A 72,089-nucleotide genomic window follows, 5' to 3' on the forward strand; every position below is an offset into this window, starting at 1 on the left:
GTCGAAAACTTGTCTCGGAAAAAAAAAACGAAAAAAACGAAACAGCCGAAAACTTGTCTCGAAAAAAAAAAACGAAAAAAAAAACCGAAATAGGAAAAATGTTAACAAAATTTTCATAAACTTTGAAGTATTTTGTCATATGGTGTTAATTGTGTATGATAATGAATTAGTGAATGTATTATTAAAACTAGAGAGAGAAGTGAATTCATTAGTGTTAAGTGTGTTTTTTGCTTTCAATCTCAACCTTCCACCATGCATGATCCAAGGGTTGTGGGAGGGACTTATGGACTCAAAAAAAAAAAGGGACTTAGAAGAACTTTGCTCTATATATATATATATATATATATATATATATATATATATATAGAGAGAGAGAGAGAGAGAGAGAGAGAGAGAGAGAGAGATTGGATTTGGTGATTTTGGTTCTTATGGTGAGTTGGGAGTTGGGAGAATCTCAACCACTAGATTATATTAGAGATGAGTGGCCAAGATCAAATCTTACATGTCATATAAAACCATAATTGTCATTTACTTATTTTCTCTTTTTTCTAATGTTACTTTTTTTCTTACTTTAATTTTTTTTTTCTCTTTTTTTACCTCGTGTTATTATGCTTTTTTTTTACCACTTTGATTTTTGTTTTCTCTTATGTTTTTCTTTAATTTACTCATTATGTTACCTTTTTTCTTTTTTCTTTTTGTACCGGATTTTTTTTTACTTGAATTTTTTTTACCTCGTGTTATTATGTTATTATTGTGCTTTTTTTTACCTGGATTTTTTTTACGACTTTGATTTTTTTCTCTCTTTTTTTTTACCACATGGTATTGTGCTGTTATTGTTATTCCGCTGTTATTGTGATGTTATTCTGCTGTTACTTTGAATTTTTTTAACGACTTTGATTTTTTTTCCCTTCTTTTTACCACATGTTATTGTTATTCCGCTGTTATTGTGATGTTATTCTACTGTTACTTTGATATTTTTTACGACTTTGATTTTTTTTTACCACGTGTTATTGTGTTGCTATTCTACTGTTATTGTGCTGTTATTCTACTGTTATTCTGCTGTTATTGTGATGTTATTCCGGTGTCACTTTGATTTTTTTACTACTTTGATTTTTTTACTCTTTTTTTACGCATGTTATTGTGCTGTTATTCTGGTGTTATTGTGATATTATTCCGGTGCCACTTTGATTTTTTTAACGACTTTGATTTTTTTTTTCTCTTTTTTTTTTACCTCATGCTATTGTTATCCCGCTGTTATTGTGATGTTATTCTGCTATCACTTTGATTTTTTTTACGATTTTGACTTTTTTTCTATTTTTTTACCACGTGTTATTGTGCTGTTATTCTACTGTTATTCTGCTGTTATTGTGATGTTATTCCGGTGTCACTTTGATTTTTTTTACTACTTTGATTTTACTTTGATTTTTTACTCTCTTTTTTACCGCATGTTATTGTGTTGTTATTCTGGTATTATTGTGATGTTATTCCGGCGTCACTTTAATTTTTTTTTCTACTTTTTTACCACATGTTATTGTGCTGTTATTCTGATATTACCATTGGTGTGGTATGGAGGGAGTAGTAAATGAAATGATGATAAGATTATGAGCGGAATGAGTTGTGGCATATGGCGTTGAAACAAACGTAAAAAAGTAGAATTGCCTAATGTTGTTTTCCAATCATGAAATTGTTTGTGTTAAAGATGTTAGTCGTATGGGATTTATGAAGCAAATCCCGGAAAATCGTGAAATTAATCTCTCTCTCCTTTGACTCGATCCCGTTACCCACCCATGAAACACACAACTCATTATAATCTCTTCCCTTTCTTCTTCTTCTTTCTCCTCCTTCTCCTTCTTGATCCAGCAACTACAACCAATAACAACAACAGCGAGAACAATTCATCCCACATATCCTTACTAATTTCAACAAAAGGTCTAAACTTCGTAAAAGAATTACTAATTTCGAAAGCAATAACCAGTCTAACACCATTATACATACCACATATTGACGTTAAACCTCAAAAGTTCATCTCAGCTATAAACTCCTGAAGAGTATCCGACTTCAAATTGGACACAAGCAGATTGACGTTCTGATTTCCCGAGTTACTTCTCGACTGTGCTCTTATATTCTGTACGAAGTCTCTCACTTTCGTGATTGTTTCCTTATAGCTGCCTCGGTAGTTCTTTGGTGATCTGTTTTTTCTCTTCAAAAAGATTAAAATCTGCAAAATCCTAAAAATGAACACCACCAAAACCCCAAAAATAGTTCGAATCCCATAAATAAATAAATACATTCTTCAATCAACAGCACCAATTACAACTGCACATACATCACCATCACCATTTCGTCAGCCACAACTACCAATTCACATACATCACCATCAACCCAATTCCAACATTGTCACACCCCAACTACCATTGTCCATTAATACAAGTCAGACATTGAATCCGAGCTCGGAACAGCAAACTCGAGCTCATCTGCTCTCCACCGTGACCAGACCCGAGCCACCAGACCACCGAATGGTTTCACGGTCAGCGACTAGACTCTGTCGTCCTTTTCCACCTACCTGCAACACTACAAAACCACAGTCGCCCGTTGATCGACGACAGCGAATAGAAATTGAGGAATCGATTATTAATTGTTGATATTGGGAAGAAATTATTGCGCTACTTATTTTCCCCCAAATTTTAGGGTTCGTCTGGTGGAATTTATTGTAATCGAACCTTGATTTCGCGAGCGAGGTAAACTCGGTTGAATTTGCCCTTGCCGAGAGGTTTACCGATCTCGAAATCAGCGAGGGACCAATTGCGCTTGATGCTAGGATTTGGAGGAATTTGGGGCTTTTGTGGTTGTTGATTTGGAGGTTTTGGGGATCTTTGAGGAAGTTTGGAGTGTGACGCCATTTTCAGTGTGATACGGAGATTTGAGAAAACAACGGAGGAAGTACGATTGTACGAGTTTATGGCTGAGTTTTTATTTGTTTTTTGAGTTAATCTAAGCCGTGTATTTTTCCTAATCTAATGGCCCAGATTTTCCAAACTCACAACTCACCGTAAGAACCAAACTCACGAGATCCCGCCTATATATATATATATATATATATATATATATATATATAGAGAGAGAGAGAGAGAGAGAGAGAGAGAGAGAGGCGGATCCGGTGAGGCACCTCATTATGGCGAGGCGGCCGGCCTCACCAAATTCCTTCATTAGACTTAGAATGGACTGTTGGCGCGGAGTCCTTCAAATTGGGCTGAAATTTTGGCCCAAATATTTTATAAATCTGAAAATTTGGCATCAATTTTCATCGATAAGCTATTCTTCATAGCAAGCTACATCGATTCATGAATTTGCAGCCATCATACCCAAATCTGCTCCATAAACTAATCAATTGCAGCCATTCTTCGTAGATTACAATTGCAGCGATTTGCCGATCAACAAGCTACATCAATAATATCGACATTTGATCAATTTCAGAAGACTTCATTCGATTAATTTGAAGGTAATTTCATGATTTTGATGAAAAATTGAATATATTCATATAATTTTATTAATTAACTAATAAGTGATGATATAAGGTTCGAATTTGATCAAATTGAGCGATTTTGAAAATAAAACGTTCAAATTTTGGTAGCCTCGATTGTTTTTGCTACTTATTGTGACTCGAAAATTGCCGCGTTTTGATTGATTGCATCACTGATTTGTTTTTGCTTATTTCAATTTTCTTTTCTTGGTATTCTGTATTGTAGCCTGTGAAATTTTTTGCATTTTGATCCATTATGTATTTCGTTTGGCGCAATTTTGTCGCCTAGATTTACTTTTGATTCATATAGTGTGACTCATGATTGTTTTTGCATTTGATTGATTATGTATCTCATTTGGTGAAAATTTGTAGCGTCTGTACCGGCTTACAAAAACGCGTATGGATGAAGCTATAAAAGCTATAGAAGTGGTATATGTTGTGTACGATCCTCTATTCCTGCAATTATTTCCGACTTTAGAAGTGTTCTAGAAATATCAATTAACTTGCGTTTAAATGAAAAAAATGATTAATTGATGTGTGAGCAACAAAATTGATTAAGCACGCAAGCTTAGCATCGAGCATCCTGTACACTGTAAGACTTTTACTTTCGACATTATATGAGTCTGGTGGAAATGTTGGCTGCATCATCATAGCATCATATACAGTCTAAAGCCATGTTCAGTGAATCTCAGACCTTGTTCAGTGAATCTCAGACCTTATTTTGTGAATCTCAGACCTTGTTCAGTGAATCTGAGAGCTTGTTTTGTGAAACTTGGTCATCATAAGTGGTTAAAATCACCTTTTTTGCTCTTTTCCTTATTTGGTGAATCTCAGACCTTATTTTGTGAATCTCATACCTTATTCAGTGAATCTTAAGGCTTGTTATGTGAAACTTGATCATCATAAGTGGTTAAAATCACCTATTTTGCTCTTTTATTTATTCGGTGAATCTCAAACTTTGTTTTGTGAATCTCAAACCTTGTTCAGTGAATCTTATAGCTTGTTTTGTGAAACTTGGTCATAATAAGTGGTTAAAATCACCTTTTTTGCCTTTTTCCTTATTTGGTGAATCTCAGACCTTATTTTGTGAATCTCATACCTTATTCAGTGAATCTTAGGGCTTGTTTATTAGGTGAATCTCAGACTTTGTTTTGTGAATCTCAGACCTTGTTCAGTGAATCTTAGAACTTGTTTTGTGAAACTTGGTCATCATAAGTGGTTAAAATCACGTTTTTTGCTCTTTTCCTTGTTTGGTGAATCTCAAACCTTATTTTGTGAATCTCATACCTTATTCAGTGAATCTTAAGGCTTGTTTTGTGAAACTTGATCATCATAAGTGGTTTAAATAACCTATTTTGCTCTTTTCTTTATTAGGTGAATCTCAGACTTTGTTTTGTGAATCTCAGCCCTTGTTCAGTGAATCTTAGAGCTTGTTTTGTGAAACTTGGTCATCATAAGTGGTTAAAATCACGTTTCTTGCTCTTTTCCTTATTTAGTGAATCTCAAACCTTATTTTGTGAATCTCATACCTTATTCAGTGAATCTTAAGGTTTGTTTGGTGAAACTTGATCATCATAAGTGGTTAAAATCACCTATTTTGCTCTTTTCTTTATTAGGTGAATCTCAAACTTTATTTTGTGAATCTCAGACCTTGTTCAGTGAATCTTAGAGCTTGTTTTGTGAAACTTGGTCATAAAATCACCTTTTTTGCTCTTTTCCTTATTTGGTGAATCTCAGACCTTATTTTGTGAATCTCGTACCTTATTCAGTGAATCTTAGGACTTGTTTTGTGAAACTTGATCATCATAAGTGGTTAAAATCACCTTTTTTGCTCTTTTCCTTATTTGGTGAATCTCAGACCTTATTTTGTGAATCTCATACCTTATTCAGTGAATCTTAGGGCTTGTTTTGTGAAACTTGATCATCATAAGTGGTTAAAATCACCTATTTTGCTTTTTTCCTTATTTGGTGAATCTCAGACCTTATTTTGTGAATCTCATACCTTATTCAGATTTTAAATGCATATAATGTGCCTTATACGGTCATCGACGGAACTAGTTTGTCTTCAGATCAATAGAACTGGTTTTTCGCGCTTTATAATCCGTAACTATAACTATGTTATCATAATAGGATATTGTGTTATAATACCTGGCTTTTGTGTCACAGAATATTATTTGGCTCTATGGAATACATAACAAGTTAATAGAATAACACGGTTACTCTATGTGATAACATGACAAGTTCTTTGGAATAACACTACATGCTCTTTGGAATAACATGAGAAACATATGACTCGAATACTCGGGTGAAGTGGTGACTTATAAACTTATATTGTGGCCATTACATCAAGCGTAGTGTGTTGGTGGAATATTCAGTTTCTACTAAACTAGTTCATTAGCTCAATTGGTAGAGCATTTGTGCAATTGCACAAAGGATGTAGGTTCAATTCCTACATGAGCTTCTATTATCAATATATGTAACATAAGTGTTACTTGATCAAATAAAACAAGTGTTATTATATATACGAAACAATGTTACATTATCAAATAACTATTATGTTATTCTTAGCTAGCATCACTTTGTTCGATAATTATTGTTACCACATAGAACAACTAATGTTACTACAAAGTGTAACTAGTGCTTTATATATGTTCGTCTATGTGGGGCTCGAACCCACACCATGTGCAATAACACATTGCTCTACCTTTTGAGCTAATAGACGACAATGGCCAAATCCGATATGAAAGTAGACAAATAACAACTTATACTCGTAGATAAGAATTTTTCAACCCAAACTAGCACTAACAAGGCTCAGTGAGTCAGTTCATGTGTAGCCCTTTTCAGGTATAGTAGAAAACCTCTACTGCATTCGGGTTAGTCCAATGTTAAATTACATATGTAAATGCCTTAAAATTCCATGTTAACATCCCAAGACACCCCTATCTCCATTTATTAAGATTCCACAGTTAAGCTGAAAAGTATTGACAATATGCTATGTATCCATGAACATGAGATCAGTCAATAACGAAAATTCACTCAAAAAACGAAAGTACACACGTAAAAACTAAATGTTGAAATAGATAAAAATGAATTTTCAAAAACAAAGGATGACATGAAGTAAAATTTATTAATCATCTTCAGCGAATGTTCAAGGTGTTCAACATAATCAATTTGATTAGCTTTACCAAGCAAAAAAATATGATTCCAGGAACTATCACAACCTAGCTACTTCCAAAAAATCTCGAATAATCTCAACAGTCACAAATTATATAAATAAATCGTAGAATATAGAAATTAGTATGAATAACAAAAGTAGATCATCAATGGTGAAGTTAATAATAGATCATCAATGGTGAAGTTAACAAAAGTATAGCGGCGCATCACGGCGTACTTCGCCGAGTTCATAGCCACTGTCGCCGCCTCTATTGAACCGTCGCACGACGATGAATCTCAGAAACTAACAATTATCTAATACACAAATTAAGGATCAACGCAAGCAATATGGAAATCAAATAATCGGACATTAATTAAGAGAATTATGACAATATTCACACCTTTAATTAAAGCTAAATAAAACTGATTATATAAGCAAATCAACCATTTCGAAAAACACAAATGTAAATCGACCGAATAACATTGCAGAAAAACTGAAATCATAGAATCGAAATTAAATAAGAGGAATTACGGTAGTATTCGGCAACATCATCGGAAAATAATAGATCGAAAATGCGTTGTAGGCGTCGAAGATGACTGAAATGCGATGAAAATGGTGATGAGAATCAAAAAATTGAAGAAATTGGAGGTTGAAGATGAAGTTGACAAAGAGAGAGAAAGAAGAAAGTGAAAAAAGAGTTGAGTAAATGACTGTAGAATTAGGGGGATGAGCAACGTGAGGTTTTAATTAGCGGGACGTGGCACAATCTGGTGCATTCATTTGTTTTTATCGGATGGTAGGGATGGGTCCAGCCGCCTCACCCTAAGAAGGGTGTCTCACATGATTCAATCTCTATATATATATATATATATATATATATATATATATATATATATATATATATATATATATATATATATATATAGAGGCAAGTTCTAATGAGTCCATCCAAAATGGTGAGTCCATTAAGTCCTAATCCTAGCCATTGATCTCTAAAATTGATGGTTGAGATTTTATAATTTTAAGATGAAAACTTTAATGTTTTATAATTGAAACTTTAATTTATTAGTTTAACTTTAATTCTTTACAATTATAAGTTTAACTTTTATGAATGAAATTTTAATACTAAAAATTAAAACTTTAATTTTTTTTGACAATTTTTAATATAAAAATTTGAATTTATTTAATTTTACTGATTTATAAATATAACTTTAATGTTTTACGAGTGAAACTTTAATGCTAAAAATTGAAACTTTAATTTTTTTAGCCAATTTTTAATATAAAAATTTGATTTTAATTAATTTTACTAATTTATAAATATAACTTTAATGTTTTAAAGGTGAAACTTTAATGCTAAAAATTGACACTTTAATTTTTTTTAGACATTTTCTAATATAAAATTTTGATTTTAATTATTTTTTTGATTTATTTATTTTATGGTTGTAACTTTAATGTTTTACGATTGTAACTTTAATCATAATTTATAAAACTTTATTTTTAGACATTTTCTAATATAAAATTTTGATTTTAATTATTTTTGTTGATTTATTAATTTTATGGTTGTAACTTTAATGTTTTACGATTGTAACTTTAATCATAATTTATGAAACTTTATTCTTTTAGGAATGTAATTTTAGTCATGTCTTGTTAAACTTTAATCCATATCTACAAAACTTTAGTCCATATCTTTGAAACTTTAGTCCATATCTTTGAAACTTTGGTCCATATCAATTGTATTTAAAATTTACGTAATTTCTCTAATTTACAATTGCAAGTGTTCTATGAGTGAAACTTTAATGCATTAAGAGTGAAACTTCAATGTACTACAAGTGAAACTTTAATGTATTAGGAGTCATTTCACCACCACCACCACCGTAAACAGTAAAGTGTGTAACTTTATTAGACAATAGGTGAAACTTTAATCAATCCTTTGCTATGGACACCGAAAAACCACCACCAACGCAATGGTATACGAGTAATTTTATAAACATATAAACTTTATGTAATTTAAACCGTTTAAGACGTAACTTTAATGCTTAACCGCCTTCAACACCCACCACCACCAACACCCACCACGACCCCCTACACCCACCACCACGCAACCCCACCAGATCTGAAAAAAAATAAAGAGGGAGGAGCACAAAACCGCCACCGCTGCCGAAGAGGAAAAATCAGAAAAAAAAAAAAAGAAAAATCTGAAAAAAAAAACCGACTTACCCATCCAACCCACACCCCACGGCCACGGCCACCACCACAACCACAACCACAACCACAACCACAACCACGCGTAAACACGACCACAAGACCATCAGATCTGGAAAACAAAAACGACAAGGCCGACGACACCAATACAAACACCAACACCACACACCCAGATTTGAAAAAAAAAAAGAATAAAAAAAATAAAATGAGAGAAATGAGAGACGGGAAGGAGCGGCAGAAGGAGGCGCGCGGTGGGGTGTCGGGAATGCGGCTGAAGAAGGCACGGTTGGCGAGAGGAAGAGGGGACGGTGTTGGCAATTCGCACGGTGGGCGAGAGGCAGCGAGGGCGGGTGTGCTTGGTGGTGGGATGCGGAGTGGTAGAGAGAAGGTGGGGGAGGAAGAGAGAGAGGTGAGAAATGTGGTTGTGACTTGTGAGGCAGGAAAATGAAATATTTTAGGGTTGGGTTGTGTTTTTATATAGGGTCTCTATTTTGAGATTTAATCTTGACCCTTGATTTTTTTTAAATCTAATGGTCAGAATTAGGACTTATGGACTCACCTAAGGGAGGTGGACTCATTTGATCCTAATTCTATATATATATATATATATATATATATATATATATATATATATATATATATATATATATATATATATATATATATATATATATATAATAGAAAAGGAAGAGCTTCTCTGTATAAGAGATAGACAGAAAAGAGACTAGTCGTGGCGTGATAAAATCACTGCCCTAAAGTTTAATTAGCCCCGCTCGATACACACGGCCTCTTAGCAACCAACTTCTCAGGGTTACACGACTTCCGAGTCTAAGGTGTACGACAAAGACTCAGATTGAGAATTACTAACAGAACGTTGCCAAAATCAGCTATGAATGAAACATATTAGAGAAGGAGTAGATTGAGAAAGAGTAGATGAGAGAATGTTGTTGTGTGTAGAAATGTCATAAACATAGAGTATTTATAGGAATAATAAGAATAATCTAGAATTGCATTTATGATTTGTCTTGTAAATCGTTCTTAGAAAATTGCACAATTTGTATGGAAAATACAATAATCAGTTTTAGAAGACTGAGTAATCCGTATGGAAAAACCGCGACAATCAGTATAGAAGACTGAACTATCAGACTTGAAAATTGTCCAAAAACCACATAGAATTTACTTCCAACAATCCCAATTCTACCAATGTGGGATAATAAGAGCTTCTTTTGAAGCAACACTTCCAACAGATGAATCAAAGAAATTTTGTCTCAACTTACAAGTAATCTAAATAAATGAGCTCCCCAGCTCCTTTCTCGAATTATGTTAATTAACATTTGAGTGATTGCCTTCGTCGATCAAAACTCCACTTTGCAGATATGCGCATATGCTAATTTCAGTTTCTTCTTCTAAATCAAGCCCTAGAACTTTTGCTTGACGGAAATGTTTATCGTGATAGGCTGTAAGGAAGAGGATCGTAGGATATATGGAAATGCTTTGTCATGGTATGCGCATATGTCCATTTTAGTTTTTTCTTTTGAAATCTCGTAATTAAAATCTGATATTCAAACCCACAACCTTACATAATGTAAACCTATGTGATTAAAAGCTTCTAACATAGTCACAACGCATGTTTTAGATCAAAACATAAAAGTGGTGTATATGGAGTATATATAAAACAAATTAAATATATCATTAAAAACTGAATTAGCTAAACAACATTTTAAATCAATAAATAGAGAAAATACAAACACAATGGGTGAAAATTAATAACCTAACTATAACGCAAGAGGATAGATCAAACAAATCAAATTGGTGGAGCAAATCCTTAACCTCATAAGTTAATGGTGTAATTTAACATTATTAATTTCATGAGCACACCTAATTTAGTAAATTTGCATGTAAATACACCAAGTCTCCAAATTTGAGAAACAAATGTTTAACCAACATCAAGCGCATCTGCGTATAAGTCGGATTTTGAAGCAACTTTTCTGAAAATTGTATGATAAATATTTAGAATAAAATCATATGTTCCATACATAAACAAATTAGGTTACCTTATTTAAAGCACTTTACCTTATTCTTTCAAAAAACCCTCAAATCAATGAATTTTGGAGTCAATCCAATAGAAGGGAGCATATGAATTATGATTATCCTAGCAATGGAAACGACGAAGAAGAACATGTGATGGCGGCACATGAGAAAGTTTGGGGCAAGAAGCAATATTAGAAGATTAACCCAGCTCTTTGATGAGAAAGCGGCTCAATGCTCAAGAGAAAATATTGTGTTATGCTATCAATCAATAATATTTTTTAGAAAATATTGTGTAATTTAACAACAATATTTTTTAGACATATGATCAATCAATAATATTTTTTTTTTTGTTTGAGATATGATCAATCAATAATATTATTATACTTAGTTTAAAAAGATTATGAGTAGTGATGGTGATTTTTAGAGTATAGTAGAATGACGACGGAAGAAAAATTAATTTAGGGGGCTGTAAAATGTGGTCGACGTTTTATAACGAATCGTCGGCGTTTTATAAAAAAAAGACACTCCCTACCCCTTCTCTCCTTCTCTCTACTATATTCTCTCCCAAACCCTCCCAAAAAAACAACAAACTTAAAAAAAAAAAAAAAAAAAAAATCAACACTTTGTTCATCCGATTCAATGTCGAACAATCTGCATCAAACGCTAACAACGAATCATCGGTAAATAATTAACTTTAAAACAAGCCCCTAACTATCTTTTTCATTGCATCCAAGAAAATTTCGTTGTCTCTTATAATTTAGAGTAAATTATCAAAAACTCCCTTTTAAAATACACTTTTTAAAATTTACTCCCTTTTAAAAAAAAAGTTTAAAAATTACACCCAAAATATTGCAAAAATTTAAAAATTGCGCCCTAACCTATATTTTTGCATTTTTATGACAAAAATGCCCCTCATTTTTTTATTTCTCATATGTTTATCGACCTCCATTACAACTCTACCCACCTTTCTACCACCCAAGGACTCCACGGTAAACCACCACAATCCTCCACCCAAAATCCACCATCATATTCGTTATATGAGAATAGAAACTTAGGGGCATTTTTGTCATAAAAATGTAAAAATAGGGGTTTGGTAGCAATTTTTAAATTTTTGCATTATTCTGGGTGTAATTTTTTAAAATTTTTTTAAAAGGGAGTAAATTTTAAAAAGTGTATTTTAAAAGGGAGTTATTGATAATTTACCCTATAATTTATGACGAATGGTATTAGCTTGAATCGAAATAGTACGAATAGAATTAGTATCGAATTACCTTAGCATGAATCGAACTTATCATAGCCCTCGTAAATTTGTTTGTCTTAGTTGGACGTTTAATTTTAGGGTGGTGCTCATTCATGTACGAGTTTTACTCATTCATGGACGTAAATGACAATAATACCCCTTTTATTTTAATGATTTTATGTTAATACCCTTTTCAATCTCTCTCATCTTCTTTACTCTTTACTGCTCTAATTACAACCATCCAACCACCACTCGGCAACCACCATCCACCACCTTTACCGCCGTCTTCCTTGCGCCACCCACCATCCGGCTCCCAACGATGATCTTAATCAGGTATATTTCTCGTCACTTGTTTATTCAATTCGGTTCGAATCAATTCAATTCGATTTAATTCCAGTTATTGTTGTTCTTAGGTATATGAATTATTTGTTGTTCTTTATTTGCTTATTCAATTCGGTTCGAATCAATTCGATTCGATTTAATGAAGGGGAAGAGCAACTACGTAATTTGCGGATTTGATAAATTTGATTAATTTCGTGAGGGAGAGAATTAGAGAGAGTTTTTTTTTCTTTTGTTTCTAGGCAAAGGGTATGCAATGGAAAACTAATGAAAAAAAGTACATGAATAAGTAAATCCCGTACATGAATGAGCAACTACGTAATTTTATCGTCCTGCATAGTCTTGGACTACTACAATCATAGTCTTTCATGGACTTGGACGACTACATTCATAGTCTGTCATGGACATAGACCATGAAATTCATAGTCTGGCTTGGGCAAGGACGATGAATTTGCACGTCCGAGATGGGCTTAGACGTGGAATTGGGACGTCCAAGATGGGCTTAGAATTTTAAGTCTGATCCATGGGAAACGTTGGATTCCAACGTTTCTCTCCTATATCAACGTTGAAATTCAACGTTCATTTCCGTCCCCGACGTTGAATGCCAACGTCCCTCTCCATCCCCAACATTGAATGCCAACGTCCCTCTCCATCCCCAACGTTGGATATCAACGTTCCTCAACAACAACAACAACAACAATATCAGTTGTATACTTTGTGGCCTTATTCATGTGATTATAGAAAACTCATATTCATTGGCTTTTAGCGAAACCCTTGGTATGGTTTCGGTTTATCAATCATATATCTAGTGTATAATACAAATTGAATTAGATATGGATGATATTAATTATGATGCAAATATTGACTCATTCTTGATTGGACCTACTCCAATTGCCTTTAAAATATTGTTCTGCAAGTCGGCACATTTTAGGGACCAATTGGTTCGTGCTTTTAATCGGGTATATGAGGTGGTTTAAAGGCTATGTTGGACTGGTTTTATCATGGTTCGATCTTCGGCATCCTCGGGGGATATTGGCAATGGTGGTTGACGGAAATGTGAATAGAGAGTAAGAGGGAAAGCAAGGATGAAAGCGGGTGGTGAACTTGTTGACACGGCTGCTACGGTGTGCGGGATTCTGGCAGTGATGGTGGCAGCGGTGGTGTCAGCCGTTGTTGGGGGGATTGTGGTTGTAAAATGTAAAAAGCTAAAAGAGAGCAAGAAAGAGTAAGAGAGAGGGGGGAAAGGGTATTTACCGTCTTTTTTATTAAAAGTGTCGAGGATTCGTTATAAAACGTCGATGACGTTTCGCAACCCGGTTAATTTATGGTTGGCATGGATTATTAGTTGGGCGGGAAAAAATTGAAGGAGAGAGTGATATATGTACAAATAAATGTATAGTGGTTTCTCTATTATACTTTTATATAGATAGATAGATAGATAGATAGATAGATAGATAGATAGATAGATAGATAGATAGATAGATAGATAGATAGATAGATAGATAGATAGATAGATAGATAGATAGATAGATAGATAGATAGATAGATAGATAGATAGATAGATAGATAGATAGATAGATAGATAGATAGATAGATAGATAGATAGATAGATAGATAGATAGATAGATAGATAGATAGATAGATAGATAGATAGATAGATAGATAGATAGATAGATAGATAGATAGATAGATAGATAGATAGATAGATAGATAGATAGATAGATAGATAGATAGATAGATAGATAGATAGATAGATAGATAGATAGATAGATAGATAGATAGATAGATAGATAGATAGATAGATAGATAGATAGATAGATAGATAGATAGATAGATAGATAGATAGATAGATAGATAGATAGATAGATAGATAGATAGATAGATAGATAGATAGATAGATAGATAGATAGATAGATAGATAGATAGATAGATAGATAGATAGATAGATAGATAGATAGATAGATAGATAGATAGATAGATAGATAGATAGATAGATAGATAGATAGATAGATAGATAGATAGATAGATAGATAGATAGATAGATAGATAGATAGATAGATAGATAGATAGATAGATAGATAGATAGATAGATAGATAGATAGATAGATAGATAGATATAGATATAGATATAGATATATAGATAGATAGATAGATAGATAGATAGATAGATAGATAGATAGATAGATAGATAGATAGATAGATAGATAGATAGATAGATAGATAGATAGATAGATAGATAGATAGATAGATAGATAGATAGATAGATAGATAGATAGATAGATAGATAGATAGATAGATAGATAGATAGATAGATAGATAGATAGATAGATAGATAGATAGATAGATAGATAGATAGATAGATAGATAGATAGATAGATAGATAGATAGATAGATAGATAGATAGATAGATAGATAGATAGATAGATAGATAGATAGATAGATAGATAGATAGATAGATAGATAGATAGATAGATAGATAGATAGATAGATAGATAGATAGATAGATAGATAGATAGATAGATAGATAGATAGATAGATAGATAGATAGATAGATAGATAGATAGATAGATAGATAGATAGATAGATAGATAGATAGATAGATAGATAGATAGATAGATAGATAGATAGATAGATAGATAGATAGATAGATAGATAGATAGATAGATAGATAGATAGATAGATAGATAGATAGATAGATAGATAGATAGATAGATAGATAGATAGATAGATAGATAGATAGATAGATAGATAGATAGATAGATAGATAGATAGATAGATAGATAGATAGATAGATAGATATTATTATCTAGTTCAACACAACCAAAATTACAAAATACTCTTTTTATCCTAATCATTTGTTTACATTTAACTAAAATACTCCCACAAAGAATAAAAGCAATACCAATGTTGGTGACTTAGTGGTAAAGGGAGATGAGTGAATGGAGGGATGAAAAAAATGTAAGGGTATAATTGTAAATGACGTATGTAAAAGAGTAAAATTTGTATGTGAAAAAGCAATACCCTCGTTTAAAAGTATCATAATATATAGGTTTAGTCAATAACTCACCCAAACAACATACAAATTAAACATTTTCACTCATCATTTTTTTGAATAATAAAGCTTAGTTTATTGAGTTTAACGGTCTAAGTTTGAAATGACCTATTTAAAGATAAATAGGTTAAATAGATCGGGTTGGGTACAGAAAAATTTAATGGATTGGGTTAGCGTTGAGATTTGAGACAAATGACCTATTTATATAATTGAGTCGGGTCGGGTTAGGACTTAGGGTTGTGGTAATGGTGATCCATTTAAAACTTACACAAACATAAACACGATAAGACCTGATTTTTTTCCTGGGTTTACTTATCTACATACGTTGTTCAAATAGGGCCTAAACAAATTTTGTAATTTATGGGTAGGGTTTTAGTTTTAGCAACGCAAAATTTGAACATTTCATTACAAAACATGTATGTATCATGATCTAATGAATCATATATGTACAAGATATACTCTTCATCTGTTCTGTGAATAAATTTACATTTACTTTATTTTGTGAGGGGAAAATAAAATAAATGTAAATCATTGAATAAGATAGAGGGAGTATACAAGAACAACAAATCACTAATATTATGGTTAATTTTGCGAGCAATCAACAAAGCGAATAAATAATGAAATAATATAACAAGCCATGACTTATACAAAAGAAAAGATTAGGGAATGGATGATCCGATTAAATGCTCATGGTATTGTTTGTTTGTGCTTGGCGTCCTGTATTTAACATACACCATCAATTGTATCGCTCCAAGTATAAACCCTACTGCATTTGGTACCTGCATGTATTCAGTTGCACCCTTTATTATTACTCCTTATTATGATTCATTACTCCCTCCGTCCCGCAGGGGCGAAGGTAGTGAGTAGCAGCGGGTAGCAGCTGCCACCCCATCCAAAAATATTTCTGTGAAAAACAGAGTATTTGCTACCCCCAATAGAAAAATTCGGTGATCCAGTTATACCATTATTTATTAACAAGGGAAGTAAAATCTCCATAAAAATAGTTCTTTCCTATCTTTTATTTTTTGCAACCATATAGAAAAATTCCTAAATAAACTCAACCATATAGAAAAATTCCAAATTTCTATTGAAAACGTGTTCTCACACAAATATATTCTTTATTGTACTTATTCTAAAAAAAAAAAAAAAGTTGCTGCTTGAGTAAGGATTCTTCTTCTTCTTTCCTAAATCCCGCCGTCAAATCACTAATAATGTGGCATTATAGATGATCAACAGAGTTTCCTTTGTTTTGAGGTAATTATGAACTCTTTTAGATTTTAATGTTGTGATTTGATTGAGAGTAGTACTTAGTAGTTATTGATAAATGATTGATAAATATGACAAATTTCATAGATTGTATGCTTGGATGAAGAATTTAATTTAATTTGTGATAGATAATTATTTGGTAATTTGGGAAGTAGATAAGTAGTTTGGTGAGTTGAATGGAAGATAAAGAAGGGTGAATTGAATAAATGAAGCGGTGAATTCCTTGGATAATAAGGGAAAATGGAAATAGGCTAGTAATAAGGGAAAATGGAGATATACAGGTAATAAAGTCATAAAGGTCAGCTATAGGAATCAGGCGTATTGAAAATAAATAATCAATTTTCTCTCTCTATGTCTAGAGAGTTTCTCTCCTGTGAGAGTTCCTTAGCCTTTAGATTTTCTTCTTCTATGGCTTCAACCCTATATCAAACTTCCACCCCACTATCTCTTCCACTAACAGCCTAGACCTGCCTAACTTTCCTAGCCTTTCAGCTGTCCAGCTTTCATCACCTCCCCAGCCTGCGTGTCAGCCCTTTTTTTTTCCCTTCTGCATGTTTTAGCCTAACCTCATCTTCTTCTTCCCTATTTATTCACAGTTCTCTTTAATCCTCACCTCACATCAAATTTATCACAAATAATCTTATTAACATATCTCATCTATAATAATCCTCGTCTTTTGTTTCTTCTATGGCCTCTTCTTCTACGCCAGCTCCATGTAGAGCTGGTGTTAGTATCAGTTTACCGCCCCACCTCTGTGTTGACTTCACGGGGGTGGATTTCAAGACCGTCCTTTTAGCTAGGTTTATTGATCAACGCTATCTGGAGGTTGAACGGATTCTCGACCTTATTGAAGTTCACTGGAAAATTAATGGGTCCGTTTCTATCCGTCCTATGGAGCCTTACTATTTGTTCTCTTTTTCCTCTCCCGAGGATCTCGCATATTTCCGTCAGCGTCAAACTGTCAATATTGATGGCAGTTTGCTTGTTTTCAGGCCAACATCAGCTACTTCGTTCCCCGATAACATGCTTTTTCATGTGGTTCCTATCTGGGTTAGGGTCTTGCACTTGCCTTTCCATCTCATGCATTCGTCAGTTGCCGCCTACCTTCTCTCTCATGTGGGAGATATCTGTGAGGAAGAGTCTATCCCTTCCTTGATGCCTTTGAGGAACTTTGTCCGGGTTAAGGTTTGGGTAGATTTATCTAAACCTCTAATCCCGGGATGTTACTTGGCCCTTAATGATCGTGAACATCAATGGATCGGATTCTCTTACGAGGGAGTCTTTCGTTTTTGTAAGAAATGTGGTGAAGTTGGCCACAGGGTGTCTTTTTGTCCTTCCGGGAAGGTGGTTGGAGCACGTCGGATCCGAGCTCGCATGGATGAGCTTTCCCGCCGTGGCCTGTTGGTGTTGCATGGACCACCTGGCTCTAGGTTCTACTCACCTGAGATTATGGGGCTTCCTTCCCGCCTCAAATACCTCAACTCTGAGATTAATATTGCAGCTCCTGACGACTCAGCTCGTCTTGACTCGGGTGGGGCGTCGCCTGTGTTTTCTTTCTCATCCTCGCCCTCTGACGATGATGATGATAACGGTGATGCTCCTTTATCCAGACCACCTCCTGGTTTCGAGGTGCATGAAGACCTCTCCCGTGAGGTGCTCCTCGAAATGCACCCTTTGGTTCGCCCTTCGGTTTCTTTTCAGGAACCACCACCGCAGCCACATCCCACCTTTCATGCTGAATCTAGCCACCGACGTCGGTCACCTGGTTTTAGGGTTTCTGTTCCAGAAGATGATTTTCCGGATGACGACCTGGATACTTCTATGGCTCTGGGCCTTGCTGAGCCCACAACTCCTTCTCAGCCCATTGATGTGGGCTTGCTTTTTCGTGATTCTCTGGCTCCTGTTGGGCCTGCTCACACTGGGCGTGGTTTGGACCCAGACCTCATTTCGTATGAGGCAAGCAATATCTCCCCCTCGCCAGATCAGCTGCTTCATTTTTTGGGCCTGTTTGGTTTCAATTACGCCTGGCCCAAGTCACCAACTATCCCCTCTCCTCCTCTGGGATTTGAAGGCCCTAAGAAGCGTGTTTTTCCTTTCCAAAATGCGCTTATGGAAGGAAACAGAGCTAAACGTTTTAAATTTTCTTCTTCTTTAACCTTTGAGTTTCACCAGCTAACTCCTTTGCCTTCTTCTGTATCTTATTCCAGCGCTGAAGACTCAACCTCTGTTACAGGTCTGGTGGCGGACCTTAATTCGCCACCCGGGTATCCATGAATATCTTTTGTTGGAATTGTAGGGGATTTGGAGAGACGGATGATCCTACAATTCCGTATATACGGCACTGCATCCAGAAATATCATCCGTTAATTTTGTTTTTGCAAGAAACTCATACTTCTGTTGCTGCTGCATCTTTACGCACTTCTCATCAAGACTTACCTAATTTTTATGGTGTTGACTCTAATGGTCGTAGTGGTGGTCTTCTTTTGTGTTGGGCTGACTCTGTAGATATTAGGGTTATTTGTAGTGATGCTCGGTTTATCTTTTGTAAACTTATTGTAGATGTCAGCCCTTCTAAGAAGCAAGATATGTATTGTATGTTTATATATGGGGAACCTATTTTCATGTATCGTGAAGTCTTTTGGGACAAGGTCTCTGAAGTTATTTTGGGTTACTCACCTTTTGTGGTTATCGGCGATTTTAATCAGGTTGATTTACATTCCGATAAGATTGGTGGATCGAGTTCTATCCGCGGCCAAGATGTTTTTTCTGCCTGGAAACTCCACAATCAACTCATCGGCATTCCTTTTTTTGGGCCACGATTCACCTGGTCGAATGGACAAAAAAACAATGACTGTATCATGGAACGCCTTGATCGTGCATACGCAACTGCGGATTGGTTTCAGCTTTTTCCTTTTGCTTCAATTACTCATCTACAAATTCTTGTTTCAGATCACGCGCCAATCATTTTGCATCTTACTCAACCGTCCTACAAATCTAAACGCCCGTACAGACTTGACAATTGGTGCCTTTCTCTGCCTGAGGTCGAGAACTTAATTGCCTCTGCTTGGGAAACACCGTCGAAAGGCTCGTCTATGTTCATTCTATCCCGGAAATTAGCTGCTGTTCGCTTTGCAATTCTTAAATGGGTCGTCAAGCATCGCATTTCGTGTGGCATAAACTGGTCATCTGTTGAATATGATTTAGAGCAATCAGCTTCTATGATTTGTGATAGCCAAACTGCTGATGCATTCTCCTCTTTACGGCATGAACGGCTTCAGCTCATTTCCAAACAGCATAGCTATTGGTGCCAGCGTGCAAAGCTCCGGAAAGAAATTTTAGATGGACTACCCTCACGTTTTTTATTTAATAAGGTTAAGCAACGAGCCTCCAAGCAACGATTGGTTGCACTTCGATCTTCAACTGGTGAGTGGTTATATGATCAACCAGCTATTGAAGCTGAAGTTTTACATTTCTTTCATGCTCTTTTTGGCGCCCCTTCACCTGACACTCAAGCTCCATCAACGGATATGTATAACTCCTTCCTTTCAACTCTTGAGCTTCCCTCCCTTTCACAAGCTGACTGCTCACTTTTAACTTCTCCTTACACGGAAGCTGATGTTTTTCGCGCCACTCGAAATATGAACGCATCAAAATCACCAGGACCGGATGGCATTACTCCTCGCTTTTTCCAGCTTTTTTGGCCCAAAATTGGCCATTTGGTTACTTCTGCCGTTTTGCGATTTCTTAGTACTGGAGTGATGCTAAAAGAATGGAATTCTACCCTCATTGTTCTTATTCCGAAAGTGGATCAGCCGGAGATGATATCACAATACCGACCTATTAGCCTATGCAATGTCATCGACAGAATTGCTTCAAAGTGTATTGCTAACAGATTGAAGCTAGTCATTCCTTCTCTTATCTCGGATACGCAACAAGCTTTTGTGCCTGGTCGGCTGATGTCGGATAGTTCGATTGTTGCCCATGAAATAATGCACTATATCAACAAAACGACAAAGGGTAATAATTGCTACGCTGCTCTCAAGCTTGATATGCACAAGGCTTTTGACAGGGTTTCTTGGCAATTTCTTATGGCTGTTATGCAACATATGGGCTTTCCTACTGCCTGGCGTAATATTATTTGGGAATGTATCTCCATTGTCTCATACCGTGTCCTCATTAATGGAGAACCTTCTGTCTCTTTCACATCCTTACGAGGCCTCCGTCAAGGTGACCCGTTGTCCCCTTACCTGTTTATCCTTTGCATGGAAGTTTTATCTCGCCAGCTTTCCCGTGCTGAGAAACTAGGGGATGTTGTTGGTATTAAAATTTCAAGATATGCACCACCTTTATCTCACCTCTTTTATGCTGATGACGCACTTCTTTGCTGTAAAGCTACTCCTGCTTCGTTTGAAGCTTTGAGAGAACTTTTCAAGACTTTTGAATCAGTATCTGGGCAAATGATAAATTTGAGTAAATCCTACATCAAATTCAGTCCAAACGCGCCTGTCGATTTCAAGGACCATTTGATCTCCATCCTCAAGATGAAGACAGTTACCTCCTTCCATACTTACCTAGGCGTTCCAATTGATATTCCCCGTAAACGGACTGAAGTTTTCCATCCGTACTTGGACAGGTTGTCCACCCGCATTGCTTCATGGTCATCTCTGCATCTTAGCCAACCCTGCAAGCTGATTGTAATCTCGGCCATCCTGTTTGCATCTTTAAACCACTTGATGGCGGCTATCCCTTTTCCGATTTCTGTCTGTCGCAAAATTGATTCTCTGATTGCTTCTTTCTGGTGGAGAGCTGACTGGCAACGCCCTGCAAATTCACTGGCTCAAAAGAGATGTCATCCAAGCTCCAAAGGAGTGTGGTGGACTTGGCATTAAGAACACACTCCTTTGGAATCAAGCTGCCCTTCTCAAGATATTCTGGCGCATACGTTCTACTTCTTCTGGGCTTCTTGCTAAGTTTTTGCATCCGAAATACGCCACTGATTTTCCTTTTCCGTCACGAAAATCACGCAACTCTCGCCCTTCCTTTCTTTGGAGCGGAGTCTGTCATGCTGTTGCTGCCTCTACAAAGGCTTTGGTGTGGAAACTTGGGAAAGGAAATTGTGTTAACTTAATCACGGATCCATGGGTTAACGGTAAGGTTCCTACCTTACGTTTTTCGCAGTCTACTGTCCCACAACTTACAGTTCCGGAATTAGTCTTACCATCTGGCGACTTGGAATCCTGCTGTTATTTTTCGTCACTTTGATCCTCAGTCGGCTAAAGAGATTATTGCTATGGAGCCGCCTCATTTGGACATTGATGACTTCCTTTATTGGAAATTTACTGAAGATGGATCTTACTCAGTTAAATCCGGCTACCATTTCCTTTGGTTCTCTTCTTTCGGCTCTTCTATTTTGACTACCAGTAACTCGTTCCCTTGGTCACGCATCTGGAAGTTGAGAGGCTCTACTAAATTCCCTCTCTTACTTTGGCGGCTAGGACACAACATTCTGCCAACTGCTGCAAATTTAAGTTCCCGTGGTATGGCTATATCTTCTACCTGTAGCCTATGCCAAACTGCCCCTGAAACAGCTGACCACCTTTTCAGGTCATGTATTATTGCTCAACATGTTTGGAAGTCCTCAGCTCTTGGTATTGACACGCAGGTAAACTCTTCAATACCGTTTTCCATTTGGCTTTCGAATATGATCTCATACTTCTCACGTCAGTCATCGCCGTCGCACAATTGCCTCCTGTACTTTTCCTGTGTCCTGCTATCAATTTGGCTGGTTCGTAATGCGGTTGTCTTCCAAGGAGAAGCACTTGAACCCATACGTATTTGTAAGCTGGCAGATTACCTTGTCACATCTCATCAACAATTTCCGGCATTATGGTCGTCTCTTTCTCCTTCACCCACTATGGTACGCGCCTATGCCACCGATTTAAGTTCGCCTTTTTGCGACACTATTTCCGCAGCTTCAATCTATGTTCTCGTGAGAAAACTACCAACCCAACTTGGCTACAGCTGCTTGCTCTCTTACTCAACAACTGGCTGCTCTTATCTATCGCAACTCCGGGCTTCTACCTCTTTTGAGGCGACTACGAAAGCATTACTCACCGGTATGCGTAATGCCCACTCAAAGGAATGTGCCTCGGCCACGTTCGTGATCTCTTGTCCAAAACTATCCTCCGTTCTGACAAACTTTATGTCAGTCCCAATAAGTGTTCGCAATTCAATTGCGAAAATTAGATATTTTCTTGTATTGTATCCTCACTGGTCTGTTAGCTTAGCTACAGGCTGAATCGTTTGTATGTTTTCTCTTTCTTTTATATATGGCAGTTCATTGTTGTCAAAAAAAAAAAAAAAAAAAAAAAAAAAAAGGTCAGCTATAAAAAATGTTTATGATTTCTTTAAGAAGAAAAAAAATGTTACAATGGTTAAGGTTAGCTATGAAAACAAGGTAACAAATTATAGATTGTATTACAAAGTAGGACCGGCTCAACTCTCACGGAGTAATTACTGAAACGAGATAAAGCATGTGAAAATTAGATATAAGGTTTTTTTTGTCACATTTCTAATTTTTTTTTTTCTTTCGCATTAGATTTGTAGTTTAGAATTTATGACTTGTCTTAATTTTCTGGCAGTATGAGTTTTTTTAGACTATAATATATATTTTTTCGCTACCCCATATTTAGAATCCTGGCTTCGCCCCTGTCCGTCCCAATCATCTATAATCGCATAACCATTCAAATAATTCTATTGCACAATGTTACAATGATCTTGTTTTTTTTTTGTTTTTTTTTTTACTATGCACTAGCTCCTGTTCTTTTGAAATGAAAAACAAATCTATAAAACATTATTAAAAGGCTAGCCTAAAAAAGCCACGTAGACAATGCCACATGGGATGAAAAAAGCCACGTACGCAATAACGATGCGACTTGACAAACTAATATGACATGGATTATCAATTTATTATTATATTGCATTAATTTAATTCACTTATTTCCTTTAAAAATCCGCCCATATTCCATTAGCTTTAAACTTAATTAACTAAAAAAAACTACAATAAAAAAATACGCATTAACTATAAGTTAATAATTTCGAGATATTTCATATGAAGTAGTATTATATGTATTCGAAGTAAAAAAAAAAAAAAAAAACTGAATACATGAAATTAAGAACGAAGAAGAATAAATGAAGTTGAAAAAAAAAATTGTATCTATCTATACAATATAGTTAAAAGGCTACTTAAAATATTTAATTTTTAATCCACATGTCAATTTTTTATTGGTAAATACTAATTCATCTATATTGATTACTTGATTATTTATTTATACAATATTATAAAAGTCTAGATTATGTATTAAAAAGTTATCTTTAAAACTGTCACATGCTTATAAGTACAAAAAATTTAAAAAAATACTAATTGCAAACACAAAAAATAAATTAATACAAACTCTTTATTTTCCTCTCATAAATTTGGTTATTAATCTATTTATTTATTTAACCTTTAATTTCTTTTATTTAATAGGATGTTTTTTTGGTTTTCTCTCACCATCATTATAATTTGCAGTTATCATAATTTTTTTTATCTCCCTTTTAATTCACAAAATCGTTCCTCTTCCCTTGAATAAATTATTGAAATTAATCAATATTTAATAACAAAAAGTTTCCTATATAACTATTATAACAATCCTAATTTTCATTTTTATTCAAAAAGTTGGTAGGTAAAGTATACATACATAGATAATTAAATGAATTCTTTCGCTTTTTATCCTTGTTTTAAATTTATTAATAGTAAGAATATTATTTAGTTATTGTTTTTGTGTTTGTATTGAAATTGCAGGAATATGACATACTCAATTATCAATAACATTGCATGAAATCTATACTATCTAATTAAAAGGGTAGCTTAGAACATTCAATTTCATTTCACATGACATTTTCACACCCCATTAATTCTTATTCATTTTTGACATGCATGGAATAATAATTGAATTTATAAAACTATAATCTATAATTAAAAAGTAAGCCAAACTATTTACCATTATCTGAATGTCATATTTTAAATTTCATAAGATAATTTCTAAACCACTCTTATGCAAAGTGGATTTTGTAAAAAAAAAATAAGAATAATAATAAAGCAAATCTTTTACATTCCATTTCTCCTTTGCTCCATATTTATGTCTATATTGAATTTCATAATAATGAGAAAAGTCTATAACTCAATAATACAACAACAACAAGAACAACAACAACAACATGAGAGCCTTAATCCCAAAATGATTTGGGGTGGGCTGACATGAATCATCCTTTAGAACTGTCCATGTGTGAACGCACACCTCAAAATGCGAATAGAAAAGGGAAAATGAAAAACAAAAGGAAGAGCGGAAATGTAATGCAAAGTCAAGGTAAACTTACGGGTTTTAAAATCGAATTCCGGATTTCTTTTATAAACTTAAAATTTGCATAAATCTAGATATAAAATACATAAATCTAATTAAAAGGCAAGTAAAACTAACTATCATCATTTACATGTCATATCTTAATTATATAATAAGACAACATCTTAAATCAATCTCCTGTAAGTGGATCTTGTAAAAAAAAATATTATAATAATAATAATAATAATAATAATAATAATAATAATAATAATAATAATAATAATAATAATAATAATAATAATAATAATAATAATAATAATAATAATAATAATAATAATAATAATAATAATAATAATAATAATAATAATAATAATAATAATAATAATAATAATAATAATAATAATAATAATAATAATAATAATAATAATAATAATAATAATAATAATAATAATAATAATAATAATAATAATAATAATAATAATAATCAAGCAAAACTTATACATTCCATTTCTCTTTATTTCTTATTAATGTTTATATTAAATTTCATAATAATGAAAAATGATGCTCAAATTAAAAGTCGTGAACATTCATATTTATACCTATATTAATTTTGATAATAATGAAAAAAGGATGCTCAAAAGTCATAAAACGCATCCTCAATTCTTTATATATTTTTTATGGAAGACAAAATTTATAAGGCAAAATCTTTCTTATCTCTATCGTCAGTAGAACTAAATGTATCACTAAACTTTCCTATCATTCTATTAACATCAAGTCAAGTGTATTAAGTTTTTAAAATTATTAACTAATTTATTTACTTTTTATGTAAGTTCCATTGGGTTATGAAATGTTCATCACATTTTCAATTTCATCGTTTGTGTTTGTTTTGTTCTCATTTAGGGGCTATCAAGATTTGTGGTGGTGATATATTCAAAGGTAATATACTTACATCTCTACGACTTCATTCTCATTCCCTTTTTCTTTAACTATTTAAGACGAAACTTAAGTTAACAACGATAATATTGCATAAAACAAATTTCACTATTTTGTTGCTTAATTCAGACTAATTACTGAGTTACTTTTTTTTTATTATAGGATCGATTCGTTGGAAAAAGAAGACTATATGGAGAAGTAAAATACTAGGATAGATTAAATAACTATATATTGGAGACTAACTACAAGATTGACGACATCAACGTGAATGACTAATAGTTTTTTTTTCTTTTTTTTAATGTATATTTTATTTTGGTATTTGTTTTTTTTTTCATCATTTACCTTCGAAAAAATAGCAATATTCACCTACTTTGGCTTATTTAATTTATCGACTTTAATCTTTATGTTAACATGTAAATGCCCATAATCTTAGTACGCAATTAATGATGACCTATTCATAAGGTGAGCTTACTATATGTTTTGATATTTTATAAAATTTCAATTATTACAAACACTAGAAACATCACACTCAAAACAAAACATCCCGTGAATTTCACGGGCCACAAAACTAGTTATTTGTCTAAAAAGGTAAACTTAATTGAATTTAAGTCGAAAATAACGACGACTTAATGACGAACATCAATGAAATTGACATGTTCCAAATTTCAATAGCTCATTGTTGTCAGAATCGCGATTCGATCCAACGATTCTACAGTTTTACGATCCAAAAATGCTTGATCGATCCTGGATCTTACGATTCTATCCTAGTTGTAGAATCTTACGATCCTATTAATTTGAAAATTTCTAGAGATGGGATCATAATACGATCCTACGATTTTACGATCCTACGATCCGATTCTATAATAAAAAAAATTAATATACTTCCTCCATTCTCATATAATGTACCCATTTTATTAAAATATTACACTCATATATTCAACAAATGGGTACATCATATAACAACGGAGGAAGTATATTTTTATATAATGACACCGTAAACCCAAATTTCGTGTAAGTTGTTCATACAATGATACTAAAATCATTAATTACCAATATTTTATGAATAAATATTAATAAATAAGTGTTTTGATTTTCAATTATATGTTTTTACCAAATAAAAAATTATATTTAGTGAGTTTGTAGAATCTTGCGATTCTACGATCCGATTCTACCGATTCGATCCTACCCTCCCCATCGATCCAAAGTAGAATCCCGATCCTGACAACATTGCAATAGCTACTAGGTTGAAGATTTGGGTAAATTCTCATTCACTGGACATTTTTTTCCTTATGTGAAGCATAATATATAAGGTGAAGATTTTTATTATCAATTTAACAATATCATGTTATAATGTGTTGCATAAATATTCGTAATATTTTCTACGAAAAAATACCTTGAAAATGCTATAATCTGTCAGTAGTGATTATATATTTATATAGTAATACGTGTGGATCCAAGATTTTTTTAATCATAGTTTTGTAGATCAAAGTTCTAGTTTTGTAGATCAAAGTTTCTGCCTTTCTGGGCAAGAATATAAGTTGTAATCTTTGCATATAATGAATAATAATGATTTATTGTATGACATAAACTTAGTTATGTCTATTAATCTAATCTTTGAGCTAATTGTGAAAGAGGTTAATTAAGACTTTCCTTTCTACCTAAATTGTGTAGAGAGGTCGTATTTTTTTTTTAAAACCGAAAATACGTTTTGCAACCATTTTCTGCAACTGAATGTATAATTAGTTGCTAGAGTGCAACCAATTGAAGTGGTTTCTGATTAGCGACTACTTTTAAATTGGTTGCTAATTAGCGACTACTTAAGTTGGTCGCAGATTAGCAACTATTTTAGCGACCAATATGCAAAAATTAGTTGCTAATTGGTCGCAAAATGACATTAGCGACCAATTTTTAATCTTTAGCGACAAATTTGGTTGGTTGCTAAATGCCCTTTTCCTTGTAGTGGGAGCTTTGAATTTCCACAGGTTTTAGATTAGAAATGTCACCCCCTTTATATCTAAACGTCTTTTTTTAGGTTTTGCTTCATTATTTTTGTTCTGAAAAGATCATAATCAATCAATTCCTCACCAAACAACGAGGTATATCATTAACAGATAATTTAAAGTTTTAATACTACCCTCTCACCATCCGATCTAATCTTGGTCATGTGTCACCTCGACACTAAACAACACAAAAAAAAGACAGGTACGTACGTACCCCAAGGAAAGGATCATTGGCAAGAAGAGCGTAGAAAGTCCAAATTCCTCCGTTGAGAAAAACGCACAATGATAGTGGCAAAGGCATGTACTCTACACTTCTATTTTTCATCACTGTTCCCTGCATAATCAATCACACCATCATTATTGATTGATTATTCATCATCGTCTTACGTACGTCTGCTTTATTACTTGGACATCCTAATTAATTGTAATTAAATTGAAGTATTGAACCAACTAATAATACTGGACGAGTATGTATAGCACATCATAATAGTTTGTTAAGTTTATCTAATCGCAGACATTATTTATTTGTATTGGTCTCTATCTAACTAAGAGGACATCATGTTCGGACAAGTGTCGAAACTTTTATTTACTTAATCTCACATGTACGTAGACTAGTTAAAATTCGACCTGACCTAGTAAACTCCACAAATAGGATTATACACCCAGTTATATATAGAGCATTATACAATTAAGGTATAAGAATCCGAGCTTATATGTATTTTTTCCTGATCTAATTTAAAGTTCATATTTTTAATGTGTAAATGAATGAGTTTATACTTTTTAATAAAGCTCATATTTTTTAACATAAAACTCGGATAATTTATTACAAAGTTCGAATTCTATACCGTACAACTGGTACAACTGGTTGTATAATCCATGAATTGAGTAAACTCCAACTAACTGTCTCGTTTTTTTTCAGAATGAAGACCAATGTCGTATGTGAAGTGACCTATATTTAGGTAAATCTTAAGACCAACTCCGTCATGGAAAATGAGAAAACGTCTCGTATGTACAAAAATATGTACTGAGAAAATTGGGTACATTTGGTATATACTATAGTATGCCGCAAGCCCGCAATCAATGAACACGTTGTGTAAGTAAACTAGAAAAGGCGCATTTGCATTGATTAGGGTGTAAACGGGTGATATGAACATATGATACATCTAGTATTAAAAATTTGATATGAAAGATAGTAGTAAAATTAGAGGAGTTACCACTTACCAGGGCAGCAAGGGGTGAACCATACATGACAATGTTAAGTCCAGCACCAATAAAGCCAATCGCTTTAATCCTTGTATCAGAATTCAACATGAACCATGAGCTCAAAATTATCGCTCCTAAACATCCCACATCCACGATTCCCACCAACATCGCAGTCGTAGCCTACAAGTTCAACCAGATCAAAACAATATGAGGAATAGGTCGGTCTTAGTCAAGTGGTTAAGACTCATGTCTTTAGACAATTAAACGTCTTTAATGTATGTTAGTGACGATATTTGAACATAGTAATAAGTAATTTAATTACCCTTTTAGATGGAGGAGCAAAAGTGAGGAATAAAATGACATAGAGAAGCTGAGCAACCGCACCAAAGCCATTAACGGTTGAAACAAGCATAGCTCCGGGCTTTATAATGCCATAGTATGTCCATATTGATGCACTTAGTAATGTTGCTATGTATGGAAAGCTTTCAAACTCTTCTGTTGATTTATTTCTCACTATTTGTATGAATGTCTCTCTGCATCCAATCAATTATCATTCAAATTTTGTAAATTTAAACAACTAATAATAAGCATATTATACGGAGTATGGAGTAAGCCCTAATTTTTGTAGTTGAGGGTTTAAAGAGATACTCTTTTTTTCTTCACCGTATAGCTAAAAAGTTATAGGACTAACCATCGCTCTAATATACAGACATTCTTCCTGTACCCATTTCTCGATCTTAGTCCTATAATTTCTCACTACTGTTTGGGACAACGACTAATCCCAATTCAAACTTTTTTTACAAAGAAAGAAAAATTCTGAAATGATGACTTAGACCCTTTCTTCTTTGGAAATAGTCTTAAACCCCATTAAAGCAAAACTTTCGAGGATTGTACGTCTGGTGAAATTATTTTAACAATTATATTGTATACTCCGTAATATATTAACATAAAAATTTACTTCCACCCTCCATTAAAATGAAATAATCCATAAGTTTGATTAATATACATCTCACTATATTAAACAAACCTATAAAATTCGTTTGAATTGAGAGAAAACATATGTGATATATGTATATAAGTATGTTGTATTAAACTGATGATGTGTTTTAAGATGAAGAACTTACGCAGGGGAAAGGAAGAGAAAAGCTGAGATTATGTTCCCTGTAAAAACAAAAAGATATATAGTCGTCACTATAATTAGTCTCATGTAAATTTGTTTTCACAAATACACTCGCCCAAAATCGTTTACTTACAGAATTAGATATATAAAATAAAATCATACGGAATATGAATCGAATGAGATATACAAAATGATACGGATTATGAATCGATTGTGTTGAATCTCCGTTAAAACAAGAGATATCGTGAGAAAAAGAAGACGAATAAATGACTCGTTTTTTTTTTTTCATGAATTTCCTAGCAGATAAAAAAAGTTAATGAAGAATATATAGTTACGTACCTATTGCCCCAACAATGAAAAGGATACCCTCCATATACGACTTGGTGATATATTAATACGAGTACTTGGTTTCCTGATAAGTTGGAAGCTAGTACAGAAAACTCCGAGCTTATTTATGTCTATGTATGATATATATACTGATATACTCCGTATATATAATTACGATCGTACTTTATAAAATGTCAAGGAAATAGATACGTTTCGCTGAAATCTTCATAGCCTTAGCTTATGAAAGGTGTTTGAGTGTTTAGATTATAAAATTACATTGCGTGTATAATGCCATGCATACTTGGTAATGTACTAAACGTCAGAGATAATAACAAATACGGAGTATAAGTATAAAATAATGTTGTAATTACAAAATATCATTGATTAATCAATGATTAACGTCAATTCATAAGTATATGTTAGGGACGGCACTAGAATAAGTCCAATTTCTCATTCATGTCATCATTTCTTAGCTGTTGATAGGTGTTGTACGTATCAAAGTTGATGATCCACATCAAGGCTAAGCAAAATCATAGAATAAGTAGGAGGAATTGTCCCTTCCGAGTTTAATTTTAAATTATAATTATTCGATTTTTCTCTTATTAACTCACGAGAAGTACTTGTGTCCTTCGGGAGGATATTATCCTTACACTTAAAGTAGGAGGACCATCTTCATCATTCCCATTTTGATCCCCCTTCTCTGAGTATAAGGAGGACGTCCTCCCGAAAAACACAAGTATTTTCCTTTACTCTAATAAAAGTACATTATTAGTTTTTCACTTACCACTGATCTTTTGATCCTAATAATAGGAGTATATAATTGCTCCTTTGTGAGGTTTAATTTGACTTTTTCTTGGTTTTTTTTCCTTGGAATTTTTGTGAGCTATTATATCTATATTGCTCGTGGATGATTGTCTAATTAATAAATAGTTTCATTTTTGTGAGCTATTATATCTATATTTTCCTTGCAATTGATTAATGTTGGCATCAAGTCTTTTGATCTTTCTCAAATGGCCAAATGATTATACTCCATAATCAGTTCTATCAATAACTGTAGCCCTGGTAAATAGACCTTGTGGTGTCGAGTTGGTGTTCAATTGTTCATGTTACATATAAACTAGTCACCAACTTTTCTACCAAAACCTAACCCCATATAATTCAATTAAATCTCAGGTCGATGTCGTGTTTGTGTCGAGCCATTTATATACATGAGTCATCAAGTCTCAACCCTAACCAGATAATTTTATGTCGTATTTGTAGCATATGTTCGTGTCATATCAATATTTGAAAAGGGCAAGTATATTTATGTGATGGAGGATCAAAAAAAATTAATATTGATTTAGCAAATAGGTCATTTGTGTATGGCTCGTGTTTAGAGAGCTCAACCCAAACCTAGCTCACTTAAACTTCGCGTCATTTTTGTATTTTTTTTTTTTTTGGTGACGAGGGGTTGAATCCCCCCGGGCACATGCAATACCCTGCAAACCACGTGTGCCATGTAAGACATCCTTTAGGATGACAGGTAACCGCAGCACTCCCGTGTAGGGAGTCGAACCTGGGACCTCTCAATTCGTTGTCATTGCAACGCTTTGAGGCACTCCCAAACTCCACTACACCCAAGCCACTTTGGTTCGTCATTTTTGTATTAAGTTATCAATTCTCCTACATAAATAGGTCATTAAGCCTCAACCCAACTCATTAATTTTGTGTCGGATTCGGGTCGTGTAATTGTTTGTCAAATATAAATAACTGAAATAAGCCCAAGAACTGTAATTACAAATTGGGTTTTTTGTCAAACACAGCCTTTAAAAAAAATTTCTTCCAAACACCACCTTTAAAAAAAAAGTTTATAAAACACAACCTTTAATAAATTTTTTGTTGTCAAACACGACTTTTTGGCCTACCTTACACTCCCCGCTACCTACATACCAAATTTCAGACGAAACAAAGCATCATAATCTCTTTAAAAGACCCACTAAAAATCTCCGACCACCCGCTAATCTCTCCGACCAGCCTTACTTTACACATCAATAGACCCCACATAAGACCACCTTTGACCATCGTATTTATAACCCCTGGAAAGCTTGTATTTCCACCTTTCCAACGAGTCCAAAAACGCCTCAAACCGACATCGTTTGCTATCTCAAACATCGACTGAAAGTTACCCCATTGTAAAATGTTAAGTCCTTCGGGCAAAAAGTCGTGTTTAACAACAAAAAATTTATTAAAGGTTGTGTTTTACAAACTTTTTTTTTAAAGGTGGTGTTTGACAAAAAAAACCCTTACAAATTTTAAAAATTTATCTAAGATGTAACGATTCTTGATACCGTCCTTGCAAATCCAAGGTTTTCAGATAGTAAACTATAACAATTAGTCTCACTTTAGACAGGTATATCCGTTAAAAATGTAGACGGGTCAAATATGTCACCACTTACATAATAAGACAAAGTGGTGACATCCCACTTGTTATTTGTCTTATTATGAAAGTGGTGACATTTGAACCGTCTACAACTTTTGACGGATAGTGTCCGTCTAAAGTAAGAATTTGTGAAACTATAAAGAGAAATGAAATGGTGCCACCGGATAGTAGCAAATCTTAATTCCACCTTCTTACATAGAGTAGGTAAAGTATATTAAAATTCTATATAATGGGCATGTGAAAGATGGTATCATCATATCGAGACTCGGTACCAGATGATGTAAAATAATCAAATTCTGTAGCTTTAAGTGGACGTGTCCTATGGCTTAATTGAACTTTTTCTGATGTATCAAAATAGATACTAAGTATACTTCTGTGTTCAATTGAATTGTTTACATTTTCCAAAATTCTCGCAAAATTTTAAAAACGTAAATAATTCAATTGAACAGATCAAGTGTAAATCTTAGCTAAATATAGCAATAGACAAATGTAAGTACTCCCTACCTCTCTGTCATTTGTTTGTCTATTCCATTTTGGGATGTCTCAGTTAATGTATTATTTGCCTTTCTATTTTAGGAATGTCTTTGAAGGGCAATTGGATCCTCCACACTCAATTTAATCTACTTATCATCTACATATTAGTCCTTTGCTCTTTTTTTGGTCTTTGGGCCAAAACCAAAAGCAAACAAATAACCGGGATAGAGGGAGAATCAAATTGCCCTTCACTCGTTCAACATACACTAGTATTGATTTAATATAATACGGAGTGATATAGTTGCTGCATTATGAAGTTGCCATTTAGTTCACTCGTTCAAAGAAAATGACTAACCGCGGTACTTAAAACTCCAGTATCGTGCAAGTGTTAATGCGTTGAAAATACCAGTCTTTGACGGTTGACAAAATCGTACATTCTTTCATACTTAACTCTAGTCATACTTATACCGGACTACTACAAATCTCCAACATACGCCCGCCCCTAGTGATTCAAATTGGGCAACCCGATCCCGGTCCTTGTAGGGTTAGAAGTTAGAACCGTGATTAGCTTCTAATGCATAAAAAAATTATAGAACTCTTGGCTGCTAAATTTGTAAGGAAAAAACAAATTACTAGGGTGCCAGGGTTAAAAAATCGTTTAGCACATCAAAATGCTATGATACAAAGTCGGTAAATTACAAACATCATATATGAGTATTAAAACTGTATTCTCTTAAAGCGTGACGGAAACAAGCGGAGTAAAACTCGAGCGTCCAAATCAACGCAAAACACGAAAATTTGTGAGTTGATCATTCTAAGCGTTCCATCTGCAAAAACAAAACAAGAGTGTAGTTTTATGAGTTTCTTTTCAATGTTATGCACTTCCCCTTTCCCCTTCTAGACTTGACAAAACTAACCTAACTCAATTTCTAACTACACACATGACACAACCAGAGCGCCTGTATATGGGCCGAAACTTGAATTGACCCAACTAAAACCGTAATCACACCAAACTTTTATGGACTCGATTTGACCCAATCAGAAACCTTTAATGAGCAGCTCCTTAACGATGCAAATCGATCCAAAATGACTAATTTAAAATTATACTCGTAGTCAAGGACTCCCTCGCTTTTAGGCTAGAGACTAGAGAGTAACATAATTATATCTAAAGTCAAGAAGAGAAGCCTTTCCTAATTTTGTGAATTAGAAGATCGAATCAGTAGTACATGTTAGTTCGATGAAGAATGGAGCAAGAAGCTAGTTTTCTCAATTAGAAGATCAAATCACACTTTGTATCAGACGTACAAGTTAGTGCAGTGAAAATTGAAGACACATGAATCCAAAAACGGAGATTAAAGCCATCAAAGCCCTTTTACAATAACATCAACATCATTCAAGAATTCGTCTGTTCGAGACATTTTTTCAAGTTCATACAAAGATCTAATTAGCATGAATAATCGGAGGTTGTAACTTGTAAGTTGTAACCAACAATATTCAATTGCAAAAATTGGAATCTACAAGGGGAGTGAAGTTAAATCAGGATAATATGTTAAAACTACACACTATAAGGTCGTAAGTTGTAACCAACAGTATTCAATTGCGGCATACTAGCAAAGGAGAGCTTGTGCATAAAGAGAAGCATAAAGAGAAAGGGAGAGATGTCACTAGGAGACATAACACAAAAAGAATGAGTGTACCTTCCAAAGACCATCATTTAGATAATGCAAAGTGTCCACGCCAATACCTTTGTTGATAGCTTTTCTGCATTTAAATACCAAAGCGCACGGTGGATTACACGCATACGATATAGTTACTTGGACATGTTGAGAATTAACTCATTATAACCCATTTGAATTCACAGGGGCGTGTGCAACATTGACAAATGAGGAGGATTCACTATGTAAACCAAGGATGGAAACTTCTTGGACTTATGGGTGGGTTAACTCCTTTATGGGTGTGGCCCAGACCTTTTTATGAATTTAAGATGGTATTCGAGAGCATACGGTTATGTAACCTAGGTATGATGATTTAGCCTTTATGTGCCAGATGGGTGAGGCTTTGTTCGTGCCTCTTTATTTGGCCAAACCATTTCTAAGGGACCTCACATAGTCACATGTGAGAAAAAGTGTAGAGAATTGGCTCCGTGTAGCCCATTTGAGTCCACATGTGAGTGCTTCACATTGACAAAATGAGGAGGGAGTTCACCACTTTACAAGTTTACATACCAATGAGTTTAGGAGGAACCTACTTAGACTAATGGAGTGGGCTATCTCTCCTCTTTATGGGTGTGGCCCAGACTCTTTTCGTGAATTTAAGAGATGTTACACAAATTGTTCAATAGGATGGTCTCAACACTAAGAGCAAACCTTTACAATAAGCCCTCCTAAAAACATCATTAAAAACAAGATAGTTTGAAAATGCGCAAGGCGCACCTAGGCGCTAAGAGGACGAGGCGACGAGGTGCAAAGCGCAAGGCGAAGGCGCGCGCCTTTTGGACGCGAGGCGCTCTATTTTTTATAACAATTTTGTAATTTCAAATATATTTTTGGGTAACAATAGCCTTTTTAGGAGTTTTCAAGTTGGCTAACATGAAGGAGTAAAGTTAGGAATAATGGAGAAAAGAAATGGTGAGCCTTGTCTAAAAGACATGGAAAGTGCGTACTAGTTAGCCTTGTTAGGCGAGCCTTGTCTAAAAGGCGCACCAAAAACGCACTGAAGCATTTTGGCTAGTGCCTCATCTAAGGCGCGCCTTAGGCGCACTTTTTTAAACTAAGTCAGATATGTCAGTGTCACATGCAGTTTTATTATTCTGATAGCTATTGTCTGAGAATTAATTAGCTCGCTGAGCCTAAAATCCATTTCAGAGATCATATGTACTATAAGCAGATAGTAGTAGTGGAACTTACATATTTTTGGCTGACATTTTCGTGAAGCCAATAGCAAGAGCATGTTCTTTACCTTCAGCCATGATGGCCTGAGCGCAGTCAGTTACACGAATTAGTTTTTATATGACAAAAAAGACCAAGAAAACAACTTCGCATAGATGTCAAGGAAAATAAAGAGCTTTAGTTCTCTAATACCATAATGTGCATGTAAGCACGACCAAGTAACAAAGTATAAACAAAAAAACAAAAGAGCTAATAGCACGAACGGTACTAGGCTGAGACTGAAGGATACATACCACAGGCCTTTCTGCGTCAACTTCTTCATCCAGGACGCCGCCAGGAGATGTAAGCCCAGGACACATGATATTGGCGCCAGAAAAGACAAACTTAATGGCACCTCTATCGACTTGAAATTTCTTCATTATATTAGGGTCTGTGAAAGAGCGAGATTGAGAATATTATGATCAATCAGGTATCATTCAGCTGTTCAGGTAGAAATGTAGAATCACACACTATAAAATCCATAAAGGGAGAAGGGACACAGCACCAGCCAAGATTAAAAATTTGATAGCACAGCAAACAACACGGAGCATTATTTTCTAAAATCTAACTTACACTGATGAAGAAGCCGCAGAGTCGGCATATAAGGTCCATCCCGAATATTGAAGAATAGTGGTACATTGTTTACGACGACAAGATTTAGATGATTTTGACTGCAGAGTAGATGAAGCATGAAAATCAACGTTAGAAAATGTAAAATTACAATAGGAATAATATTCCTAAGCTAGAATAGTCAGGAAAGAAAACGAATGAATGAGATCACAACCATTTGACGACTATAAGAGGGACCTTCTTCGGCAGCAGATCCTCCAACACAGGCTCAAGTCCCGGGTACTGTCACACGCTCAACAGGAATATCAATATGTGTGTTATTCAAATATATAAAAAGCTTTACTAAAAGTAATCTATACACAAAAGTAACCTCTTCAGCTATGCTTTGCCGGATTCTCCTTTGCACAGATGCTTTGACTTGATTATGGGAAGATACATCTTCATAAGTGAACCTGATGGACGTAAAGGTAAACCGTAAGTCGTTATCAATTTGAGAGATTATGGAAACTGCAAAGATCTAGATGCTGGAATGATAAACAGCAAAGGTAGATTGAGTCCTCTGCTCCTAGCATCATATTCTCCCGAAGTGAAGAGAATGACAGAATCAAGCAAAATACTTCCTATTCTTTGGCGTTGGAATGTGACTAAATAGAGCAAAATGGTTCATTAATCGTCTGCAATTCTTGTATTGTAAGGAAAAAGTCAGCCGATGCAACTTTGAATGCAATTTTCACCAAGGATGAACTGGTATAGTCTCTCTTTGTGTTTTTACCACAGAGATAAGCATACATCCTATTTCACTCTTTACCTCTATAGGTGGATTCTCCAAGGCCTGCTTTTGCAGTCTTAAGGATCATAATCCACCTCTATGAATCTATGTCTACTTATATGTCCATTAAGAAATAGAATAGCTCATCAGGATTGCACTTCACCGTGGAAGAAGGCAAGAAGCCAGTAAAAACCTCTCAATGCTTTAAATTAACCTTCACTAAATTGTTATCTTTTTTCAAAGTAATTGAAGGGAAGAGAGAACAATAGTGAAAACAGGATTTTCAGCCAGAGTATTCTCAAACCCAAATGATATACTCCCTCCAAATAACAATGTTTGCCCCATTTCTCTAATATAAGGGTGGAGTATTTTATTGAAATGGGGCAAACATAGGCATTGGGAGGGAGTACCAGATTAGCTGAATGAAAATACTTCCTCAAAATCCAAAATACTGAAACTGCTTCCAACACTGGCGCTTCTCTACACACAATATCTACGAGTAAGACAAGATACCTGGCAGTTGGCACAGTCTCAATTAACACACAAAACTACCCAAAGTCTCAAACAGCTCCTAACATCCATCCATCGAAAATCGCCTCATACGCTTTTTGGATCCAAGACTTGCATCAAGAACTAAGATACCCTTTTATTTACCTGATCCTAGATCCTACCTTTCCCTTCATCTCACTATAAGAGGACTCTTCGGGGCATGACAGTAGTCTAGCTCTATGGGGTCCATGTCTACTTGTATGCCCATGAAGAAATAGAATAGCCCATCAGGATTGCAGTTCAACATGGAAGATGGCAAGAAGCCAATAAATAGCTCAACGGGAAGAGAAAATGAAGATGAAAATCGGAGTGTTTGAGCAAGCCTATTCTCAAACCTAAATGCTACACCAGATTATCTAAATGAAGATACTTCCTCAAAACCCACAACACTGTAAATTACATCCAACAACAGTGCTTATTTACACGCTATAGCTACAACCAGTACGACAAGATAATTGGCACGGTCTCAATGAACTCACAAAACTACCCACAAGTCTCAAACTGCTCCAAACATTCATCCATCGTATATAACCCACCATGTACGCAGTACACTTATTTGATCCAATACTCACATTGAGAATTAAGATACCCTTTCATATACCTGATCCTAGATCAACTTTTCAAATTCAAAAACCCCAAGGATAATAAGCTTAAATTGTCCCAAAAAAAAAAACTATTAAAAGCTCGCAACTTTCTCAACAAAAACTCGCATCTCTCAAAACCCTTTTGAACTTGGAACATAACTCCTCAGACCAACAAAAAAAATGAAGAAAAAACATGATTAGAACTTGGGCATCATTGATACAGACTTCCAACATTTAAAAACAAAGGCACAATGGTAATCAAAATTTAAGCATAGTGTGAAAGTGTAACAAGCAAGATAAAAAAAAATTGAAAGAAGTCAAGGGATTAACAAAATACTGCCTCCGTCCGTGCCCATCATTGTCTAACTTTGATAATAGAAACTGCAAAGAACTAGATGCTGGAATGATAAACTGTAGGGGTAGATTGGATCCTCTGCTCCTCACATCAGTTTTTCCCAAAGTGAGGAGAATGGCAAATTGGAGCTAAATACTTCCTATTCTTTGGCATTCGAATGTGATTAAACAAAGCAAAATGGTTCACTAATCGTCTGCAATTTTTGTACTGTGAACAAGTCGACCGATGCAACTCTGTATGCAATTTCACTATGGATCGTCCAGTATAGTCTCTTTGTGCTTTTACCACAGAGATAAGTTATACAACTTATTTCACTCCTTTACCTCGCTATAGGTGGGTCTCCAAGGCCTGCTTTTGAATTCTAACGATCATAGTCGACCTTAATGTATCGATGTCTACTTTATATGGCCATATTAACAAACAAATAGTTCATCACGATTGCACTTCAAAATGGAAGAAGGCAATATAGACTTCACATTGCCTTAAATTAATCTTAGCCCAATCGCTAAACAGAATATTCAGCCAGAACATTCTCAAACCTAAATGCTACGGAGTATACCAGATTAGCTGAATAAAGATAATCAAAATCCAAAACACTGAAAACTGCTTTCAACACCAGCGCTTCTATGCACACACAATAGCTACAACTAGTAAGATAAGATACTTAGCACAGTCTCAATGAACTCACAAAACTACCTATATTTCTCAAACTGCTCCAAACATACATCCATCGCAAATCCCCTCGTATGCAAATTTCATCCAAGACACATATCAAGAACTAAGATAACCTTTTATATACCTGACCCTAGATCATCTTTCCAAAATCCAAAACCCTAAGGATAAGCTTGGATTGCCAAAAAAAAGCTCAAATTTTCAACATTAAAACAGTAAAGCTCGCAACTTTCACAAAATCTAAAACACTGGTAACAATTTCAGCCAGAGCATTCTCAAACCTAAAGGGTATACTTCCACAAAATCTAACACACTGAAAACTGCTTCCAACGGGCGCACACAATAGCTACAACCAGTAAGACAAGATACTTGGCACAGTTTCACTGAACTCACAAAATACCCAAAAGTCTCAAACTGCTCCAAACATCCATCCATCAATCACAAATCACCTCGCAGCTTATTTGATCCAATACTTAAATTAAGAACTAAGATACCCTTTTATATACCTGACACCCAAGATCATCTTTCCAAACTCCCAAGACCCTAAGCTTAAATTGCCATAGAAAAAAGCTCCAAGTTTTCTACATTAAAACATTAAAAGCTCACAACTTTCTCAATACAAATTCACATATCTCAAAACCCTTTTGAAGTTGGAACATAACTCCCCAGACCCACATAAAAAAAATAAAAAAAAAAAAAAATGAAGAAAAGAATTAGAATTTGAGCATCATTGATACATACTCCCAACGTTAAGAACAAGGGCACAATGGTAATCAAAATTTAAGCATAGTGTAATCAGCAAGACAAACAAATTGAAAGAAGTCAAGGACATAACAAAATACCGCCTCGGTCCCAATCATTTGTTTCCTTTTGATTAAAATACTCGTCACAAAGAATAAAAAAAAGTAAACAAATGATTGGGACCGTGGGAATGACAATGACAAATCAATCAATAGATTGATAAATTAATGACGCATAGAGAGAAAGAGAGAGAGAGAGAGAGGCATACTTTTTGAACATTGTAATAAGCAGGAAGGTATTTGGGGGAGTGATGGTGATTTCAGAGAAACACGATGTGTCTTCGACAGAGATGCTTCCTGCTGCGTGTCTCTCAAGCTGGTCCGGACTACTTTCACTCGCTGCCTTTTGATGGACACCGTTTCGAATTCACAAATTCTCGAGTTATATGGGCCGGATTAACTTCTTTTAAATTGGGTTATTTTGGGTTTTATTTTGAGGTTTTATGAAGTAGTTTGTTTAAAACTAGTGTAGATCCAGATTATCTCTCTAGTTTTCTCTCCCCCTTTTCTCTAAAAAACAAAACCCTAAATCCTCCCCTTTTGCTGCCGCCGTTCTCCTCCTTCCTCCCACCGCCACCCATCTACCCCCTACCATGTCGCCGGGATGGGGGCTCTCAAGACCTTTCTCCGGCGACCCGTCTCCTCTCTTCCGATTAACCCTCCTCCCTTTCTTACCCACACCCGGTTCTGGATTGTACGGGTCTGCCCGTTCCTCTCGGTCTGCGTGGTGTATGTGGGATGTTTGGGTCTTATCGAACGAGTTTGTTGAGGTGGTGTGGCAGGGTGGTGCTTGGATATGGCGGTGTTGTGGGTTGGTAGAGAGGCGGTGGCTTCCGTTTTTTTTCCTGTGTTTCGCTTTGTTTCCTTTATGTTTTTCTTTAATTTCCGCTTTCGTTTTTGTTTCGTCTCTCTTTCTGAGGGTTCTGTCCCCGTCTATCGGTGGTGTCCTCTCAGTTTGAGAGCTTTCGTTTCTACGGTTCGTTTGCGTTTTTAATAAGTCCAGAAGATCAGCGTTGTTATAGATCGTTATATGGTTTTACATATTTTGTCCTATTCATGGCTACAATCAATCACGTCAGAAGAAATGGATACTCGTCAAGGAAGATTCGGAGACCCTCTTATGGATGAAAGCCTTTTGCGGCGAATCGATGATAGAGACTCATTGCGATGTTTCATTCTTTGAACAAGAATTTATTTCCTATGGTTGTAATCGATTTGTATCCGATTGAGCTTGGCATATGTTGTAGATGTCGTATGACTTTTTATTAATGATAATGATCTTTTCTCAAAAAAAAAACTAGTGTAGATCCCGCACAAATGCGCGGTAAATATAGACATTTTATTTTTTAATGTATTAGTTATAGATTTTAGATTTATATCTCGCGAATTTTTATAAAAGATAACTAATATTAAAATTAATCAAAAGAATTGAATCATTCCATGAATTGTGTTTTTTATGAAAATATTTTAACTACATCAAATTTCAAATTTTTATAAAAAAACTTTTTCGTCACGAAATTAATAATAGGAGATACATTTTTTATGTATAGATTATTTTAAATGGAAAATTAGTTTAATAAATGAAAATCTAATTTATTTCCGTATATAAGTTTGAGCACTTTGGAGGAAAACTTTAGAAAAGTTGTATTCTCTTAGTATATAGGAGGATTTATACTTTTAAAATTTGCACCTCATTAATATTTATCAGTTCACTCCATTGTATTTTGATATGAAATAAAAAAATTGAAATGGAAAACTAATAAAAAAATTTATTTAAGTTGTGAATTTTTTTTAGTGAATGCTTTTTTTGTCACAAAGCTAATAGTAAGCATGTGTCAAGTTATTATCTACAGTAATAATTATTGCATTACTGAAAAAATTATTTATTTTAATGAAAAAATCATAATCATGAATTTATTTAAAAAAATTAGAGTTTATTTATAAGAATATATTCATTGAAAAGATAATAATGTAATGAAAGAAAAAATTATTTATTACCTTATTTAGCTAGATGTTTTTTTGAGGGAAAACTAATACTCCCTCCGATCCAGACAGATAGTAACACTTACCTAAAATGGATGAACCACACCAATGGTAACATACCATATTTGGCATGAAAAATGTCTAAATTACCCTTACATCCACTACCTATTTACAACTTTACTATCCATTCACCCACTCACCAACTACTTATTTAATCCACCTAAACCAATGTGGCCCCAATCAAACTTTCCTACTTTACCCCTCACTTTTCCACATTTTCTTAATTAACCACTTTTTCCCTATGTTACCATTTGTCTGGATCGGAGGAAGTAGAATTTTTATTGTCTTAGTAGTAGGGGGGATTATACTTCATATAGGTTTTTGTTTTGGGCCCTATTTGATAATCAGCAGATAATTTCAATATAAATAGATTGTTAAATTAGATTGTAGATGACAAATTTTATTAGAAGGTTTGACCAATTTGACCAACATATTATAATGGGTTTTTCTAAAATGTGTTCGAAAATGGTAGAGTTACACCAGATGTATGAGGGCTCTCATACACCATCAATTAAAATGCGTCATTTGTCAAAGTTGAAGAAACTAATTTTAATCCTTAATTCCCTTGATTCCTTCATTAATTAGCCTTAATATTTGTTCTCGGTATTGACACCCTACCCTATTAATTAAAATTACTTTTCTCCTAATTTTTTTTTATTTTAACTCTATTTTATAATTAACTAGGTAGTATCCCGCGGTTCGCGCGACCTGTTTTAAAATTTTATTATTATAATTGAAGAAAAATAATATAATTCATATATGACATTTAATATCTTTGCTTATAAATAAAAATAAATTAATTTTCTCAACTCTTATTTTATTAGATTTAACTTTAATGTTTTAAAATAAAATACATATAGTTTTAATTATAACTAATAAGTGATAGACTGATAATTAGCTATTCATGATAACATTATTATATAAATAATTTTGTGCCTTATCAAATATCATATTAATTAAAATAAATGTATTCCAAATCAATTAATATTTGTTCAAAACGATGTGAATATAATTTGATGCATTTTTCATTTTTTAATGTATAACGTGTGATGTTTATGTATCAAACATATAGGGTTAAAGCTCAACTTATTTGAATGTTTTGGTTGTGTATGTCTTGCATATGCTATATGTCAAACAACATATTTATAAGAAATTTGTACCTTTTGTTTTTTGAAACAATTATATACTTTTTCTGTTCCAATGAGTTGTATACATTTGCATTATATACGTACATCAATGCACGCAGTGGTGGAGCTGGGGGGGAGGGGGGGCTAGCATAGGCGGTCGCCCCCTCTGGCGGATGAAATTTTCGAAGTTTTTAATTAAATTTCCGAATTTTTTTCGAATGTACTTTATGAAATTAGTGGTTCGCCCCCCTAAAATTTTTCGCCCCCCCGAAGTTCAAATCCTGGCTCTGCCACTGAATGCACATTTTCTTTTACTCATATCTTTAGCTACACATTACTAAATATTATAAAAATTTGATATTCATAACGTATTCGATAAGACGATTTTATAAAGATCTTACATGACTATCTTTTATGTTATGTATTAGGAGTTATAATAAAAATTCTCTTTACCTATGAATAGTGCACAAAAAAGCAAACTTATATAACTCATTGGAACGGAGGAAGTATAAAATAAGGTTAATTGATAAACAGTACCAATATAATGACTCTTTTTCACAATCAATATCAACATAATAAATAATTAGAAATCGGTACCAAAATATTAACTTTTTTTCTACGATAGGTATCAAATCGCCTTAAAACCCCATCTTAACCTACTCGAAAAAATCCAAAAAGTCATCATTCAAGTACAATTATTTACTCGTTATCACATTATTTAAAACCTCTTAAATCTCAAATGTATTTTCATTAAGTTTTTCATAATTTTTCAAATATTTCACCCGTTATTACATTATCACTTGTCTAATATATTTTTTCACTATCACATCATAAAAACTTATCTCTTAGTAGTTATCTTTATATTTTGTTTTTAAAAAATACAATAACTCTTCCAAATATATTTTTCTTGATGGATTTAATCGTCTAAGTATTATAACTTTCTCAAAATATTTTCCTTTTAAGTAAATGTAACGCATTATGAGACACTCACTTTAATCATCTGTACATATCAAAATATTTTAATAAATATAATGGAAAGCATACTCAATTTAAAGCATTTTTCGCAATAAAGGTAATGATTTACATTTTAGAATTTTTTTCAAAAAAAAATTTTATATAAAATTTAAAATAAATCACCGTAATTGCTATTTGTAATTTTATAATACATTTATTATTCTCTAATTAATACTTTCCTGATATTTATGTACATTTATTATATTTATATTTAATGTCCAACTGTAATTAATACCTGTATTTAATGTTGGGTTGACACGTGGCGCATCCACAACGCTTCAACCCAGTTTTATATATATACAGAGAGGCGTGTACATTTCTTTTTTTTTTTTTGTATATTTGTACTTTAGCTTATACGATATTAATTAGCTCTTTATGTATTTTTCTTTATACTTTTTTGTGTTTTATTATTCATCAATATTAATTAGTTTTTTTATGTATTTTTCTTTGTAATTTGTTTTTGTTGTATTATTATTTACGGTGATTATTTTATCTTTGTAATTTATTTGACATAATTCTTTTTTTGTATCTTTACTTTTTATTGACTTAAAAAATAATTATATGAGGTTTTCATTGTTAAATTTTTATAGATATGATATAATTTCAAATAAATTAGGTGTAATTTCAAGCAAATAAAGTGTAATTTGAATCGGATATTGTGTAACTCCCAATTCACGGAGCAATACTAAAAATTTTAAAAACTCAATAGTCTACAAAAATATTACCATTGCATTGAGCCCGAAAAAATAATAAATTTAGACTTTTGTTTCACCTTAATCGGAGTCTGAATGACGATTTACGGAGTCTTTTACGAACCCGCTTTTATTCTAGGCGGGTAAGAAATTTCATTTTTTAAATCCTATATTTTGATATTTGAAATATAAATGGTAGCATTAATTTAATAAATTACTCCCTCCATTTTTTAATATATGACGTTTTGCTATTTCGAGGTGAGCCTTTGACTTTAATATTTACAAAAATATACTTGGTAAAAAACTATAAAAATTATACCATTAAATTTCTTATGAAAAACATTTCATATGAGTATACATATCACTATATTTAAACATATAATTTGAGAGATATTGAAGAGAGAAGTGTGTGTGTCTCGAAATGTGAGAAAGTCATATATAGAAAAATAGAGGGAGTATTTGATAAGAAGAAGAAAGTAATTAATTAGATAAATGGAGAATTGAAATTATGAGAGACAAAGCATTAATTACATGTTGGTGAGTATTTTTTTGGTTTTAATCTGAACCGTTCATCAAGTAAGATCTAATGGTAGAGATGAGAATTTAGGGACTCAACCAAATTTAATTTGGTTTATTTTTTTTTACATATTATTTGTATCGTCCTTTTTAATATTAATGAAAAATTATTTCTTTCTCATCTTACAATTTTTTAAAAATTATCTTTATAAATTAAAATAAATAAAAAGAATGACCCTTATCATTCTCAAATAAAATAGAATTAAAAAAACGGGTAACTCTTACCATTCTTCATAAAATTAAATTATATAAACGTTTGAGTTCCCTATGGAGCTTAATTTATTTTACATTATTTGAGAAGGTAAACTGATAAAAAGTATTGATGACCAATATAATTATTCAAAATAATATAAATGACATTTTCTTAATTTATTTACATGTTCTTAAATTATTGAAAGTAAATAATTTACGTAACTTTGTAGAATAAAGTAACATATTATTGTCAAAACATATTTTTATCCAAACGTAAACTATATTAGTTAAATTAGATGGTAAAATATAAGTTTTATTTTGTTAACAAATGGAAAATTATAGTTAACAAATGAATAACTACTTTGTTAAGAAATTATACAAAAAATTTACTTTTGTCACTTTTCGAAAATCTATTAGTAAATATGAAAAGTTATGGTTAAACTAGAAAGTAAAATATAAGTTTTAGTTTGTTAAGAAATTAATAATTACAATTAATTAATTTATTTTGTTTATTAAATAAAATTATTAAAACATAAATTATATGTTAGAAAACATAATACAAATGTACTACATAGCTCGTTGCGTTGATCGCATGTTCATCCAAGTTTTAGCCCATCTTGGATTAATTAAAATATAATTATAGGGTTTGTAGGGTTTTTTAGGGGCTTAGGTTTTGTAGGATTTTTTAGGGGCTTAGGTTTTTTAGGTGTTTAGGGTTTATAAGGTTTATTTGGGGGTTTAGGGTTTAGGGTTTGTAGGGTTTATTTGGGTTTTAGGGTTTAGTGTTTGTAGGGATTAAGGGTTAATTGTTCCGATGAACATTGTACAACTAATTATAGCAATGTTTGATCAATATGAGTTTATATATGATTGGAAAGTAAGACTTAAGATTAAGATGTCATGCCACTTATGGTTTAAGAATTAAGATGCTATCGATCATACGTTGTTATTGACTAATCATAGCAATGTTTGATCAATACGGGTTTATATAAGATCGGAACGTAAGACTCAAATTTAAGCCTTAAAGTTAAGATGTTATTCCACTTTATATTAAGATGTTATTGATTGTACGTTGCTATAAATAGTAATTGTCCCGATCAACAATGTAAGAGTAATCATAGCAATGTACGATCAATACGGGTTTATATATTATCGGAACGTAAGACGTAAATTTAAGACCTAAGGTTAAGATGTTATTCCACATATGGTTTAAGATGTTATCGATCGTATGTTGCTATAATTAGTTAATTGTCCCGATCAACAGTGTGTGACTAATCATAGAAACGTTTGATCAATAAGAGTTTATATATGATCGGAACGAAAGACTTAAGTTTAAAATGTCATGCATGTCACTTATGTTTTAAGATGCTATCGATCGTACATTGCTATTGACTAATCGTTGCAACGTACGATCAATAGGATTGTACGATTATTTTTATAATCAACGATTGAAAATGTTGCATTTGGCGGGAAAACAAAAGTTTAGGGTTAGAACAACATAAAAACTGGATGATACTTGAGAGTGAATCGTGGTCGTTCAGTTGTAAATAAATTATAAGATAATATTTAACATTAAATCGTGGCCGTTCATCCTATGACTGACCAATCCCAAAGAAAGGCATGGATTAGTGAATATTACAACCTTTATAAGCATTTTTCGGTGTGGATCATATCAACTAAAACATAATCACTCTCTCTCTGTCTCTAACTTCTCTCAATAATACTTTCTTCATCTCTATTTTATTCAACTTATCTCTCTCTATTACTTGTTTTCTAGTTTATTATTTAGTTTCTCTTATTAAGTATTATATCCTTTAATTTTATTTATTATTAATCAATTTCACTTAACTTGGAACTAGTTAATTCAATTCTTGCCTTTGTGTATGTCAAGATAGAGAACGGCGCCATTGAAGTTGTTAAGAAGTTAATCCGAGGAAAACAAGTTTATTATTTAATTTCTCTTGTTAAGTATTATATGCTTTAATCTTCTTCCTTTTCCTATTTTTCCTTATTTCCCATTTTTTTGTTTTAACACTTTGCTTACTTTTTCTTCAAACAGCCCTATCATAGTCGTGTCTTCTTCTTCAAATACTTCCAAAAACTACCCAATAATGGGGAAAGAGTTTCTCAATCAACCTTGCTATCGTTGTGGACGGAATGCAGTAATAAAAATTTCCGGATCCGCAAGCAACCCACGAAAAGCTTACTTTAAATGTCAAGAATGTAATATATTTGTTAGTTGGTTGACGGAGAATCATATTATTCATACTCGAAAGCTAGAATTGAAGAATTGTTATGAAGAGGGAGATGGGTCAAGTGGTGTTGAAGGGGAAAATGAAAACATTCTTAAGTTGAAGAAAAAAATTGTTGGATTAGCAAATGTTGTCAAGTTTTATGTTAAGTTGGTTGGTTTTATGTTAATGTTATTTGTAGGAGCTTTCACCTATAAGTTGTAATTTTCTGGGTATTATGAAATAAATTGAGATCTACAAAAAAAAAAAAAAAAAAAAAAAAAAAAAAAAAAAAACTGTTTTAACAAGTTGTGATTGTGACATGAAATGCGATTTGCATAAATTCCCATTACATATTCTTGAACCAAAATGCAAGTACATTTTTGTTTTTTAAGTTTATCTTAATATTATTTCATTTAAGTAACATTGTAGTGGTTTATCTACTATACTCCCTTTATTTTTAGTTCGAATTAATTGTTGAAATACAATAATTAAAAAATAACTTCCTAAATAAAAATATACTCCGTATTATATTAATTAATATTTATTAAAATACAACTCATTATATTGGAAAATTAAAGGACACATTGTCATTTACTAAACATATTAATTAAAAAACAACTTCCTAAACAAAATATATTAATTTAAATCTATACAATATAATTAAAAGGGTAAGTAAAACACCTAATTAATGTGACATGGCAAAAATAAATGTGACATGGCAAAAATAAATTGTAATGTGGCAATAATTTATTCCATGTGGCATTACTAGCATAGTAGCAAATATTATACATTAATTAATTAAAATTCCTTATAAAAATGTCAATATATTTATATTAAATTAATTGTATATATTAAATATTTCATGATTAAAAATTCCAAGAGTGATGTAAACTCTACAAATCACATCTATTTAATAATTTATAACTAAAACTGACATTTTAATTTAAATTTTCGTAATCGAACGCGTTAATGAATCAATTTAGGTTTTTCGACTAATTTTTTTAAACCGATATCATATGATAAAATGTTGGTTGAAAACGTTATATATATGTTTTCTTTGGTAATTGTTAAACTTAATTTTTTAAATATCGTACAGTCGTACTACTTAAAAATTACACATTCATTTATTTATTTAAAATTTATACAAATAAGTACAATTTTTTTAAAAAATATTAGTTACAAAAAAAACTATGTTAATACAAACTTTTTAATTTCCTCTCATAACTTCAGTTATCAATCTACCCTATTTATTTAACCTTTATTTATTTTATTTAATGGGACAACTTTTTGTTTTCCCTTAACATTATTATTATATTTGTATTTATGTTACCATATTTTTTTTTTATCTTCCCTTCATTAACAAAATATTTCTTCTTCCCTCGAATAATTAAATTGTTGAAATTAATGCGAAAATTAATTACAAAAATTTTCTTATATAAATATTATAATAATACTAATTTTTATTTTAATTCAAAAAGTTGGTAAGTAAAATATACACAGAGAACTAAATTAATTATTTCACTTTTTTCTTTTTGCAAGAAAAGATATTTCCCATATATTCAAACAAAATGGATACATGAGGTTTTTTACAAGTACATATCCTCTAAAAGATAAAGGAAACAAATCCTCTAAGCATTCAAAATCTTTATAATCTCTTCATGAATGATTTCAAGGCCTTTGTGGAGTTAGATTGCACTCTTTATTTCACTTTTTATCTTTATTATGTTTTGAATTAATAGTTACAATCTTTTTTATTTATTATTTTTGTGGTTGTGTTGAAATGAAATTTTCTTATCATCAACAACATTGCATGAAATTGGGAAATAATGGTTATGGATCTTCTTTACGATTTTGTTTTGGCTTGAATACTTTTTTGTTTTTATCGGGTTTTCCTTTTTTATTATTATTATTTTATTATTATTATGGTGTATGTGGAATATCAAATGGTAGTATAAATCTATAATAAATAGTGAGATATTATATTTTATATATACTAACCCTTGGAATATTAATTGGCAAACTTTATAAATTGTACTAGATTCTCTTTCACTCTTTCGTGCACTTTAATTTCCTTGTAACAAGTTTTTTCTATTTGTATTTTACCAAAAAGGTTATAAATCAAATCTCTTAGTCGAAGTGTTGAAGTAATATTTTGCATGGTTATTGGTTGGAACTCGATGTTCATTCTCCAATTCGTTGTTCCAACTTTAAATGCTTTCAAGCCTTTAAATCATTTTTGGTTTTTCATCAAATAATTTCTTCTAATACTCACAAATTTTTTTCTAGAAATGTTTATTTTTAATTAATTATGTATAATTATTTTCTCATGAATTAGGAAAGCTAATAATTCTTACAAAATATAATAATATTATTTTGATTGTAATGTTGGATGAATGAAGAGAAAATATCTATGCTTAAATTTTACGAAGTATGTTTGAATCATATATATATATATATATATATATATATATATATATATATATATATATATATATATATATATATATATATATATATATATATATATATATATATATATGCTTAAATCTCTAATGATTGTGTCATTCCGAATTTTGCTAATTTTCTAATACTAATAATTGTCAAGTCCACCTTTGGAGTTCTACTCCTTACGTACGTTTCTCTCTCACTCTTTCTCTCAAATCTGATCTTATATATACTATGGATTAGAAAATATATTTTTTTTTTAAATTGTGGGGTTTATTGTTGCAATAAGTTATAGGACAAATAAGAATCACATTACATCACTCTTATTTTTGTATTATTTTTAAATTTAATCTACTCTTTTCCAATATATCCTCCAATTTAAATGAGTTGTAATGTTGTATACATAAAAAGAGTTTAAAACATAATGTTATGAGGTCACGTTTATGCAAGAAAACTTATATAATAAATCTTAAATGCACCCGTGATTTTTACGGGCACAAAAACTAGTTTTTTTTGTTATTAATCACTCAGTGGATTTTTTTTTGTAGAGATAGTTCATTGGAGGAAGAAGACTATTTGAAGAAGAAAAATACTAGAATTGCTTAAACAATACTCCCTTTATTCCACTCAATACTATGTTATAAACTAACTACAAAATTGACAACATGAATGTGAATGATTAATTGTTTTTTAGGTTTATAAATTTTTTTAGTATTTCTAAAACTTTCAAATGTATGTTATATTTGTGTATGTGTTGCTTTTTCATTCATCATTTTTTCTTTGAAAAATAGCTCTCATAGAATGCAGCTGGAGTTGCGAGGATCTCAATCTTATTAACAAGTTGGACAACAAAATCCTATTGCCATGGATAATGACTACATGTAAATTATTATCTAATATTTATGCGTACATGTCATATTATCTAATGTATATGTCTTATAACACATACTGAGACTGCAATGAGATTTGTAGTAGGTTATTATTTAACTCATTTTATCATTTACGCAAAAATTTAAAATTTAGGATTTTTGACAAATTAATATAGATGATATACTAATACTAGCATTTATTAAACTTTATAACTATGCTAACTATATAAAAAAATATGATTTGTGAGAATTAAAATATTGAGAAGATAAAAAGTACTATAATTCTATAATTTTTAATCTCCTTACATTGTGAGATTTATCATTCTAAAAAGAAAAGAAAAAAAATTCAACATTGGGCATTAATTTGTCCTTTCATCTTCACTTACTAACTTTATTTGCCGGGAAGACAAATGGACGTTCAGACTTTCATATAAAAAATTCAGTATAAAATCTATACAATATATAATTAAAAAAACAACTTTAAGCATTTAATTTTTTTTACATGGGTGCCATGAATTTTTGGACTCATTGAAAGGTAATTTTTTTTTAGAACCACATGTTTTTAGTATATTAATCAAAATAACAATTAAAATACAATATATAGTTTTGAAAATAAAACAAAGTTGTTAAAGAAATAAGGCATTAACCAACTAACTTTTATGTATTTGAAAACTATATTTTTTAGATGGTTCAACTAATTGATCAGATAAATATAAAGAATACAATAAAAATAACAAATTAAAATAGATAAACCCAAGAATTTCACGGGTCACAAACCTAGTTACTCAATTTAAATACCAATACTGTCTTAGCTACTAAAACAACTACCACAAAAAGGATTATGATGTATATACAGAAATAAAAGGTACTCAGTTGAGACATAATGATAGAATTATTACAAAAAAAAAAAAGAACAATACCTTTGCTTCTCCTTCGTCGGTTTCGACAACAATGTCGACAACTCTATCTAGTATACAGCTAGCCCAACCAGGTAAGAAAAGAGATGCTACATCGAAACTCAAGTGCAACAATGTTTTTTTGGGATTCTTTTTAACATTTGAAGCTACACGAACAAGGAAATTTGGCTGTTTTTTCGGAGGTTTGAAAGTAAGAGTCGATTAGCTGGAATTCGTAATCCGGTTCGTCCTCGGGACAAGTTTTATAAAGGAAAACCGGGAAAGATGATGACGAGAGTAGAGGTGGAAGTGAGGAAAGGAAGAGTCGTGAAATGCTAGAGGTGGGAGTGAGAGTGAGGGTGGAGGTGGGGGTGAGGGTAGAAGTGAGGGTGTGAGTGAGGTGGGTGTCATGATCGGGAAAGATGCCAAAGTTGGTGGCCATACCGGATAAGAACGTGCACATTTTTGAGTTTTTGTAGGTGTGTGTCTGCTGAAACTTGAAGGAAAAAGGAGTATGGGATCATCTAGGGTTTTATTACTAATTAATTCTATTTTATTTAGATTATTAATAATAAATATGTTCAATTATAATAATTTCAACCCATGCACACTTTTACATATTTACTAACAGTGAAAATTGAAAAAACATAGTTTTTGATTGCATCATTATTCATGAGTCTTGATAACCTCATTGATAACATTTCCTAATTACTCCTTTTTGTTCAATTTTTCTTGTAGTCCTTTCTTTTAGTTCAATTTTGAGTGTTTATAATTTTGTGATTACCTTAGTTTTGACATTTTTATTTTTACAATTTTTTATATGTTACATTCTCGAAACAATATTTCCTCTGTCTTGACCTTTTGTTTACTTGTTTCATGTTGGCATATCCCAGTCAATTGTTTAATGATGACGAGATTTGAATAGATTGATAAGGACGAATGTAATGATGACGAGGTTTGGGCACAAATTATTAATAACATTACTTAGCTTATGTCTCTAACCGTTTAATTTAACTGACATCTGTTTCAAAACATGCATATCAATAACACATACAACTCCGTAACGGGGAGGACTTAGGACTTATGAGGGAAAGAGAGTTTTTCGCAATGAGGAATTGATATATCAAATAAAGAAAGTCAGTTACAGTATAAATTAAACCCCGGAGCAGCGGAGTCCTTTAGAACGCCAACTAAATAAAAATATAGGAAAATGAAACAAAAACGGTAAGACGACATTTCTTGTAGGGACGATGATATAAGTCATCAAATTAAAGTGGAGGGAAAGGAACTTGAAAATTAAGAAAACATTATTTTGATGAAACGAGAGAAAAATCTAATGAAAATGAGAGACATGCAGGAAAGTTACTTCTATGGGATATTAACATTTTATAGATTAGGCAAGTCTTTAATTTATGCAAGTATATCAATCAAACTTTATAAATCCCAATTTTTCCTTCTCTCTTTTTAAAATAAATAAATATAAAAGTATCAATAAATAAAAACTATTCTTTTTGGTACATAAATCCTCTCAAAAATTTTCAAAAATAGAAAGGTAATTAATTGACTAAGACACGCGAATATGAAATAGGTAAACAAATAGCCGGGATAGAGGGAATATTGTTTCGAGAAATGTAAAAATAATGTAACACAAAAAAACTTTAAAACGACAAATAAAAAGAAATTTTAATTTTGGCAAATAAACCAAAACAAAGGGAGTTTACATGATGATAATTGAATATCAATTATTGTATTTAATATGAAATTTTCATATTTATTAATGCATTTTAATATGGTATAATATTATTGGCTTTTGTCGGAAAATAACATTAAATGAATTCTTAAGTATTTATCATGACATAATATATCTATAAATCATATAAAAAGACAATTCAAAGCACCAAAACTCACCATTCTCCTTTTTAATAGAGATTTAACAAGCCACATCATAACCATCTTTTTTAAAAATAAAAATTAAAAATAATTTGGAACATTAAACATAAATGCGTGAGAGTAACAAACATTAATTTTTGCATTTTCATTTTAAGAGTAAATTAATTAACAACTATAAAATATAAATGTAAATGATGAAGTTTTAATGTTGGGTTTTATTTTTTTATAAATTGAGTTTTAAAATATTTTATTGGTTTTTAAGTTTAAGGTATGTAAATTAAAAACATAATACAAAAGTACAATTATGATTAGCTAATGTGATCCTTGTATTCTCAAGTTTATATAACAATAGTGTTAAAGTTGTGAGACTGGACTTGCCAATACAATCACGTACTTTCGTACTATACTTTGTAAAAGAAAAAGGACTACAAAATTTATAAATCATATAAAAAGACAATCCAAAGCATCAAAACTCACCATTCTCCTTTTTAATAGAGATTTAGCAAGCCACATCATAACCATCTTTTTAAAAAATAAAATAAAAATAATTTGGAACATTAATCATAAATGCATAAATGCGTGAGCATAACAAACATTAAATTTTGCCTTTTTATTTTAAAAATATATTAATTAACAACTATAAAACATAAATGTAAAAAAGACAATTCAAAGCACCAGAACTCACCATTCTCCTTTTTAATAGAGATTTAGCAAGCCACATCATAACCATCTTTTTAAAAAATAAAAAATAAAAATAATTTGGAACATTAAACATAAATGCGCGAGCGTAACAAATATTAAAATTTGCATTTTCATTTTAAGAGTAAATTAATTAACAACTATAAAATATAAATGATGAAGTTTTAATGTTGAGGTTTTATTTTTTTATAAATTGAGTTTTAAAATATTTTATTGGTTTTTAAGTTGAAGGTATGTAAATTAAAAACATAATACAAAAGTACAATTATGTATAGCTAATGTGATCCTTGTATTCTCAAGTTTATATAACAATAGTGTTAAAGTTGTGAGACTAGATTTGTCAATACAATCACGTATTTTCGTACTATACTTTGTAAAAAAAAGGACTACAAAATCTATCTTATTTATTAAACGAACAACCACAGAGCTGACGTGTCAGCCTATGGTTGAAAGTGCATTTTTTTTTATCTAAGAAATGGCCCCACCCACGTTCTCTAAGCATATTTCATTTTTTTTTCATTTACACTTAGAGCATCCGCAATCGTGAAATCTCACCAATTTTCATCTTACACTTTTTCATCTTCTCTCTCGTCTACCTCAACTTTCCACTCACCATCAAATTTATCAAAAAACTTCAAAAAACTTACTCACATCAACAAATACTCAATTTTCCTTCTCTCTCATACATAATATTAATATTATAATATAAAATAATTGTACAAAGGCCCTACCCACCAGAAAACTAATGCAAAGTAAGAAGCAAACCGGCCCCACATACCCTCTTTTTCTCTCTTCACCCATTTTCTGCCCCTCGAAAATTCTCACCCTTTCTCTCTCTCCTTTATAATAATTTAGTCCATTATGTGGTACTTTTTCTATTCACTCATTCTCACGAGAATTGGCAAAAGCCCGTTATGGGTGCTCTTACATATAACTCATGTAAATTGCTAATACTATTATATTCCCTATTTATTTATAACATGAGTATGTTATACAGAATAAAAATAACCAAATAAACTGTTGAAAAAAAATCCAATTATATCAGAGTACAATTAATGATAACAATAAATATACACAAATTATCCATAATTCGATAGCAGTATACTACGATCGAAAAAATAGACCTATAACAAAACAAAAAATGACAAAAATGAAAAAAATTGACAAAAAGCTTATGAGTGAACATTCACATAAATAATTTTTGAAAATAAGTTTCAAAATAATTAAAAATGTTAAATTTTTATGAAATGAAAAAAAAAACAGAAGTATAAAAATAGGAAAATATATGATTTATCATTTTTAATAGCCACAAATAGTCTACAACGAGATAAAATCGAATGAGGGAGATTTGAAAATAAAAATAAACTCACAAAACATATTAAATCTGGAGAATATTTATAATAAGAACACACCTAAAATATAACAAAAAATAGCTGATAATTCAGGTGAAAAGTTTTTATAATGAAGTAACTATAAAAACGAAGTAAAAAAAGATGTATAATATGGATACAAGATGATCATGATCATCATGATGAATCAGATGGGAGAATATTCATTCTTTGATAAATGTTGGCAAAGGTGACAATGAGAAATTGAGAAGGTTTGGTAGAGAAGGTGAGAGGCGGCCGAGTGAATTGATGATTAAATGTTATTTTTTTTGGTTAGTTATTAATTGGGTTAAATAAGGTATGTAATTGGTAAAGGGCTGGTAAATTTGGCCCAAATACCGATTGTTACTAGCCCATCGTTCAAGTGAAATGTTTAAGTGACGTATTTGCTTAATTAGCCTGTGATCATTTTCGTCCGAAAAAATAAGACGAGATATTGATACCACTCTACAGCGAAATCTGACCACTTATGAAAAAAAAAATCATACGATGTAAACACTAGCTAGACTATCATGGTCACATTTGACCTAAAATAGTCTGAAAACTCCACCTTATTGTTTCAGACTAAAATGACCCATCAGAAACAAGAATTGCGTTAGCTAATAGTTTACTCCATAATTTATTACTCCGTAGAGTTTATATGTTTTACGTATGAGCATACAATTATCGCCTTAAATTGGGTGATATGCGCCATATTAGAATATATAAATAAGGTTATATGAGTTACGGGTCGAGTTACGATCAATGTACAAGTCAAGGTGAGTTTCTGCTGCCATATTTAATACTAGTTTTTTAAAATAGATAATAATCTAAATTTAATATTAATAATTAATCATATTATGGTTTAAATATTATTTTTTATATTAAAACAATTATAAAAATTAATTTTTTTAAAATCATTATATTAATATTAAATGATACAAAAGTGCTACGGAATATAAACAGAATTTTTAATTGTATTGTAATTAAAGTGTAACACCCCGGCCCAAACTTGGTCGGGAGCGGTTACTTATGATAGCTCACCAGGCTGTGTACATGGCCCACATATCAACACGGGTCCTTTATAGCGCATTTTGTCCTCACTCATACGCATCCCGGGAACCTTCCCAGGAGGTCACCCATCCTAAGACTACTCCCAGCCAAGCACGCTTAACTTTGGAGTTCTTTCGCATGGATGACCATAAAAGAAAGTGCACTTTGTTGATATAAGTAGTACTTCCAATCCCTTTAAGCACTAGTCATTTAAGTCTATCACAGGACCTCTTCAATTAACCTGGGGTGTTACAATCACCCCCACTTGAAGAACGCAACGTCCTCGTTGCGCCTGGGAGCATAACTGCTAACCCATAACCCCCCCCCCCGCTAGGTGTGTGATCACAATGGAGCGTATAACCACTGCCTCCAGGAGCATATAACAACTGCCTCCGATCACCACACGGTCGCAGGGTTGCTCTGATACCACTTGTAACACCCCGGCCCAAACCTGGTCGGGAGCGGTTACTTATGATAGCTCACCAGGTTGTGTACATGGCCCACATATCAACACGGGTCCTTTATAGCGCATTTTGTCCTCACTCATACGCATCCCGGGAACCTTCCCAGGAGGTCACCCATCCTAAGACTATTCCCAGCCAAGCACGCTTAACTTTGGAATTCTTTCGCATGGATGACCATAAAAGAAAGTGCACTTTGTTGATATGAGTAGTACTTCCAATCCCTTTAAGCACTAGTTATTTAAGCCTATCACAGGACCTCTTCAATTAACCTCGGGTGTTACATAAAGTATTATATTACTAATTATTTAAATTAGATTATATAACTATTAAAGTACACATATAAACTAAACCAATACTCACATCTACATACTACGAACTATGGAGTATGGGCTTTCTGATAGAGGCGGCAATCATTGACACGACCCGAAAACACGACACGAACCCGACACGAAGTTAGCGGGTTAGGGTCAAGACGTTGTAACTCATTTAAGTAATTGGGTTGACAAGACACGACACGAAACTTAAATGGGTCATGTTAGGGTTGATGTCTTTTGACACGAAGCCGACACGAATAACCCATTTATTTAAAATTGTCATAATATATTTGGCTTGAGTAAATAATTCAACAAAACACCTTAAAAATAAGCATTTTTATTCATCATTTTTGGGATATTAGGGCTATAAAGCGTAGATTGTTGTATTAATTTATTGGGTTAATCGGGTTAAGTGGGTTAAAAATGAACTGCTTAAAGATAAATGGGTTAAATAAGCCGGGTTGGGTTATAGAAAAATTAAATGGGTCGGGTTAAGGTTAAGACAAATGACCCGTTTATGTAATTGAGTCGGGTTAGGGTTGGGGTAGTGGTGTTCCGTTTAATATTGACACGAACACGAACACGACCTGATTTGTTTGTCAGGTCTACTTTCTGATTACAGAGTATATGCTTTCTAATTGAATATGGATGAGGTAAGGTATATTCGGACAGAATATATATGAGCTATTATATTGGCTAAGACCGTAGAACGAGCCAACTAGCCGATCAGATAGGCTGGACAAATGCAATTCGGTTACACATGTCATGGTTCGGGTTAGAGTTAGAATACACATTAGAATTAGTTTATAGGGTCTTTAATTTTATCATTTTTTAAATCGAAATAATATAATTTTATACATATTTGATATTAGTTATTTTAATAATTTTAGTTACTTTTTGGTACTTATATAATAGTAGATCTACAAATTTTAATTTATTTTAATAATTTTTTTCTTACTAAATAGTATAAAAGCTATATATAATTCAATTTTTTAATGATGTTTGTCATTTAATGTAATAATATTAATCATGCTTTTTAAAAGTTATAAATGAAGTCTAAAACCTTAAATTTAATTTACAACTAAACTTAAATCATATTTATTTCAACCTTTTTATAATTACAATGTCTTTAATATCAAACTAGTAAATCATATAAAAAGATAATCCAAAGCACCAAAATTCACCATTTTCCTTTTTTATTAGAGATTTAGCAAGCCATGTCATAACCATTTTTTTAAAATAAAATAAAAAATAATTTGGAACATTAATCATAAATGCATAAATGGGTAAGCATAACAAACATTGAATTTTGCCTTTTCATTTTAAGAGTAAATTAATTAACAACTATAAAACATAAATGTAAATGATGAAGTTTTAATGTTGAGGTTTTATTTTTTTATTAAAAAATTGACTTTAAAATATTTTATTGGTTTTTAAGTTTAAGTTATGTAACTAAAAAATATATACAAAAGTACAATTATGTTTAGCTATTGTGATACTTGTATTCTCAAGTTTATATAACAATAGCGTTAAAGTTGCGAGACTAGACTTGTAAATACAATCACGTACTTTCGTACTGTACTTTTTTTTAAACAAAAAGGACTACAAAAGTATTGACATTGACTATACAACTGATAAAGTTAATTTTGTATCACTATTTTAATTTTCAAATAAATAGTTTCATGCCACCTCTATACAATATTATAAAAATGTAAGACTAAACATCTCACTAAGCCATATGCCGTAAAAAAAAGTCATTTTCGATTGTCATACGTCACATGCTTATAAGTAAAGAATTTTTTTTTTTTTTTGTAAAAAATATAGGTCGCAACACACACACGCACACACTAATTAAAAAAGGGTACGCATAAATCCGCGGGACATATCAACCAAACCACGGGATTTATTGTGCACATGACTATTATAGCATTTGTGTTTGATATGACATCCCCCACTTAACCCAAGTTACATAGATCACCTTTATTTAACCGGTTAACTATTTAACTTAATAATTTACCAAGTTATTTTAAATCAAACAAAAATATATAAATTCACGAACAGAAATTTGATAGATACGTTTCTAAGTTATTAAGAGGGCATGGCAAATTCTCATTTGTGACGGCGATATCCGTCACAAACTTGTGACGGATACCGTTTCCTCTCACAAATGACCCATTGAGAGGTGAGTGGGAAGCACATGGGGTGCCCTACCTTGTCCCCTCTCCCTTTTTTGTGGGAGGTCACAAGCTTGTGACAGGATTAGACCGTCACAAATGAGACTAACTGTATTAAGAGAAACTTCCTTAAACAATTATTTATTTTTTGATGACCCTTTTATGGAAGAGTGTGGTATAACGCGGCTTTATAATTAATCAATTAGTTTTTCTCCGTCTTAACATTAAAATGGGTCAAATATCACTCACTTGTGTATATAAGGCAAATATGTTGATTTTCCTTATGCATTTTGTTTTTGTCTTATTCATTAATATTACTTGACCCGTTTTAAGCTTAAAATGTACTCCATGTCCCAATGAATAGTTTACAATTACTTTATTTAGTAAGGACATAAAACAAGTGTAGTGTAAACTATTGACTGGGATGGAGGGAGTATATATCTGTTTTAAATGATAATTTGTGTTAATTTTGTATCTATTCTGGTAACAAACGTACACATTAATTCGAAATTATTTTATTTACATTTAGTACTATTTTTATTTTAAATTATAAGATAATTTCACAATATTTTTTTGTGAGATTGTATATCAGGAGACTTATTAAAACAAATAAGGTTCTCATAAGACTTACAGAGAACTAATAAAACAAAATTCTAAAATATGTAATAAAATTATCAAAATCGGGTAATATTGAAAGAAATTTTCGTAAAATGTCGCAATCCACGTAAACATATAATGATTCTGGCAAAAAAAAAAAACGAAATTTGTTTACTAGGATGATACGTCAAGTTAGTAGCGTGATTTGAGGGACGTAAATGCTAGAGTGTGATTATTATAAAAATAGTTTTTTTTTTTTTTTTTTTTTTTTTTTGTGGAACTATGAATCATGGAATCGTAACATTGACTAAAAATTAAACCTGTAATGATAGTACAAGACCGTAGCAATTAGACTTGTGTAAGGCAATTTAAAACTAAATAAGTGAAAATCGAATCAATCATGAACATATTAGTGGGTAAAAGTAATTATTAAAAGACCCCATTTTATAAAAAAACGTAAATATAACCGCGTTATATGAAAGTATTTATAAATGCTAATACGTTTATTTTTTTTTAAATATAACAAGGTACTATTTGAACAAGATTATTTGAGGAGACAATTGGTCTCACTATAGACGAATATATCCGTCTAAAGTGGGTGGACATTTTTCGAGCCCCACCATGTAACTTGTTGTTTATCTTATGCTTAAAGTGGGTGAATATTTAGCTCGTCGGATATCTCCTGTCTATAATAAAAAAATTTATTGAGAGAATCAAGATGATGACTGAAATAAATATAAACTAAAGTGCATATGAGACTATGGGTGGATCATTGATATCAAATCAAAAGCAGTAAATAACTAAATACGGAGTACTACCTAATGAGGGCTACTATTGTCATGCGCACAACAAATTCCGTGGCTTGGTTGATATGCCCCGCGGATTTATGCGTACCCTTAAAAAACACTAAAGCTTTGGAGAGACGGTCTCTCAATAAGTTATTGAGAGACCACTTTTATCGTAGCTCTTTACATAATTTCGTACCCCTTTTATTATTGATCGTAACTCGAAATGTCTCTTTCATTTGGTACATCTTTTCATAACAATCGTACCTATTTTTTTCATATTTTGTAACCATTTTTATTAGTACCTTATTTTATAGCATACGTACCTATTTTAATACTTTTTGTACCACTTTTACATGAAGTTGTAACAGGTCTCTCAATAAATATAGTGAAAGACCGTCTCTCAGCAGACTTACTCAAAAAAAAAAAAAAAAACAAATTGATGCAAACCTTTTATCTCCCTCTCATAACTTTGGTTATCAATTTACCTATTTATTTAACTTTATTACCTTTATATAATGATGATGACCTTTTTGCTTTTTCCTCACCATTATATAACAATCATAATTCCATTTTAAAAAAATTGGTATGCAAAATATACATAGAAAAGTAAATTATTTTTTAACTTTTTTTTCTTTATTATATATTGAACTAATTAGAATACTATTTATTAGTTTTGTGTTTTCAAATTGCAGGAGGATGATATATACTCACATATCAATAACACTGCATCAAATTGTATTATGGGTATGAATCTTCTTTACATATTTTTTGTTTGGTTTAAATGAGTTTTTCATTTTTGTCGGTTTTTCTTTTTCTATATTGGTGTATATGCAATATCAAATGATAGCATGAGTCTCAAATAAGTGATTGACTGTTGACATTATATATTATATATTCTAATCATTGAAATATCAATTGCCAAACGTTTGTAAATATTACTATATTGTCTTTCACTATTCATACACTTTAGTTTCGTATGTAATATTTCTCTTCTATTTTAATTTTTTCTAACAGGTTACAAATCATTACTTAGTCAAATGTTGAAGTATGATGCAAAGATGTTATAAGCGGAGTAAATATTTTGCATGATTATTAGTAAAAAAAAACCGACATTTATTCTTCAATTTGTGTTCCGATTTCCAATGCTTAAGCCTTCAAATAATTTTTTGTTTTACATCAAATATATTCTTATGTAATTCACAATAACTCTTGGCTAAATGTTTTTTTAATGATTTGTGTATATTTTCTTTTCTCATTATTTAGGAAATGTAATAGTTCTTACGGAGTATAATAGTATAGTTTTTATTAAAATCTTGGATTAATGAAGAAGAAATATCTATGTTTGGAATTGTATATGCATAAATCTCTATTTTATTGTGTGATTCAATAAAGCGGGTAGTTAGTTTGGCCCATCTTCTACTACTAATAATAACTACTGGAGTTCGCCTCTACAATTTTACTCCTTATAATATCACCTTACTTTTCTATCAAATCTAATCTTATATGTATTACGGAGTGTATTATTAAAATGTGACATTTTAAAAATATGTATCCAATTTTCTTAGAATTCATCGGAATAGTTGTTAAAATGACTCACATTAAAATTCATCAAGAACAGGAGATATATAATTATATTTCATCATTATATTTATCAAATCGTATTGATTTTAAAAATTTTATTTGCATAAATCACATGCCCTTAGCTCCTTACTAATAGTTAAAATATATTATTTAGGTCTTTCGCTATAAACCATGTTTTTTGTATAGAAATGTCGATACATAAAACTAATAGTTAAGTTGTGAAAATAAGTGAGTAAAAGATAAAAGAGCTTGAGAGAGTAACACAACCACTCTCTCCTTATTTTATTAACGTGAGACACTCACTTTGTGGTAAAACATAATAAGAAGCTAAGTCTGGACACTAAATTCAATAAGGTGTATGTACAAAATTTTAACTTTTAACGACCACTTTTTTTAATTCCATAAACAAAAAAATTGAGACAACAATGTATAACACTCCCTATTATTGTAAGGAGTCACATATTTAGCAAATGATACAAATAATTAGAAAAACAAACTTATGAGCAAAGTTGGTACAAAATTAAGATTATAATGAGTATATTACGTGAGTCATTTAAGTCGTTAAGTTATATGTAAAATAATGTAATAAAATATCGTTACTATCCATTGATTTAGTTATTACATATTTACATTATCTTACATTTGTCTTCTCACTAAAGTTGTTATGCAATAAGGAATAGAATTAAATATCCATTCTTTTATTTATTTGACAGATATAAATAAGGTCAAGTATTTTCAACGCACCAAAATAATAGAACATGTACTAAAGATTGAAAACTAGCCCGTGCATTGCATGGGTATAAAACTAGTTTATTAACTAAAAAAGAACTCTTGGCATATGAAACATCACATGTTTCATTTATATGCTACATATACACTAAATGCTAACCACATTTCTCAACCAACCCATTATCTTATTTTTCTTTCAATTTCTCCAAATCCTAAATCTTTGTTAGGTTAAATTTGGTTTATATAGTATTTTGCAAGGATTAAAAGGTTGGTTTGTATTATACTATGAACAATATCAACTAGCCAAAAATGAGCCGCTACTAAAGCGACTAACAAACGCACCACGACACCAAGATCTTATATTGTTACAATTCCATTCCAAAAAGTATATTACATCACTTTTACTATGGGCTCTACCATTTATGTTACCAAATATAAATGACTAAAAAAATATTGTCCAATAATAAGTAGGATTTTACAAGTCAAAAATATTAACTGAATATATAAAATATTAAGGGTTATTCTACGTAGTAACCCTGTGTTTTTCTGAATTCTAGCTGGTAACCCTTCGTTTTTCAACTACCCACATGGTAACCCTGAACTTATGAAAAAAAGGTTCTCCATGACCCTCAACTTTTATTCCGTTAAAAAACTCCGTTAGTTTGAATGTTTATCGAGACTTGGGCTTGTCTTTTACACTTCAAATGCTCAAATGACCAAGTAACTATGGTTTTCTCAACTCAATTAAAATAAATAAACCACGAATTTTGCTAACAAATAATTATATTATAGATTTATAGGTGTGTTAAGAGTATAATTCATAACATTTTTATTATCATTCTTATTATTATCATCATTTTTATTGCTTAACAAAGAATATTAAAGTAGTAAATATATTGAAACACATCTTACTTTTGTTTTTGTTATAAATTATATTAGATTATAATTGATATTATATTATTATTATTTTTATAAAAAAAAGCAAAGGTAAGATGTGGATCGGTATTTTTACTACTTTAATATTCTTTGTTAAACAATAAAAATGATGATAATAATAATAATGATAATAAAAACATTATGAATTATACTCTTAACTCTTACCACACCTAGAATATAATTATTTTTTAGGAAAATTTGGGGTATATTTATTTAATTGAGTTGAGAAGACCATAGTTAGTTGGTCATTTAAGCATTTGAACTCTAAAAAACAAGCCCAGGTCCCAATAAACATGCAAACTAACGGAGTTTTTTAACGGAATAAAAGTTGGGGGTCACGGAGAACTTTTTTTGATAAGTTCAGGGTTACCATGTGTGTGGTTGAAAAATGAAGGGTTACCAGCTAGAATTCAAAAAAACACAGGGTTACCGCGTAGAATAATCTTTAATGATACACTTAATGAAAAATAAATTAAATTTAAAATTTTAATCAGTGTGTATAAAAAAAACAGAATTTTTTAAAAATAATTATCGATGTCATCGCAAAAAAAAAAAATTACAAACAAAAATTAATCATAACACAACATAAGAATGAATTAAAAAAAATTAATTACAAAATAACCGCAAATTAACAAAATTACTGTAATCATAAAAAAAAGTACAAAGAAAAATATGGATAAGGGGTAATTAATATCGTATTAGCAAAGTACAAATATACGATATATGAAATGTATACGCTGAAATTTAAATACACACATCTATAAATATTATTAAAAGGGTAAATAAAACTCCCAATTAAAAGTCACATAAGCATGGCTAAATGCCACTTAGAGCTACTAAATGCCACATTGCCAAAAAAAAAAACCACGTCAATATTATACAAGAATATTGGATACTGAATTAGCCCATAGTAAAAAGTTATTGTGAATAAAAAATAAATAAAAGGAGACGCTTGAGTTGCCACAAAATAATTACGGAATTACTTTTTCACATACGAATTTTACTCTTTCACATACATTTTTTCATAAACTTTCCATATCATGCCTTTTTTATCTAAACCTAATCAAAATAATTATACATGCCCTTTTCCCTAAAATTGAATCTAATTACTCTAAAAACTTGAATAATCCAATTAGTGAATTAATTTGTTGTTTACCAATTTTTAATATTGTTGAAATTATTGAGTTTATTAGTTAGTGATGAAATTAATAAAATCCATTTGCTTCTTATGCACAAACATTTGCAAAAGGAATCAGTCCTTGGTCATGTCTTCTTCGCCAAACTTCTCGTTAGTTTGAATAATCATTTGCTTTGTCAATGAACTCCACATAGCGGCTGCTGGATTCATTTTCTTGTTATGTATACATATGAAAGCTTACATCTGTTGTTTTGGTTGTGTATCTAGGACGGCTGATTATGTGGTGCAATTGGGTGTGAGACGACTCAGAGTGGGTGGTGCGTTTGGGAGCCGGGACGACTTGAGGCTAGATTGGGTGCGAGTGAGTTGTCAGGTTGTTGGTTGTGAAGGGCGGTGGTCAGGTGGTAGTGGTGAAGGAGATGAGGGGAGAAAAAAAATAAGTAGATCGATGAGGGAATGAAAAAAATGATGAGGGTAAAATTGTAAAAAGTGTATGTGAAAGAGTAAAATCCGTATGTGAAAAAGCACGTCCCAATAATTACTCAAAGCCATTATTGTTCACTTCATTATCCTCTTTAATGTCTATAATTAAGCTCTTCTTTTATTTTCCACCTTTTCCTCTTCACTTCATTTCTCATTGAAGAGTCTATCACACCCGAAATACTCGAGAGTGGGGGGGGGGGGGGGGTGAATTGAGTATTTAAAAATTATGCCTACTTTTTATTTTATATCAAGGTGATTAATTACTTAAAGTTTATTGATTAAACTTTAACTAATCAACTAACTGATTGTGAACGTAATGAAATGACTGAAATGAAAGATGCAAGGACACACGATATTTGAAGTGGTTCAGCTTCACACATCGAAGCCTACATCCACTATTCTCGATTAATAATTTTAGTACCTTACTCCGGATTACAAAATTATCAACCCAACTCGTATAGTTAACTCTAACTATAACTCGATTTGAATATCACTAGATATTCGATTTGACTATCTTAAGTTACTAAGAAAGCACTTGATTGTTCTTCTAAGTGTTCACACAATTGAACGAGTAAGAAACAATATGAAGTACTATTATCTTATGACGTAATCTTAAGAAAGATAAGCAATTTGAAGAGCACGACTTTTCGCAATATTTTCAAAAACAAAACAATAAGACAATTAAGAATTAAACTCAAATATGTTTTGCAAGGATTGTTGTATTTCGAAAAGCTTACTTAGATAAGGAATGATCAATTGTATTTATAGTAGAAGAGAGAACTAGGGTTTGCACGAAACCCTAGGAAGCCGTGAGATAGGCGGCAAGGATTACAAGAGATAAATCATTATCTCTTTCCTAATTTAATCCAAGATATTATAGTTTAGGTAAATAAGACAAAAGTAAATCTTATTTGATTTCCAAAACTATATCTTTAAGAAGTTTAGATAAGCAAACAAATCAAATCATATATTAATAAGATAGGAAAATATCTTATATAAATATAAGCTAGATTTGATTTGGATAGTTTACTTATATACAACAACTTCACACGCCCCAACGGTTTTCAGCCCATGGCCGAAACCCTAAGCCCGTATTTATCTTGGATAAACTTATCTTCTTGGATTAGGGTTAGGTTAAATAGATTAGCAAACCCTAGGTAGCATGACGACCCATAAGTCGTTTTACTAACCAATAGAGATATGCAAGTTACCTATTATAACAACCCATAATTCAACTCTACTATATACACAAATGATTTCGAACTATGTTTAAAGAATTTTATCCTTTGAAAAATGATTTTAAAACTATTAAAATCGTGCTATTAAAAATGCTACCTAAAGTTATAGTAGAAACAGCTATAACTTTAAGTTTAGTTAGTAAAGTTATAGGTGAAATAACTATAACTTTACTTTCCCAATATTCTTATCTTAAGATACCGTCATTAGATGAAGACCTATACTAACTAATCTTCCTGGAGATCTTCAGTGATAGGATCTTCTCTTTATCTTGACCAAAAGCTCTTCCTTTGTTAAAGACTTGATCTAGCCTTTTGCTTGAATGATCATCATACTTGAAACTTGTTACAATTGCTTATGATGCTTTAAGAATCTTCAATGTTATAGCTCAAGCTGCTATAACATTACTTGAATGATGCCTCACAAATCTTTAATGTTATAGCTAAGAATGCTATAACATTACTTGTTAACTTGTAAACCTAAGTTAATCTAACAAAGACTAAACAAACAATTACGATCACGAGTTTACATAAAACGAGGCACATACTTGTCATTATCAAAACTTAATCATATATCTATATGGTCCAACAAATTCCCCCTTTTTGATGATGACAAGTCTCATAAGATTTGTGACTAAGTGTAAGTTCCCCCTCAACATAATACTATAAAAAATCATAGATAGTTGAACGCAAGAACAATCACTTATATACAAAGTATAGCATCTAAGGACCTTAAGAGATTAAAGATTCCGACAAGGAGCAAGCTTAGGCAAATACTTAAGTCACGAGGATTTCTTCCCCCTCTTGACATCATCGAAAAGACGAGAAAAGACATAAAACAACTAGAATGATATGAGTCGAGACACGTATTAAGCATGCAAGGAAATATTAGAAAACGAGAAAGTAATCTACATTAACATGCCAAATATAAAATAAGTGTACTACAAACCAAACTAGTCTAATTGCCAATTGGGCCGAATAGGAACAAGTGCTTTAAGCCAAATGGGCCGAATGAAAAACAAGCCAAAATGGGCCGAATTAGACAATTATTCAAAATATAAAGTCTAACAAAAGAAAAGGCAAGGAAAAGAGGAGGACGGGTTTAAGGAATGTCACGTTTCACGACATTGGGATTGACATAACCGGGATGGGTCCTAAACTCAAGAGAGCCAAGACGATCAAAGCATGAACGGACATGGTTAGCTTGAGTCGTGAGACACCGCTCAAAATTAAGCACTTTCAATGACAAGGCTTGAGTAGCCTCGTACACAACCCGCATATCCTCATGCATAGCATTCCCTTCCTTCCACAAAGCCCCACCTTGACTAGCTAAGTTAGCCAACGAACTAGAGTGACGAACACACTCCTTGGCCGCCCGATCCGCATCCTTAGCCATAGCATCAACCCGTGCTTCAAGCCCATGCAAATAAGACAAGACTTCACCAAGATCCGAACCCTTCGAACCCGAAGCCTCATTCTTGTCTTTTCCCAAACCCGAGACCAACTCCGCAACCATCTTATTTTGTGCATCCATTTTCTCACAAATACTTGCCATAAACAATTCCAATTTTTGTTCAACAACCGAGACCACATCCGACGATTTCTCCACCACATTCCCTTTTGCCGAAAACACCAAATCGGGTCCAATGGCACCAATCTTCATCAACTTAAGATGAGTGTCACACATCTCATCTTTCACCTTTACACCATAACTAAAAATCCCAATCACCCCTTTTTGTTCCAAAAGCCGAGAGACCCACATTCCATACGGCAAATCCAAAGTAGTATAAAACTTTTCCTCAGTGACACAAACACTTGTTTGAACGATTTTATGAAACACAAGACGAGGAAGACTAACTTTGGATCCTTCAAGCCACTTAGACAACAACACCATCTCATAACTCGACAATTTATCACGACCACCCCTCCTTGGAACAACCGTGTTCCAAATGAAATTAAGAAAGAATTTCAATTTTGGGGTAAATGACCCCGCAAGCATGTTACTTGACCCCGTAGCATCAACATCAAACGACTTCTTAATTAAAGCTTTTCTTCCTCCGTCACATCTCCCCATTCCGCACTCGGATTTATTTCGATTCCATCATCAAGGACCGAAAACAGAGTACAAAAATCGGCAAGGGAGATTTTGACTTCGGTATCATTCACCACCGCATGCAACACATTATTTTTGACAGAGACGGAAGAATAAAATTGGATTACCTCAATAGGATATACCGGACCAACAAAGGCACAAACTTTCTTCCATTCTTAAAAATTCAAGAAATCCTTAAAAAATTGCAAGGCTTCGACTTTTCCATACCACTTTTCGGAATAGAGACGACCACCATGAATACCGTACCGCATAACAAAGTTGACACGGGTTCTTTCATCCGCGGTGAGTCGAAGCTTATCAAGCCCCATTGATGTTGCATTCGGCATGTGATACGTGCCTAATATATAGTCTTTTTAGCCTATTTCAGCACGTATTTCTATGCATTTTTATACTGTTTTTATAGTATTTTGCCCCGAATTGGCTACCTTGGTTCGTTTTGTCTATTTTGTAGAAATGAACGCGAAAGTAGTGGAATCGTACCCCTTTTCGTCCTTTTTGCATGCATTTAGAGGAGACGGGATTGTTCCAGAGTGAGATCGCATTTGGAAGCGTCGTGGCACGATTACGAGGCATTTAGGCGAGGACTTGAGTGAAATGAAGTCAAAGTATTCGATCGAGCTGTTTTACCACTCGATCGAGTGGTTTCTACGCCCGAGTATTCGATCGAGCACTTTGTACTCGATCCTTAACTTCTTGAGAAAGACCATCTACTCGATCGAGTAACTTTCTGGTCGATCGAGTAGTTTTGGCTGAGGATTTGGTCGATCGAGTGGTTTTAATCCACTCGATCGAGTGGTTTTGATGGTTATGGGCTTTAATCAGCCCGCGTGAATGCTTATTTCGCTAATCTTATTTACTTTGCTATTTAAGCACGCTTTACTAGGTCATTAGGACTATCTAGCTTTTATCGTAGTCAGTTTACATAAAACTTTTACTGCGTACTTCATTCTTCTTTACTGTAACCTTGTTTTGGGATTATTATTGCTCGGATTCGATTGTTCTCTACGCCGGATTCGCATTGATTGTAATTCCTTCTCTTCCTTTAATAATAATAATTAACCTTTTGTCTGCTTTAATTCTTTGTTTGTCTCATTATTTCTTCTGCCCTAATTTCTCGTTTATGCAATTTATTGTTTATTTCGTAATGTTTAATGCTGGGAATTTAATTGCTGTTAGTTTAATTAGCGATATGAGTAGCTAAACCCCTTTCATGTTGGGATTAGGGGATCTGCGGTAGAAATGTGATGATGTAGTAAATGAATTAGATGAATTAACTGTGAGACCCTGTCACCATAGCAATTTAATTGTATTTATTCGACTTAGTTGAGTGCACGCTTCTATGTCACCGTTTAATCTGGCTAAAATTAATCCTAGATCGAAAGATTGGACTAAATAGGCCTGCTATGAATAGTAGACTACCCTAATGAGAATGAAAGTTAAGTTAGTGGTAATTTAGGATAGAAAGTGGACCGAAAGGACCTTTCAGCATCCGTCTCGCGTATAATTCGTCTGAATCATTTACAGCTGAGTTACTGGACTACCGTAGTGAACCG

At 32.4% G+C, this 72,089-nt stretch overlaps 2 protein-coding genes across 2 annotated transcripts; both read right to left on the reverse strand.

The window, feature by feature from the left end:
- Positions 1-16,102: 16,102 nt before the first annotated feature.
- LOC141648800 (bidirectional sugar transporter SWEET16-like) lies at positions 16,103-32,406 on the reverse strand. The gene is made up of 5 exons (XM_074457517.1): positions 32,324-32,406; positions 29,644-29,854; positions 29,340-29,501; positions 28,333-28,452; positions 16,103-16,317 (listed from the first exon to the last, which is right to left on the reverse strand). Exons 1-5 carry the CDS (start codon positions 32,404-32,406, stop codon positions 16,198-16,200), a joined length of 696 nt encoding a protein of 231 aa, XP_074313618.1. The 3' UTR covers positions 16,103-16,197.
- A 1,870-nt stretch (positions 32,407-34,276) lies between these two features.
- On the reverse strand, positions 34,277-41,311 carry LOC141647365 (uncharacterized). The gene is made up of 8 exons (XM_074455509.1): positions 41,097-41,311; positions 37,529-37,610; positions 37,373-37,440; positions 37,162-37,259; positions 36,843-36,979; positions 36,568-36,635; positions 35,359-35,422; positions 34,277-34,488 (listed from the first exon to the last, which is right to left on the reverse strand). The coding sequence occupies exons 1-8, from the start codon at positions 41,105-41,107 to the stop codon at positions 34,471-34,473; spliced, it is 546 nt and encodes a 181-aa protein (XP_074311610.1). The 5' UTR covers positions 41,108-41,311; the 3' UTR covers positions 34,277-34,470.
- Positions 41,312-72,089: the final 30,778 nt, after the last annotated feature.

This window comes from Silene latifolia, chromosome 3 (genome assembly GCF_048544455.1).
Source record: "Silene latifolia isolate original U9 population chromosome 3, ASM4854445v1, whole genome shotgun sequence".
NCBI lineage: Eukaryota > Viridiplantae > Streptophyta > Magnoliopsida > Caryophyllales > Caryophyllaceae > Silene > Silene latifolia.

Coding starts and splice junctions, on each gene's coding strand:
- LOC141648800 (XM_074457517.1), bottom strand. CDS start 32,406: ATGACGAACCAAAGTGGCTTGGGTGTAGTGGAGTTTGGGAGTGCCTCA. Junction 29,855..32,323: donor AACGAATTGAGAGGTCCCAG/GTTCGACTCCCT, acceptor GATTGGATGCAG/AGAGACATTCATACAAATAG. Junction 29,502..29,643: donor TTGCTCCTCCATCTAAAAGG/GTAATTAAATTA, acceptor TTGAACTTGTAG/GCTACGACTGCGATGTTGGT.
- LOC141647365 (XM_074455509.1), bottom strand. Junction 37,441..37,528: donor GGCAAAGCATAGCTGAAGAG/GTTACTTTTGTG, acceptor AGCGTGTGACAG/TACCCGGGACTTGAGCCTGT. Junction 36,980..37,161: donor TCTGCGGCTTCTTCATCAGT/GTAAGTTAGATT, acceptor GCTCTTTCACAG/ACCCTAATATAATGAAGAAA.